Raw genomic sequence first — 72,089 nt, forward strand, 5'->3', positions numbered from 1 at the left:
ACAGAAAGTTAGGGTCAAATCAATTCTCTGGTCTACCATTTTAGACATTTAAAGGTAATGTCGGCTTTTCTCAATCTATTCCCAAAATGTAGGAAGAGGAAAGACTCTAATTTACAATGTCCAAAGACACAATTCACTAAGGACCTTATAGGAAATCGATTGCATACAATTTTAATCAGTAAGATAATAAAACTAGAATTCATTTCTCTTCTCTTTCGTTCTTCATCTCCATGTGAAACGGTCTGTTTTGCTTTCTATTCACTATTTTTTCTTATATTCAGCAAGCCAGCCTTTACTCCATCCTACGTTTTTTGACATAGTGTTCCCTGACTCTTTAATTGCATATACCACCAAGGGCTCATCCTCATATAATGCCACACCACCTCGATACCCATTTTACCCTCTTTATGGCATGTATTATCCTCTTGTAACCCTCAGCTAGGTCCCCAAAGTCCTCATTCTCTCCTGGTGAATCTCCCTCTCTGACTTCTTCTCCTTCCATTTTCCTTTACTACTATTCATCTCCATGGTATTCCTCATGGGGCACATATGAGTGAAGCCATAGGATATTTCCCTTGGTCTGCTTGCATTTTCATTTGGAAATCATCTTCTTTATCATCATCTTCATAATCATCTTTATCCACTAGCCCTTATAAGTGTATCTCGGCTCCTTCCACAGTGATGCTAGAGTGGGCATGGCAGGCGATCGATGTTGGCCGTTCATTTTCATCTGAATAAAGAGAAGCTCAACATGGCACTCCCCATGACTATGGCATGTAGCATTAACTAATGATGACAAGGAGTGTTGACCAGGGCTCTTTCTTTAGGAGTAGCGATCATGCAGAGTTTCACTCTCCATGGAGCCTTTGCAACGGTGTTTACGTTAATGTCAGGAAGACAGAGCCTTCATCCTTTGGCACTGGTGTTTCAGGACACTAGCAGATAAGGACAGGGAGGGCAAAACACATCCCTGCCTTGGCAATTTTCCTGGAATGGTGACTTTCCTTCCCTTCTACCTTCCCTCAACTTCCAAGCTGACCAAGCATCAAAGGCAGACCTTACACCCAAGAAACCATAGGGAACAGAAGCTAAGAATGGGCCCTCTCACCCAAGGATATCAAACCTCCCAGAGACCTAATGGTAGCCAAGATGCCTCGCAGTTGATTGAGATCTCTAGAAATTGCAGTGGATATAACAACACCTTGCTCTCTCTGGAGAAATGTTGATCTAAAGAATGGTATACAGAACATAGTTTTCTTTTCTCTTTGTATAGAAAGTGGAATTGGGAAAGAAACAGAAAAGACCACCTGAGTTCATAATCAGGCTAACAGGGCTCTTTCTTGTTCCTCCCCAGGTCTTTCTACTTAAAGCCATATGACTCATATGTCATGAGAATGGAATTGCTGCTTCAGTGAAGTCAGCTTCTGTGATGACACAAAGCTCAGAGTTCCTAGCACCACTCCTCACCAAACTACACTACATCACTTAACCTGGCTGGAGTAGTTCTGGGTCACCCAGTTGTAACAAAATCACTCCAAACCGCTGGAGCCACCTAGAAATTTCTCCAAGAAACTTTTTGAAGGATTTGGGGTCACATTCTCCATTGCCAAATTTACAGTCTTTGCCCGTGACTGTCACCACCACCCCTCTGGACTAGTGAGAAAGGCAAGATTTCACAATTTCATCTTACCCACCTATGGTCAAGAAAGTGTCAGGAATACAAGCAGCCTCACATGGGGATTTCCACGCCATACACATGTTCATGGTCCTCAAACCCTATCAGGACGCTTCTGACCAGGAAAACGCCCCCCGCACTATGAGGAAAGCTCAGAGTTAACACCCGCAACTATTACAAAGACATGACTGAAGTCTTCAACAGTGAGGACAAGAGCTCTTCTTGCATCTTCAGAAATCGTGCCATAAATGTCTCCCAATTTTCCCAGCTGACCAAACATTAAAGGCACAGCCTCCACCATAGACGCTTAGGCCAAGACGGACTCATCTGTTTAGAGCTGACAGGAGCAAGGACGGAGCATGTTGGAAGAGAACCAATCCCAATGTGAAGCCATCAGAAAAGACTTCCGGGCCAGTTTCAGGAATAAAATGTGAATCTACAAAAGGTCTCTGTCTTCTCTGTGTTCAAATGCGCTTTATGTTATCTACACTGAAGATAATTTCTTTAGCAAGAGGAGCTCATGGAGTGCCCAAGGGATGGCACTTGAGAGTCTCAGGTGTGTGGAACATGCCCTCTGGGGTTGTGTTGTGGCTGTCCACTCTCCTGTGGGCTCATCCTCTGCATTGGCTCTCCTTGCCTTCCATTCAGAGTGTTTGGTGTCTGGGCCAAATATGTTGTGCCTGTGAAACGCACTTTACACCCACTCCAAAAAACTTAAGGCCTACTGAATTCTGTGGTCAGGTGAGAGGATGTGGGCAGGGCTTTCTTATAGTCCCCTGCAGGATTTTTGTTCTCCTGGGACTAAGCATCATGGCCTGACGAAGGCAGTCCCAACAGTTTTCTGGGTTTGGGAATCCGTGATTGCAAGTTGGGCAACTAATGTGCTCAACGTCCTGTCTGTTGCCAGTTCTCAATCTTGATGCTTGTAGTCGTAGATCCCAAGTATCTTTGGCGCCCATCGAGGCATCTCCACCAACACTGCCCATCACGAATGCACACAAAGAAATAATAATCTTACAAAGGTGTCAACAGGTATTGTCTCTGATCACGGTTTCCAGGCTGTCTGCACCTTGTTGCTTGCAGGTGTACTCTCCAGGAGTTTCACAGTGTTGTGTGGAGTCTATGTCTGCAAAGCATGATGATCTGGAATTCCCAGGCCTCAGGACCCTTGGGTTGCAAGTACTCGTGTCTTTCAGACACTCTCCTTTTCTCCGTCAACAGCTTTGGGTCAACATTCAAATTGTGGGTTCTAAGTGTGCTTCTCTACCCTGGGCCTTTGTATTTGGCCATGGCTCACTGCCCTCTAAAGCACCAACTGTCCAACACTCCCATAAGCCCTGTCTACACCCTTCTCCCATGGTCTCTGTGACTTCTTCTCTCTCTCGCTGTGGAGTGTGATTTCGAGGCTTCAGGTCCATTGATGTCACGTTTCCAAAGATGTGGTCATCTCCTGGTTGTGCTGATGGCTGAAGACATGCCTGGAGCTCCCAGACACTTACTTCTACAATCTCCCTGTCCTCCAAATGCACTGCAGACTCTTATGGAGCCAAAAGCAAGAAGGCATTTTTGCTCCTTGTGCCTCGTGGCAGAAAGGGAGAGAGCATTGGGCTGTGTCATATCTGTCAGTCACAGAAAGACAACTACCATACGATTTCACTCACTCATAAAAGTAAATAAACATGTGAACAAGCTGGAAAAAGGGACAGGCAAGTCGACTCTAACCAGGCACACAAAATTTGGTGTTTGTTCCAGGCAGGGTAGTCAGAATCTGCGTGTCTAAAAGTGGATCAAATGGGACATTCAATGGAGGAAATGTGGCCGAATGGAATATAACATGAGTTTCCACTGTGCTTGATGGTGAATTGTGATCTGGAATAGAGCAGCTTCATATCTCTTAAAATATCATTTTTAGCGTTTGGTACAACACACACACACACACACACACACACACACACACTTTAAAGGGTCTCACAGAATTTAGGGAGCAAGTGAGGAATAGCAGTCATTGAATTAAAATTCAGAGAAAATAACATAAAAAACAAAATCTTAGAGAATCAAAGTAACAAACCGTCCAAATTGGATATGTTAACCCCTTACCTATCAAGAATTACTTACTTACTTACTTAATTAATTAATTAAAAAACCTTATCCAAAAGACCACTTCACAGAAGTCTGCCAGCAAATCCAATACCGGAGAGAAAAGGATAAATTCCAAGACACATATGCACTACCATGACGAGATCATGAGTCATAGATATATGACGTCTCAGGTAATGACTTTTGAAGCCGATTTTGAGGCTTTTGAAGCAGTCCTCAAGCATCTCCCAACACACAGAAAGCCAGGTTCAAATCAATTCCCTGGTACACAATTCGAGATATTAAATGTTAATGTCGGCTTTTCTCATCTATTTCCAAAATATAGGAAGAGTGAAGACTCTAACTTACAATGTCCAAAGAACCAATTCACATAGCGACCTTATAGGAAACCAAATGCATACAATTATAATCAGTAAGATAATAAAACTAGAATTCATTTCTCTTCTTTTTCTTTCTTCATCGCCATATGATACGGCCTGTTTTGCATTCTATTCACTATTTTTACTTATATTCGGTCAGACAGCCTTTAATCCATCCCACGTTTTTTGACATGGTGTTTCCTGATTCCTTAATTGCATATACCAAGAAGTGCTCATCCTCATATAATGCCACACCACCTCCATACCCATTAACCAGTACCCTCTTTATGGCATGTCTCTCCTCCTCTAACCCTCAGCTTGGTCCCCAAAGTCCGGAGTCTCTCCTGGTGCGTCTCCCTGTCTATCCTCTTCTCCTTCCATTCCCTTACTACTACTCATGTCCATGGTATTCCTCACGGGTCACATATGAGTGAAGCCATAGTATATTTCCCTTGATCTGTTTGCATTTCATTTGGAAATCATCTTCTTTATCATCATCTTCATAATCATCTTTATCCACACGCCCTTAAAACGCTATCACGGCTCTTTCCACAGTGATGCTAGAGTGGGCATGACAGGCCATAGATGTTGGCCATTCATTTTCATCTGAATAAAGAGCGTTGCCCAACATGGCTTTCCCCATGAGTATGGCATGTATTATTAACCAATGATGACAAGGAGTGCTGACCAGAGCTCTTTCTTTCGGGGTAGCGATCATGCAGAATTTCACTCTCCATGAATGCTTTGCAACGGTGTTAAAGGTAATGTCAGGTAGACAGAGGCTTCATCCCTTAGGACTGGTGTTTCAGGACACTAGCAGATAAGGACACGGACAGCACAACGCATCCCTGACCTGGCAATTTTCCTGGAATTGTGACTTTCCTTCCCTTCTTCCTTCCTTTGACTTCCAAGCTGACCAAGCACCAAAGGCTGACCTTACGCCGAGAAAAAATAATGAACAGAAGCTAAGAATGGACCCTCTCACCCAAGGACATCAAACCTACCAGAGAATTAATGGTAGCCAAGAGGCCTTGCGGTTGATTGAGATCTCTAGAAATTGCAGTGGAAATGGGAACACCATGCTCTCTCTGGAGAAATGTTGTTCTAAATAATGGTATACAGAACATCTTTTTTTTTTTTTCTCTTTGCATAGAAAGTGGAAGTGTGAAAGAAACAGAAAAGACCACCTGAGTGCATGATCAGGCTAACAGGGCTCTTTCTTGTTCCTTCCCAGGTCTTTCTATATAAAGCCATAGAACGCATATGTCATGAGAATGGGATTGCTGCTTCAGTGAAGTCAGCTTCTGTGACATCACAACGCTCTGAAGTCCTAGCAACCACTCCTCACCAAACCATGCCTCATCACTTCACCTGGCTGGAGTAATGCTGGGTCAGCCAGGCATATCAAAATAACTCCATACAGCTGGAGCCCCCTTGGGATTTCCCCAAGAGAGTTTGTGAAGCGATATGAGTTCACCTTCTCCTTGGACGAATTTGAAGTCTTTGGCCATGACTGTCACCACCACCCCTTTTGGAGTCCTGAGAAGGGCAAGAATCCACAATTCTATCTCACCCACATAAAGTCAAGAAAGGGTCAGGAATACAAGCAGCCTCACATGGGGAACTCCACGCCATACACATGTTCATGGTCCTCACACCCTATCAGGATGCTTCTGACCAGGATAAGCGTCCACCGCCCTCCGAGGAAAGCTCTGAGGTAACACCCGCAACCACACCAAAGACATGTCTGGAGTCATCAACAGTGATGATATGAGTTCTTCTTGCATCTCCAGAAATCGTGCACTAAATGCCTCACAATTTTCCAAGCTAACCAAACATTAAAGGCAGACCCTACAACCTAGAAGCTTAGGCCCAGGACGGACTCATCTGTTTGGAGCTCACAGGACCAATCACGGAGCATGTTGGAAGAGAACCAATCCCCATGTGAAGCCATCAGAAAAGGCTTTTGAGCCAGTTTCAGGAATACAGGGTGAATCTACAAATGGTCTCTCTCTTCTCTGTATTCGAAACACATATTCTGTTTTCTACCCTGAAGATAATTTCTTTAGGAAGAAGAGCTGATGGAGGGCCCAAGTGCTGGCACTTGAGAGAGTCTCAGGTTTGTGTGACATGCCGTGTGGGGTTCTGGCTGTCCAATCTCCTGTGGGCTCATCCTCTGCAGAGGCTCTCCTTGCCTTCCATTCATAGTGTGTGGTGTCTGGTCCAAATATGGTGAGTTTAAGCTGCCTGGGTCTAGTGTGTGTGTGAAACGTGTCTTTCAACCCACTCCACAAAACATAAGGCCTGCTGAATTCTGTTGCCAGCTGAGAGGATGTGGACAGGGCTTTCTTCAGACACCTGCAGGATTTTCAGTTCTCCTAGGACTAAGCAACTTGGCCTGAAGAAGGCAGTTCAAAAGTGTTCCAGGTTTGGGGATCCGTGATTGAATTTTTGCAGCTAATGTCCTCACCGTCCTGCTGGTGGCCACCTCTCAGTCTTGATGGTGGACGTCATAGAGCCCACGTATCTTTGGCCCCAATCAAGGCATCTACAGCAACACTGCCCATCATGAATGCACACAGAAAATAATAATCTTACCACTGTGTCAAAAGGCATTGTCTCTGATCATGGTTTCCAGGTTGTCTGCATCAGTTGTTTGCTGGTGTCCTCTCCAGGAGATACACAGTGTTGTCTGGAGTCTATGTCTGCAAAGCATGCTGATCTGGAATTCCCCCTTCTGACACTCTCGTTGTCTCGGCCAACAGCTATGGGTCATCATTCAAATTGTGGGTTCTAAGTGTGCTCCTCTCAACTGGGCCTTTGTCTTTGGCCATGGCTCCCTGCCCTCTGAAGCACCAACCGTCAAATTCTCCCATAAGCCCTGTCTACACCCTTCTTCCATGGTCTCTGTGACTTCTTCTCTCTTTCGCTGTGGGGTGTGATTTCTCGGCTTCAGGTCCATATATGCCATGTTTCCATTGATGTGGTCATCTTATGGTTGTGTTGTTGGCTGAAGACATGCCTGGAGCTCCAGAAACATCTACCATCTCCCATCTACCATCTACCATCTCCCATCTAACATCTACAATCTCCCATCTAACATCTACCATCTCCCAGGTCTTTTGTTCTTTCCCAGGTCTTTCTACTTAAAGCCATAGGACTCATATGTCATGAGAATGGGATTGCTGATTCTGTAAAGTCAGCTTCTCTGACGTCACAAATCTCTGAGGTCCTAGCAACCACTCCTCACCAAACCACGCCTCATCACTTCACCTGGCTGGAGTAGTTCTGGGTCAGCCAGGAGTATCAAAATCACTCCAAACTTCTGTGCTGCCTAGGTATTTCCCTAAGAGAGTTTGTGAAGCGATTTGGGGACAACTTCTCCATGGCCGAATTTATAGTCTTTGTCCGTGATGGTCATCACCACCACTATGGACTCCTGAGAATGGCAAGAATTCACAATTCCATCTTACCCAGGTAAGGCCAAGAAAGAGTCAGGTGCACACAGCCTCACATTGGAACCCCACGCCATACACGTGTACGTGGTCTTCACACCCTTTCATGATGCTTCTGACCAGGAAAGGCGCCCCCGCCTCTAAGGAGAGCTCATAATTAACTCCCGCTACCATAACAAAGACATATCTGGAGTCTTCAAAAGTGAGGACAGGAGTCCTTCTTGCATCTCCAGAAATCGTGCCATAAATGCCTCCCAATTTTCCCAGCTGACCAAACATTAAAATCAGACCCTATACCCTAGAAGCTTAGGCCCAGGACGGACTCATCTCTTTAGCTCACAGGAAGAAGAATGCAGCATGTTGGAAGAGAACCAATCCCCATGTGAAGCCATCGGAAAACGCTTTCGGGCTAGTTTCAGGAATACAACGTGAATCTACAAAAGATAACTGTCTTCTCTGTATTCGAAACGCGATTTTGTGATCTTCCCTGAAGATAATTTCTTTAGGAAGAAGAGCTGATCTAGTGCCCAAGGTCTGGCACTTGAGAGAGTCTCAGGTGTGTTTGACATGAACTCTGGTGTTGTGTTGTGGCTGTCCACACTCCTGTGGGCTCGTCCTCTGCAGAGGCTCTCCTTGCCTTCCATTCAGAGTGTTTGGTGTCTGGGCCAAATATCGTGAGGGTAAGTTTCGTGGGTCTGGTGTGCCTGTGAAACATGTATTTCAACCCACTCCAAAAAACTTAAGGCCTGATGAATTCTGTGTCCAGGTGAGGGGATGTGGGCAGGGCTTTCTTCTAGTCCCCTACAGGATTTCCTGTTCTCCTGGGACTAAGCATCATGGCCTGACGAAGCAAGTCTCAACAGTGTTCCAGGTTTGGGTTCCGTGATTGCAGGTTGGGCAGCTAATGTGCTCACTGTCCTGCCTGTTGCCAGTTCTCAATCTGGATCCTGGCGGTCATAGAGATCAAGTAACTTTGGCATCCATCGAGGCATCTACACCAACACTCCCCTCATAAATGCACACAAAGAAATAATAATCTTACCAAGGTGTCAACAGTTATTGTCTCTGATCATGGTTTCCAGGCTGTCTGCCCTGGTTGCTTGCTGGTGTCCTCTCCAGGAGATACACAGTGTACTCTGGAGTATATGTCTGCAAAGTATGCTGATCTGGAACCCCAGGCCTCAAGTCCCTTGGCTTCAAAGACCTCGTGTCATTCAGACACTCTCCTTTTCTCCGCCTGTGGCTATGCATCAGCATTCAAATTGTGGGTACTAAGTGTGCTCCGCTCCCATGGCCTTTGTCTTTGTCCATGGTTCCATGACCTCTGAAGCACAAACCGTCCATTTCTCCCATAAGCCCTGTCTACCCAATTCTCCCATGGTCTCTCTGATTTCTCTCTTTCACTGTGGAGTGTGATTTCTGGGCTTCAGTTCCATTTATGCCATGTTTCCATTGATGTGGTCATCTTCTGGTTATGCTGATGGCTGAAGGCAAGCCTGGAGCTCCAAGAAACTTCTACCATCTCACTGTCCTCCAAATACACTCAAACTCTTATGTAGCCATAAGGAAGAACGCATTCTTGCTCCTTGTGACATGTGGCAGAAAGGGAGAGAGCATTGAGCTGTGTCATATCTGTCAGTCACAGAAAGATGACTACCATACGAATTCAATCGCTCATGGAAGTAAAGAAACATGTGAAAAAGCAAGAAAAAGGGACAGGCAATGTGAATCTTACCAGGCACACAAAATTTGGTGTTTGTTCCAGACAGGCTAATCAGAATCTACCTTTCTAAAAGTGGATCAAATGGGACATTCAATGCAGGAAAAGTGAACGAACGGGATGTAACATGAGTTTCCACTGTGTTTGAAGGTGAATTGTGATCTGGACAAGAGCAGCTATATATCTCATTAGATATCATTGTTAAAGTTTTGGGAAACACACGCACACACACTCACAAACACTTAATGAGTCCCACAGAATTAGGGAGGAAGTGAGGAATAGCACTCATGGAAGCAAAATTCAGAGAAAATACTATAAAAACAAAGGCTTAGAGAATCAAAGTAACAAACCGTCAAAAGTGGATACGTTAACTCCTTACCTATCAAGAATTAATTAATTAATGAATTAATTAATTATTTGATTAATTAAACAACCATACTAAAAGACCCCTCCACACAAGTATGCCAGCAAATCCAATATTGGAGAGAAAAGGATAAATTCCAAGACACATATGCATTACCATGACAAGAACATGAGTCATCTATATCTGACATCTCAGGTAATGACATTCGAAGCAGATTTTGAGGATTTTGAAGCAGTCCTCAAACATCTCCCAACACACAGAAAGCCAGGTTCAAATCATTTCCCTGGTCCACAATTCGAGACTATTAATGGAAATGTCAGCTTTTATCAACTATTCCCAAAATATAAGAAGAGGGAAGACTCTAATTCCATTGTCCAAAGACCCAATTCAGATAGGACCTTATAGGAAAACAATTGCATACCATTTCAATCATTAAGTTAATAAAACTAAAATTCATTTCTCTTCTCTTTCTTTCTTCATCTCCATGTGAAACGGCCTGTTTTGCTTTCTATTCACTATTTTTCCTTATATTCGGCATAACAGCCTTTCATCCATCATACGTTTTTTGACATAGTGTTCCCTGATTCTTTAATTGCATATACCACAAAATGCTCATCCTCATATAATGCCACACCACCTCCATACCCATTAAACAGTTCCTTCTTTATGGCATGTCTTATCCTCCTGAAACCCTAGGCTTGGTACCCCAAAATCCTGAGTCTCTCCTGGTGGATCAGCTCTCTGACATCTTCTCCTTCCGTTTTCCCTTACCACTACTTATGTCCATGGTATTCCTCATGGGAAACATATGAGTGAAGCCATAGGATATTTCCCTTGGTCTGCTTGCATTTTCACTTGGAAATCATCTTCTTTATCATCATCATCATAATCATCTTTATCCACTAGTCCTTGAAAGTGTCTCTCGGCTCCTTCCACAGTAATGCTAGTGTGAGCATGGCAGGCCATCGATGTTGGCCACTCATTTTCATCTGAATAAAGAGAGTTGCTCAACATGGCTCTCCCCATGACTATGACATGTAGCTTTAAATAATGATGACAAGAAGTGCTGACAGGGGCTCTTTCTATAGGGTAGCGATCATGCAGACTTTCACTTTATATGAAGCCTTAGAAAAGGTTTTAAGGTTATGTCAGGTAGACAGAGCTTTCATCTCTTAGGACTGGAGTTCCAAGATACTAGCAGATAAGGACACGGAAATCACAATGCATCCCTGCCCTGGCAAGTTTCCTGGAATGGTGACTTTCCTTCCCTTCTTCCTTCCCTCACCTTCCAAGCTGACCAAGGACCAAAGGCAGACCTTACACCCGAGAAACCATAGGGACCAGAAGCTAAGAATGAACCCTCTCACCCAAGTATATCCAACCTCCCAGAGACCTAATGGTAGCCAAGAGGCCTCGCTGTTGATTGCGATCTCTAGAAATTGCAGTGGAAATAGGAACACCTTGCTCTCTCTGGAGAAATGTTGGTAGAAAGAATGGTAGACAGAACATCATTTTCCTTTCTCTTTGCATAGAAAGTGGAAGTGGGAAAGAAACATAAAACCACCTGAGTTCATGATCAGGCTAACAGAGCTCTTTCTTATTCCTTCCCATGTCTTCCTACTTAAAGCCATAGGTCTCATATGACATGAGAATTGGATTGCTGCTTCAGTGAAGTCAGCTTCTGTGAGTTCACAAAGCTCTGAGGTCCTAGCAACCACTCCTCAATAAACCATGCCTCAACACTTCACCTGGCTGGAGTAGTTCTGGGTCAGCCAGGAGTATCAACATCACTCCAAACCGCTGGAGCTGCCTGAGTATTTCACCAAGACAGTGTGGGGAGCGATTTGGGGTCATCTTCTCCATGGCCGAATTTGCAATCTTTGTCGGTGACTGTCACCACCACCACTCTGGACTACTGAAAAGTGCAAGCATCCACAATTCCAACTTAGCCACGTAAGGTCAAGAAAGGGTCAGGAGTACAAGCAGCCTCACACGGGGAACTCCACACCATACACATATTCATGGTCCTCACACCATATCAGGATGCTTCTGACCAGGATAAGCGCCCAACTTCCTCCGAGGAAAGCTCTGAGTTAACACCCGCAACCATACCAAAGACATGTCTGGAGTCTTCAACAGTGAGGACACGTGATCTTCTTGCATCTCCAGAAATCGTGCACTGAATGCCTCCCCATTTTCCCAGCTGACAAAACATTAAAGTCAGACCCTACACCCTAGAAACTTAGGCCCAGGACGGACTCATCTGTTTAGAGCTCACAGGACCAATCATGGAGCATGTGGAAAGAGAACCAATCACCATGTGAAGCCATCAGAAAAGGCTTTTTGGCCAGTTTCAGGTATAAACGTGAATCTACAAAAGGTCTTTGTCTTCTCTGTTTTCGAAACACGCCTTCTGTTGTCAACCCTTAAGTTAGTTTCTTTCGGAAGAACTCATGCAGTCCGCAAGGTTTGGCACTTGAGAGAGTCTCAGGTGTGTATGACATGCCCTCTGGGGTTGTGCTGTGGCTGTCCACTCCCCTGTGGGCTCATCCTCTGCAGAGGCTCTCCTTGCCTTCCATTTAGAGTGTTTGGTGTCTGGGCAAATATGTTGAGATTAAGCTTCATTGATGTGGTGTGCCTGGAAAGGTGAATTTCAACCCACTCCACAAAACTTAAGGCCTCCTGAATTCTGTGGCCAGGTGAGAGGATGTGGGCAGGGCTTTCTTCTAGTCCCCTGCAGGATTTCCTGTTCTCCTGGTACTAAGCAACGTGACCTGAAGAAGGCCGTCCAAGCAGTGTTCCAGGTTTCGGAATCCGTGATTGTACATAGGCAAATAATGTCCTCACTTCCCTGCCTGTGGTCTCTTCTCAGTATTTATGCTGGCGGGCGTAGAGCCCAAGTATCTTTGGGTCTAAGCGAAGCATCTCAACCAACACTGCCCATCACGAATGCACACAAAGAAATAATAATCTTACCACGGTGTCAAAAGTTATTGTCTCTGATAATGGTTTCCAGGCTGTCTGCACTGGTTTGCTTGCTGGTGTCCTCTCCAGGAGATACACAGTGTTCTTCACTTCTGGAGTCTATGTCTGCAAAGCATGCTGATCTGGATTCTCTGGTTCTCAAGACCCTTGGGTTGCAAGAACTCATGTCATTCAGTCTCTCTCTTTCCGCCAACAACTATGGCTCAACATTCAAATTGTGGGTTCAAGAGTGCTCCTCTCCCCTGGGAGGTTGTCTTTGGCCATGGCTACCTGCCCTCTGAAGCACCAACCTTCCATTCTCCCATAAGCTCTGTCTACACTCTTCTTCCATGGTCTCTGTGACTTCTTCTCTCTTTCACTGTGAAGTAGATTTCTAGGCTTCAGGTCCATTTATACCATGATTCCATAGATGTGGTCATCTTCTGATTGTGCTGATGGCTGTATACAAGCCTGGAGATACCAGACTCTTCTACCCTCTCCCTGTCCTCCAAATGCACTGCGGACTCATATATAGCCATAAGCAAGAAGGCATTCTTGCTCCTTGTGACATGTGGCAGAAAAGGAGAGATCATTGGCCTTGTCATTGGTCAGTCACAGAAAGACAACTACCATATGATTTCTCTCACTCTTGGAAGTAAAAAACATGTGAAAAGGCAAGAAAAAGGTACAGGGAACGAGACTCTAACCAGGCACACAAAATTTGGTGTTTGTTCCAGGCAGGCTAATCAGAAACTGCCTTTCTAAAAGTGGATCAAATGGGACATTCAATGCAGGCAATGTGGCCGAATGGGATGTAACATGAGTTTCCACTTTGACGGTGAATTGTGATCTGGAAAAGAGCAGCTTCATATCTCCTAGAATATCATTTTTAGCGTTTTGTGAAACACACACACACACACACACACACTTTCTTAAATGTGTCCCACAGAAGTTAGGGAGCAAGTGAAGAATAGCACTCAAGAAAGCAAAATTCAGAGAAAATTTCATAAAATACAAAAGCTTAGAGAATCAAAGTAACAAACCATCCAAACTGGATAAGTTAACTCCTTACCTATCTAATTAATTAAACAACCTTACCTAAAAGACCCCTTCATACAAGTGTGCCAGCAAATCCAATACCGTAGAGAAACGGATAAATTCCAAGGCACATACGCACTACCATGACAAGATCATGAGTCATACATATCTGATTTCTCAGGTAATGACTTTTGAAGCAGCTTTTGAGGCTTTTGAAGCAGTCCTCAAACATCTCCCAACAAACAGAAAGCCAGGTTCTAATCAATTCCCTGGTCCACAAATCGAGACATTTAAGGGTTTTCTCATCTATTCCCAAAATATAGGAAGAGGGAAGTCTCTAATTTAAAATGTCCAAAGATCCACTTCTCATAAGTACCTTATAAATTTTTTTTCAGCGTAACAGTATTCATTGTTTTTGCACAATACCCAGTGCTCCATGCAATATGTGCCCTACTTATTACCCACCACCTGGTTCCCCCAACCTCCCACCCCACCCCTTCAAAATACACCGGTTGTTTTTCAGAGTCCATAGTCTCTTATGGTTCGCCTCCCCTTCCAATTTTTTTTTTTATAAACATATAATGTATTTTTATCCCCAGGGGTACAGGTCTGTGAATCGCCAGGTTTACACACTTGACAGCACTCATGATAGCACATACCCTCCCCAATGTCCATAACCCCCTCCCCCTCTTCCAATCCCACCTCCCCCCAGCAACCCCCAGTTTGTATTGTGAGATTAAGAGTCATTTATGGTTTGTCTCCCTCCCAATCCCATCTTGTTTCATTTATTCTTCTCCTATCACTCTAACCCCCCATGTTCCATCTCCATGTCCTCATATAAGGGAAATCATATGATATTTGTCTTTCTAAGATCAGAGCAGAAATCAATGAAATAGAAACAAAAAATAAAAAAAAAACATAGAAAAAAATCAATGAAACTAAGAGCTGGTTCTTTGAAAGAATCAATAAGATTGATAAACCTGTGATGTCACAAAGCTCTGAGGTCCTAACAAAAACTCCTTACCAAACCATGCCTCATCTCTTCACCTGGCTGGAGTAGTTCTGGGTCAGCCAGGAATATCAAATCATTCGAAACCACTGGAGCCGTCTGGGTATTTCCCCAAGACAGTGTGTGAAGAGATTTTTGGTCACCTACTCCATGGCCGAATTTGTAATCTTCGGCCAGGACTGTCTCCACCTCCCCTAGGGACTCCTGAGAAGGGCAAGCATCCACAATTCCATCTTACCCATGTAATGTCAAGAAAGAGTCAGGAGTACAAGTAGCCTCACACGGGGAACTCCACGCCATACACATGTTCATGGTCCTCACACACTATCAGGATGCTTCTGACCAGGAAAAGCGTCCCCCGCCCTCCAAGGAAAGCTCAGAGTTAACACCCGCAACCATACCAAAGACCTGTCTGCAGTCTTCAGCAGTGAGGACACGATTTCTTCTTGCATCTCCAGAAAACGTGCCATAAATGCCTCCCCATTTTCCTAGCTAACAAAACATTAAAGACAGACCCTAAACACTAGAAGCTTAGGCTCAGGATGAACTCATCTTTTTGGAGCTCACAGGAGCAGCACAGAGCATGTTGGAAGAGAACCAATCCCCATGGAATCCACCTGAAAAGGCTTTCAGGCCAGTTTCAGGAATACGTGAATCTAAAAAAGGTCTCTGCCTTCTCGGTATTCAAAACATGCATTTTGTTATCCACCACGACAATAATTTAGAAAGAAGAGCTCAATTTAGAAAGAAGTGCCCAAGGGCTGGCACTTGAGAGAGTCTCAGGTATGTATTACATACCCTCTGCGGTTGTGTTGTGGCTGTCCAATCTCCTGTGGGCTCATCCTCTGCAGAAGCTCTCATTGCCTTCCATTCACAGTGTGTGGTGTCTGGGTCAAATATGGTGAGTTTAAGCTTCGTGGGTCTGGTGTGCCTGTGAAACGTTACACTCAACCCACTCCACACAACTTAAGGCCTGCTCAATTCTATGGTCAAGTGAAAGGATGTGTGCAGGGCTTTCTTATAGTCCCTGGGAGGATTTTCTGTTTTCCTAGGACAAGCAACATGGCCTGAAGAGGGCAGTCCCAACAGTGTTCCAGGTTTGGGAATCCGTGATTGCAGGTTGGGAAACTAATGTCCTCACTGTCCTGCCGGTGGCCACTTCTTAGTCTTGATGCTGCCGGTCATAGAGCCCAAGTATCGTAGGCGCACATTGAGGCATCTCCACCAACACTGCCCATCACGAATGCCCCCAAGAAATAATAATTTTACCACGGTGTCAACAGGTATTGTCTCTGATCATGGTTTCCAGGCTTTCTGCACCTGGTTGCTTGCTGGTGTCCTCTCCAGGAGATACATAGTGTTCTCTGGAGTCTATGTCTGCAAAGCATGCTCATCTGGAATCTCCGGGCCTCAAGACCCTTGGATTGCAAAACCTCGTGTCCTTCAGACACTCTCATTTTTCCATCAACACCTATGGGTCAACATTCAAATTGTGGGTTCTAAGTGTTCTCCTCTCCCCTGGGCCTTTGTCTTTGCCCATGGCTCCCTGCCCTCTGAAGTACCAACCTTCCAATGCTCCCATAAGACCTGTCTACAAACTTCTCTTATGGTCTCTGTGACTTCTTCTCTATTTCGCTCTGGAGTGTGATTTCTAGGCTTCAGGTCCATTTATGCCATGTTTGCATTGATGTGGTCGTCTTCTGGTTGTGCTGATGGGTGAAGACAAGCCTGAGCTTGCAGACACTTATACCATCTCACTGTCTTCTAGATGCACTGCGTTTTCTTATGCAGCCATAAGAATGCAGGCTTTCTTGTTCCTTGTGACATGTGGCAGAAAGGGAGAAAGCATTGGGATGTGTCATATCTGTCAGTTACAGAAAGACAAATACCATACAATTTCACTCACTCATGGAAGTAAAGAAACATGTGAAAAAGCAAGAAAAATGGACAGGTAATGAGACTCCAACCAGAGACACAAAATTTGGTGTTTATTTCAGGCAGGCTTGTCAGAAACAGCCTTTCTAAAAGTGGATCAAATGGGACATTCAATGAAGGATTTGTGGCCGAATGGGGTGTAACCTGAGTTTCCATTGTGCTTGAAGGTGAATTGTGATCTGGAATAGAGCAGCTTCATATCTCTTAAAATATAATTTTCAGCGTTTTGTGAAACACACACACACTACACACACACACACACACACACACACACACACACACACACACACCACATCCCTAAAAGTGTCCCACAGAAGTTATGGAGCAAGTGAGCTATAGCACTCATGGAAGGAAAATTCAGAGAAAATACCATAAAAAAACAAAGCTTAGAAACAAAGTAACAAAACGTCTAAACTGGATTAGTTAACTCCTAAGCTATCAAGAATTAATTATTTAAGTAAGTAAGTAATTAAATAGCCTTACCTAAAGACCCCTCCACACAAGTATGCCAGCAAGTCCAATACCGGAGAGAAAAGTGTAAACTCCAAGAAACACACGCACTACCATGACAAGATCATGAGTCATACATATCTGAGTCCCAGGTTATGATTTTGAAGCAGCCTTTGAGGCTTGTGAAGCAGTCCTCAACCATCTCACAACACACAGAAAGTCAGGTTCAAATCAATTCTTTGGTCCACAATTTGAGACATTTAAAGGTAATGTCGGCTTTTCTCAATCAATTCCCAAAATGTAGGAAGAGGGAAGACTCTAATTTACAATGTCCAAAGAACCAATTAACATAAAGACCTTGTAGTAAACCAATTGCATACAATTTTTATCAGTAAGATAGTAAAGTTAGAATTCATTTCTCTCATTTTCTTTCTTCATCTCCATGTGAAACAGCCTGTTTGGCTTTCTATTTAATATTTTTACTTATATTTGGCAAGCCAGCCTTTCATACTACATTTTTTGACATAGTGCTTCTTGATTCTTTAATTATATATACCACCAAGTGCTCATCCTCATATAATGCCACACCACCTCAATACTCATTAACCACTTCCCTCTTTATGGCATGTCTTATCCTCCTGTAACCCTCAGCTTGGTCTCCAAAGTCCTGAGTGTCTCCTGGTGCGTCTTCCTGTCTGACTTCTTCTCCTTTCATTTTGCCTTCCAACTACTCATGTCCATGGAATTCCTCATGGGCCACATAGGAGTGAAGCCATAGGATATTTCCCTTGGTCGGCTTGCATTTTCATTTGGAAATAATCTCCTTTATCATCATCTTCATAATCATCTTTATCCACTAGCCCTTAAAAGTGTATCTAAGCTCCTTCCACTGTGATGCTATAGGTGGCATGGCAGGCCATTGATGTTGGCCGTTCATTTTCATCTGAATAAAGAGAGTTGCTCAACATGGCTCTCCCCATGACTATGGCATGGAGCATTAACTAATGATGACAAGGAGTGCTGAGCAGGGCTCTTTCTTTAGGGGTGGCGATCATGCAGAATTTCACTCTCCATGAAGCCTTTGCAACGGTGTTAAAGGTATTGTCAGGTAGACACAGCCTTCATCCTTTAGGACTGCTGATTTAGGACACTAGCAGATAAGGACACGGACAGCACAACACATCCCTGCCTTGGCAATTTTCCTGAAATGGTGACATTAATTCCCTTCTTCCTCCCTCACCTCCAAGCTGACCAAGCACCAAAGGCAGACCGTACTCCCGAGAAACCATAGGGAACAGAAACTAAGAATGGATCTTCTCACCCAAGCATATCCAACCTCCCAGAGACCTAATGGGCGCCAAGAGCCTCACTGTTGATTGAGATCACTAGACATTGCAGTGGAAATAGGAACACCATGCTCTCTGGAAAAATGTTGGTCTAAAGAATGTTATACAGAGCATCCTTTTCTTCTCTCTTTGTATAGAAAGTGGAAGTGGGAAAGAAACAGAATAGACCACCTGAGTTCATGATCAGTCCTAACGGTTTGTTTTTGTTCCTTCCCAGGACTTTCTACTTAAAGCCATAGGACTGATATATCATGAGAATGGAATTGCTGCTTCTGTGAAGTCAGCTTTTGTGACGTCACAAAGCTCTGAAGTCCAAGAAACCACTCCTCACCAAACCAAGCTTCATCTCTTCACCTGGCTGGAGTAATGCTGGGTCAGGCAGGAGTATCAAATCACTCCAAACCGCTGGAGCCGACACGGTATTTCCCCAAGACAGTTTGTGAATTGATTTGGGGTCACCTCTCCATGCACGAATTTGTAGTCTTCAGCCAGGACTGTTTCCACCACCCCTTTGGATTCCTGAGAATGGCAAGAATCCACAATTCCACCTTACCCATGTAAGGTCAAGAAAGTGTCAGGAGTACAAGCAGCCTCACACGGGGAACTCTACGTCATACACATATTCATGGTCCTCAAACCCTATCAGGATGCTTTTGAACAGGAAAAGCATCCCCCGCCCTCGGAGAAAAGCTCAGAGTTAACACCCGCAACCATACAAAAGCCATGTCTGGAGTCTTCAACATTGAGGCACGAGTTCTTCTTGCATCTCCAGAAATCGTGCCATAAATTCCTCCCCATTTTCTCAGCTGACCAAACATTAAAAGCAGACCATAAACCCTAGAAGCTTAGGCCCAGGACAGACTGATCCTTTAGGAGCTCACAGGAGCAGCAAGGAGCATGTTGGAAGAGAACCAATCCCAATGTGAAGCCTTCGGAAAAGGCTTTCAGACCAGTTTCAGGAGTACATGAATCTACAAAAGGTCTCTGTCTTCTCGGTATTTGAAACGTGCACTTTGTTATCTACCATAACGATAATTTAGAAAGAAGAGCTCATGGAGTGCCCAAGGGTGGGCACTTGAGAGTCTCAGGTGTGTATTACATTCCCTCTGGGTTTGTGTTGTGGCTCTCCACACTCCTGTCGGCTTGTCTTCTACAGAGGCTCTCCTTGCCTTCCACTCACAGTGTGTGGTGTTTGGGCCAAATATGGTGAGTTTAAGCGTCGTGGGTCTGGTGTGCCTGTGAAACGTTACATTCAACCCACTCCACAAAACTTAAGCCTGCTGAATTCTGTGGCCAGTGAAACGATGTGGGCAGGTCTTTCTTCTAGTCCCCTGCATGATTTTCTGTTCTCCTGGGACTAAGTAACCGTGCCTGAAGAATGCTATCCCAACAGTTTTCCAGGCTTTGGAACCCGTGATTGCAGGTTGGGCTGCTAATGTCCTCACCGTCCTGCCTTTGACCACTTCTCAGTCTTGATTCGGCGGTCCTAGAGCCCAAGTATCTTTGGCGCCCATCGAGGCATCTCCACCAACACTGCTCATCACGAATGCACACAAAGAACAATAATCTTACCACGGTATCAACAGGTATTGTCTATGATCATGGTATCCAGGCTGTCTGCACCTCATTGCTTGCTGGTGTCCACTCCAGGAGATACAAAGTCTACTCTGTAGTCTATGTCTTCGAAACATGCTGATCTGGAATCCCCGGGCCTCAAGACCCTTGTGTTGCAAGAACTCGTGTCCTTCAGACACTCACCTTTTCTCCGCCAACATCTATGGTTCAACATTCAAATTGTGTGTTCTAAATGTGCTCCTCTCCCCTGGACCTTTGTCTGTGGCCATGGCTCTCTATCCTCTGAAGCAAAAGCCATCCAATTCTCCCTTATGCCCTGTCTACACCCTTCTCCTTTGGTTTCGGTGACTTCTTCTCTCTTTCACTGTGGAGTGTGATTTCTAGACTTCAGGTGCATTTATACCATGTTTCCACTGAAGGTCATGTTCTGGTTGTGCTGATGGCTGAAGACAAACGTGGAACTCCCAGACACTTCTCCCATCTCCCTGTCCTCCAAATGCAGTGCGGATTCTTATGGAGCCATAAGCAAGAAGGCATTCTTGCTCCTTGTGACATGTGGAAGAAAGGGAGTGAGCATTGGGCTGTGTCATATCTGTCAATTACAGAAAGACAAGTACAATATGATTTCACTCACTCATGGAAGTAAAGAAACATGTGAAAAAGCATGAAAATGGGACAGGTAATTAGTCTCTAACAAGGCACACAACAGTTGGTGTTTGTTCCAGGCAGGCTAGTCAGAATCTGTGATTCTTAAAATTGATCAAATGGGACATTCAGTGCAGGAAATGTGACCGAAGGGGATGTAACGTGAGTTTCCACTGTGTTTGAAGAAGAATTATAATCTGGAATAGAGCAGCTTCATATTTTTTAAAATATCATTTTTAGCATTTTGTGAAAAACACACACACACACACAAACACACACACACACACACAACACACAGAGTCCCACAAATGTTAGGGAGCAAGTGAGGAATAGCACTCATGGAAGCAAAATTCAGAGAAAATACCATAAAAAACAAAAGTTTAGAGAATCAAAGTAACAAACCGTCCAAACTGAATAAGTTAACTAGTTACCTATCAAGTATTAATTAATTAATTAATTGAATTAAACAAAGTTACCTAAAAAATCCCTACACAGAAGTCTGCTAGCAAATCCAATACCAGAGAGAAAAGGATAAATTCCAAGACACGTGCACACTACCATGAACAGATCATGAGTCATACATATCTGACGTCTAAGGTGTCGACATTTGAAGCAGGTTTTGAGGTTTTCAAGCTTAGAGAATCAAAGTACCAACCCATCCAAACTGGATACATTAACTCCTTACCTATCATTAATTAATTAATTAATTAATTAAACAACATTACCTTAAAGACCCCTCCACACAAGCATTCCAACTAATCCAATACCAGAAAGAAAAGGATAAATTCCAAGACACATACTCACTACCATGAGAATACCATGAGTCATACATATCTGACGTCTTAGGTAATGACTTTTGAAGCAGCTTTTGAGGCTTTAGAAGCAGTCCTCAAACATCTCCAAACACAGAAAGGCAGATTCAAATCAAATCCCTGCTCCACAATTCGAGACATTTAATGGTAATGTCGGAGTTTCTCACCTATTCCCAAAATGTAGGAAGAGGGAAGACTCTAATTTACAATGTCCAAAGACCCAATTCACTTAAGGACCTTATAGGAAACCAATTGCATACCATTTTAATAAGTAAGAAAATGAAACTAGAATTCATTTCTCTTCTCTTTCGTTCTTCATCTCCATGTGAAACGGCCTGTTTTGCTTGCATTTCACTATATTTTCTTAATTCGCAAGCCAGACTTTCATCCATCCTACGTTTTTTGACATAGTGCTCCCTGATTCTTTAATTGCATATACCAAGAAGTGCTCATCCTCATATAATGCCACACCACCTCCATACCCATTATCCAGTTCCTTCCTTATGGCATGTCTTATCCTACTGTAACCCACAGCTTGGTCCCCAAAGGCCTGAGTGTCTCCTTGTGCGTCTCCCTGACTGACTTCTTCTCCTTCTATTTTCCTTTACTACTACTCATGTACATGTTATTCCTCATGGGCCACAAATGAGTGAAGCCATAGGATATTTGCCTTTGTCTGCTTCCATTTTCATTTGGAAATCATCTTCTTTATCATCATCTTCATAATCATCTTTATCCACTAGCCCTTAATAGGGTATCTCGGTTCCTTCCACAGTTATGCTACAGTGGGCATGGCAAGCCATTGATGTTGGCCATTCATTTTCATCTGAATAAAGTGTTGCTTAACATGGCTCTCCCCATGACTGTAGCATGTAGCATTGACAAAGGATGACAAGGTGTGCTGGTCAGGGATCTTACTTTAGGGGTAGCGATCATGCAGAGTTTCATTCTCCATGAAGCCTTTGCAATCGTGTTTAAGGTAACGTCGGGTAGACAGTGACTTCATCCCTTGGGACTGGTGTTTCAGGACTCTACCAGATAAGGACACAGACACCACAATGCATCAGTGCCCTGGCAATTTTCCTGGATTTGTGACTTCCTATCCCTTCTTCCTTCCCTCAACTTCCAAGCTGACCAAACACCAAAGGCAGACCTTACACCCGAGAAACCATAGGGAACCGAAGCTAAGAATGGACCCTCTCACCCAAGGGTATCTAACCTCCAAGAGACCTGATGGGAGCCAAGAGGACTCGCTGTTGATTGAGATCTCTAGAAATTGCAGTGGAAATAGGAACACCTTACTCTCTCTGGGGAAATGTGGGTCTAAATTATGGTATACAGAACATCGTTTTCTTTTCTCTTTGTATAGAAAGTGGAATTGGGAAAGAAACAGAAAAGACCACCTGAGTTCATGATTAGGCTAACAGGGCTCTTTCTTGTTCCTTCCCAGATCTTTCTACTTAAAGCCATAGGACTCACATGTCATGAGAATTGGATTTCTGCTTCAGTAAAGTCAGCTTCTGTGATGTCACAAAACTCTGAGGTCCTAGCAACCACGCCTCACCAAACCAAGCCTCATCACTTCAGCTGGCTGGAGTAGTTCTGGGTCAGCCAGGAGTATCAAAATCACTCCAATCCGCTGGAGCTGCCTGGGTATTTCCCCAAGAGAGTTTGTGAAGCGATTTGGGATCACCTTCTCCATGGCAGAATTTGTAGTCTTTGGCCGGGACTGTCACCACCACCCCTCAGACTCCTGAGAGAGGCAAGAATCCACAATTCCATCTTACCCACGTAAGGTCGAGAAAGAGTCAGGAGTACAATCAGCCTCACACGGGGAATTCCAGGCCATACACATGTTCATGTCATAACTATGTCATAACACCCGCAACAATACCAAACATATGTCAGGAGTCTTCAACAGTGAGGACGAGTTCTTCTTGCATCTCCAGAAATCGTGCCATAAATGCTTCCCAATTTTCCCAGCTGACCAAACATGAATGGCAGACGCTACACCCAAGAAGCTTAGGTCTAGGACAGACTCATCTGCTTGGAGCTCACGGGAGTAAGCACGGAGCATGTTGGAAGAGAACCAGTCCCATGGGAAGCCATCTTAAGAGGCTTTGATCCAGTTCCAGGAATACAACATTAATCTACAAAAGGTCTCTGTCTTCTCTGTATTCGAAATTCGCCTTCTTTTATCTACACTGAAGATAATTTCTTTAGGAAGAAGAGCTCATGGAGTGCCCAAGGGCTGGCACTTGAGAGAGTCTCAGGTGTGTGTGCCATGCCCTCTGGTATTGTGTTGTGGCTGTCCACTCTCCTGTGGGCTCGTCCTCTGCAGAGGCTCCCCTTGCCTTCCATTCACAATATGTGGTGTCTGGGCCAAATATGGTGAAGTTAAGATTCGTGGGTCTGGTGTGCCTGTGAAACGTGTCATTCTACCCACTCTATAAACCTTAAAGCCTGCTGAATTCTGTGGCCAGGTGAAAGGTTGTGGTCATGGCTTTCTTCTAGTCCCCTGCAGGATTCTCTGTTCTCTTGGGACTAAGCAACGTGGCCTGAAGAATGCAGTCCCAACATTGTTCCAGGTTTGGGAACTGACAATTGCGCGTTGGGCAGGTAATATCCTCACCCCCCTGCCTGTGGCCACTTCTCAGTCTTGATGCTGGAGGTCGTAGAGAACAAGTATCTTAGATGCCCATCGAGGGATCTCCACCAACACTGCCCATCACCAATGCACACAAGGAAATAATAACCTTACCGAGGTGTCAACAGGTATTGTCTCTGATCATGGTTTCCAGGCTGTCTGCACCTGGTTGCTTCCTGGTGTCCACTTCAGGAGATACAAAGTCTATTCTGGAGTCTATGTCTGCAAAGCATGCTGATCTGGAATCCCCGGCCCTCAAGACCCTTGGGTTGAAAGAACTCATGTCCTTCAGTCACAGTCCTTTTCTCTGCCAACATCTATGGTTCAACATTTAAATTGTGGGTTCTAGGGGCGCCTGGGTGGCTCAGTGCTTTAAAGCCTCTGCCTTGGGCTCAGGTCATGATCCCAGGGTCCTGGGATTGAGCCCTACATCGGGCTCTCTGCTCAGCAGGGAGCCTGCTTCCTCCTCTCTCTCTCTGCCTCCCTCTCTGACTACTTGTGATCTGTCTGTCAAATAAATAAATAAAATCTTTAAAAAAAATTGTGGGTTCTAAGTGTGCTCCTCTCACCTGAGCCTTTATCTTTGGCCATGTCTTGCTTTCCTCTGAAGCACCAACCATCCAATTCTCCTTAAAGCCATGTCTACACCCTTCTCCCATGGTCTCTGTGACTTCTTCTCTCTTTTGCTGTGGAGTGTGATTTCTAGGCATCAGGTCCATTTATGCCATGTTTACATGGATGTGGTCATCTTCTGGTTGTGCTGATGGCTGAAGACAAGCGTGGAGCTCCCAGACACTTCTCCCATCTCCCTGTCCTCCAAAATCAGTGCGGACTCTTATGGAGCCATAAGCAAGAAGACATTCTTGCTCCTTGTGATATGTGGCAGAAAGGGAGAGAGCATTGGTCTGTGTCATATCTCTCCGTCACAGAAAGACAATTACCATACGATTTCACTCCCTCATCGAAGTTAAGAAACATGTGGAAAAGCAAGAAAATGGGACAGGTAATTAGTCTCTAACCAGGCACACAAAATTTGTTGTTTGTTCCAGGCAGGCTATTCAGAATCTGCCTTTCTAAAAGTGGATCAATGGGACATTCCTTGCAGGAAGTGTGGCCGAACGGCATCTAATATGAGTTTCCACTGTGTTTGAAGGTGAAATGTGATCTGGAATAGAGCAGCTTCATATCTCTTAAAATATCATTTTTTGCATTTTGTGAAACACACACACACACACACACACACACACGCACAGACACACACTTAAAAGAGTCCCACAGAAGTTAAGGAGCAAGTGAGCAATAGCACTCATGGAAGCAAAATTCAGACAAAATACCATAAAAAACAAAAGTTTAGAGAATCAAAGAAACAAACTGTTCAAACTGGTTAAGTTAACTCCTTACCTATCAAGAATTAATTAATTAAACAACCTTACCTTAAAGACCCATCCACAAAACTTGCCAGCAAATCCAATACAAGAGAGAAAAGAATAAATTCCAAGACACATACGCAATAACATGACAAGATCATGAGTCATACATATCTGACGTCTCAGGTAATAATTTTTGAAGCAGTTTTGGATTATTTTGAAGCAGTCCTCAAATATCTCCCAACACACAGAAAGCCAGGTTCAAATCAATTCCCTGGTCCACAATTTGAGACATTTAATGATAATGTCGGCATTTGTCATCTGTTCCAAAATGTAGGAAGAGGGAAGACTCTAATTTACAATGTCCGAAGCCCCAAATCATATAAGGACCTTATAGGAAACCAATTCCATATAATTTTAATCAGTAAGTTAATAAAACTAGAATTCATTTCTCTTCTCTTTCTTTCTTCATCTCCATGTGAAAGGGCCTATTTTGCTTGCATTTCACTATATTTTCTTAATTCGCAAGCCAGACTTTCATCCATCCTACGTTTTTTGACATAGTGTTCCCTGATTCTTTAATTGCATATACCAAGAAGTGCTCATCCTCATATAATGCCACATCACCTCCATACCCATTATCCAGTTCCCTCCTTATGGCATGTCTTATCCTACTGTAACCCACAGCTTAGTCCCCAAAGGCCTGAGTGTCTCCTTGTGCATCTCCCTGACTGACTTCTTCTCCTTCCATTTTCCTTTACTACTACTCATGTACATGTTATTCCTCATGGGCCACAAATGAGTGAAGCCATAGGATATTTCCCTTGGTCTGCTTGCATTTTCACTTGGAAATCATCTTCTTTACCACCATCTTCATAATCATCATTATCCACTAGCCCTTAAAAGGGTATCTTGGGTCCTTTCACAGTGATGCTAGAGGGGGCATGGCAGGCCATCGATGTTGGCCATTCATTTTCATCTGAAGAAAGAGAGTTGCTCAACATGGCAAACCCCATGACTATGGCATGTAGCAGTTACTAATGATGACAAGGAGTGCTGACCGGGGCTCTTTCTTTAGGGGTAACGATCATGTAGAATTTCATTCTCCATGAAGCCTTTGCAACGGTGTTGAAGGTAATGTCAGGTAGACAGACCTTCATCCCTTCGGAATGGGTTTTCAGGACACTAGCAGATAAGGACACGGACAACACAACGCATCCCTGCCCTGGCAGTTTTCCTGGAATTGTGATTTCCCTTCCCTTCTTCCTTCCCTCAACTTCCAAGCTGACCAAGCGCCAAAGGCAGACATTACACCCAAGGAACCATAGCGACCAGAAGCTAAGAATGGACCCTCTCACCCAAGGATATCCAACCTCCCAGCAACCGAATGTTAGCCAAGAGGCCTCGCTGTGGATTGAGATCTCTAGAAATTGCAGTGGAAATAGGAACACCTTGCTCTCTCTGGAGAAATGTTGGTCTAAAGAATGGTATACAGAACATCATTTTCTTTTCTCTTTGTATAGACAGTGGAAGTGGGAAAGAAACCGAAAAGACAACCTGAGTTCATGATCAGGCTAACAGGGCTCTTTCTTGTTCCTTTCCAGGTCTATCTAGTTAAGCCATAGGACTCATATGTCATGAGAATGGGAATGCTGCTTCAGTGAAGTCAGCTTCTGCGACATCACAAAGCTCTGAGGTCCTAGCAACCACTCCTCACCAAACCACGCCTCATCACTTCACCTCGTTTGAGGAGTTCTGGGTCAGCCAGGAGTATTAAATCACTCCAAACCGCTGGATCTGAATGGATATTGCCCCAAGACAGTTTGTGAAGCGATTTGGGGTCACCTTCTCCATGGTCGAATTTGTAGTCTTTGGCCGGGACTGTCACCACAACCCCTCTGGAGTCCTGAGAAGTGCAAGAATTCACAATTCCATCGTACTCACGAAAGGTCAAGAATGAGTCAGGAGTTCAAGAAGCCTCACACGGGGAACTCCACGCCATACACATGTTCATGGTCCTCACACCCTATCAGGATGCTTCTGACCAGGAAAAGCGCCACCCCGCGCTCTAGGAAAGCTCTGAGTTAACACCTGCAACCATACCAAAGACATGTCTGGAGTCTTAAACTGTGAGGACATGAGTTCTTGCATCTCCAGAAATCATGCTATAAATACCTCCCCATTTTCCTAGCTGACCAAACATTAAAGGCAGACCCTACCCTAGAAGCTTAGGCTCAGGACCGACTCATCTGTTTGGAGCTCACAGGAGCAAGCACGTAGCATGTGGGAAGAGAACCAATCCCCAAGTGAAGCCATCTCAAAAGACCTTCGGGCCAGTTTCAGGAATACAACGTGAATCTCCAAAAGGTCTCTGTCATCTCGGTATATGAAACGTGTATTCTGTTATCTACATTGAAGATAATTTTTTTTAGAAAGAAGAGTTCATGGAATACTGAAGGGCTTGCCCTTGAGAGTTTATCAGTTGTGTGTGGCATGGCCCCTGGGGTTGTGTTGTGGCTGTCCACTCTCCTGTGGTCTCGTCCTCTGCAGAGGCTCTCCTAGCCTTCCATTCAGAGTGTTTGGTGTCTGGGCCAAATATGGTGAGGTTAAGCTTCGTGGGTCTGGTGTGCTTGTGAAATGTGACTTTCAAACCACTCCACAAAACTTAAGGCCTGCTGAATTCTGTGGCCAGGTGAGAGGATGTGGGCAGGCTTTCTTTTAGTCCCCTGTAGGATTTTCTGTACTCTTGGGCTAAGCAACGTGGCCTGAAGAAGGCAGTCCCAACAGTGTTCCAGGTTTGGGAATCCGTGATTGCAGGTTGGGCAGATAATGTCCTCACCATCCTGTCTGTGGCCAATTCTCAGTCTGGATGCTGGCGGTCATAGAGCCAAGTATCTTTGGCGCCCATCGTGGCATCTCCACCAACACTGCCCATCACGAATGCACACAAAGATATAATAATCTCACCGTGATGTCAACAGGTATTGTCTATGATCATGGTCCAGGCTGTCTGCATCTGTTTGCTTGCTGGTGTCCTTTCGAGGAGATACACAGTGTTCTACAGTTCTGGAGTCTCTGTCTGCAATGCATGCTGATCTGGAATCCCTGGGCCTTAAGAACCTTGGGTTGCAAGAACTCAAGTCATTCAGACACTCTCCTTTTCTCCGCCAACAGCTATGTGTCACTAATCATATTGTGGGTTATAAGTGTGCACCTCTCCCCTGGGCCTTTGTCTTTGGCCATGGCTCCCTGCCTTCTGAATCACCAACCGTCCAATTCTCCCGTAAGACCTGGCTACACCCTTCTTCCATTGTCTCTATGACATCTTCTCTCTTTCGCTGTGGAGTGTGATTTCTAGTCTTCAGATCCATTTATGCCATGATTCCATGATGTGGTCATCTTATGGTTGTGCTGATGGCTGAAGACAGGGGGGAGCTACCAGACTCTTCTACCATGTCCCTGTCCTCCAAATGCACTGCAAACTCTTACAGAGCCATAAGCAAGAAGGCATTCTTGCTCCTTGTGACATGTGGCAGAATGGGAGAGTGCATTGTGCTGTGTCTTATCTCTCAGTCACAGAAAGACAACTACCATATGATTTCACTCACTCATCGAAGTAAAGAAACATGTGAAAAAGCAAGAAACGGGACAGGCAATTAGATCGAACCAGGCACCCAAAATTTGGTGATCGTTCGGGCAGGCTAGTCAGAATCTGCCTTTCTAACAGAGGATCAAATGGGACATTCAGTGGAGGAAGTGTGGCCGAATGGGGTGTAACGTGAGTTTCCACTGTGTTTGAAGGTGAATTGTGATCTGGAATAGAGCACCTTCATGTCTCTTAAAATATCATTTTTAGCGTTTTCTGAAACACACACAAACACACACACAAACAAACACACACAGAGACACTTAAAAGAATCCCACAGAAGTTAGGGAGCAAATGAGGAATAGCACCCATGAAGCAAAATTTAGAAAAAAATAAAATAAAAATCAAAAGCTTAGAGAATCAAAGTACCAAACCATCCAAACTGGATAAGTTAACTCCTTCTGATCAAGAATTAATTAATTAATTAATTAAAAAACCTTACCTTAAAAACCCCACCACTCAAGCATGCCCGCATATCCAATACCAGAGAGAAAAGGATAAATTCCAAGACACATACGCACTACCATGACAAGATCATGAGTCATACATATCTGACGTCTCAGGTTATGACTTTTGAAGCAGCTTTTGAGGCTTTTGAAGCAGTCCTCAAACATCTCCCTACACACATAAAGCCCCATTCAAATCAATTACCTGGTCCACAATTCGAGACTTTTATTGGTAATGTCGGCTTTTCTCTCAATTCTCCAAATATACGAAGAGGGAAGACTCTATTTTACAATGTCCAAAGACCCAATTCACATAAGGACCTTATAGTAAACCATTTGCATACAGTTTTAATCAGTAAGATAATAAAACTAGAATTCATTTCTCTGCTCTTTCTTTCTTCATCTCCATGTAAAATGGCTGTTTTGCTTTCTATTCACTATTTTTTCTTATATTGGCAAACCAGCCTTTCACCCATCATCAGTTTTTTGACATAGTCTCCCCTGATTCTTTAATTGCATATACCACCAAGTGCTCATCCTTATATAATGCCACGCCACCTCCATACACATTAACTAGTTCCCTCTTTAAGGCAGATCTTGTCCTCATGTAACCCTCAGCTTGGTCCCCAAAGTCCCGAGTCTCTCCTGATGCATCTCCATGCCTGACATCTTCTCCTTCCATTTCCCCTTACTACTACTCATGTCCATGGTATACCTCATGGGCCACAAATTAGTGAAGCCATAGGATATTTCCCTTGGTCTGCTTGCATTTTCATTTCGAAATGATCTTCTTTATCATCATCTTCATAATCATCTTTATCCACTAGCCCTTCAAAGGGTATCTCGGCTCCTTCCACAGTGATGCTAGAGTGGGCATGGCAGGCCATCGATGTTGGTCGTTCATTTTCGTCTGAATAAACAGAGTTGTTCAACATGCCTCTCCCCATGACTATGGCATGTAGCATTAACTAATGATGACAAGGAGTGCTGACTGGGCCTCTTTCTTGAGGGGTAGCGGTTATGCAGAGTTTCAAACTCCATGAAGCATTTTCAACGGTGTTTAAGTTAAAGTCAGGTAGACATAGCCTTCATCCCTTAGGACTGTTGTTCAGGACGCTAGCAGATAAGGACACGGACAGCACAACGCATCCCTGACCTGGAAATTTTCCTGGAATTGTGACTTTCCTTACCTTCTTCCTTCCCTCAACTTAAAAGCTGACCAAGCACCAATGGCAGACATTATACCCGAAAACGATAGGGAACATAAACTAAGAATGGACCTTCTCACCCAAGGATATCAAACCTCCCAGCGACCAAATGGTAGCCAAGAGGCCTCGTTGTTGATTTAGATCTCTAGAAATTGCAGTGGAAATAGGAACACCTTGCTCTCTCTGGAGAAATGTTGGTCTAAAGAATGGTATACAGAACATCGTTTTCTATAGTCTTTGTATAGAAGTGGAAGTGGGAAAGAAATAGAAAAGACACCCTGAGCTCATGATCAGGCTAATAGGCCTCTTTCTTGTTTTTTTCCCAGGTCTTTCTACTTAAAGCCATAGGACTCATTTGTCATGAGAATGGGATTGCTGCTTCAGTGAAGTCAGCTTCTGTTATATCACAAAGCAATGAGGTCCTGCAACCACTCCTCACCAAACCACGCCTCATCATTTCACCTGGCTGGAGTAATTCTGGTCAGCCAGGAGTATCAAAATCACTCCAAACCGCTGGAGCTGCCTCGGTCTTTCCCCAAGAGAGTTTGTGCAGCAATTTGGGGTCACCATCTCAATGTTCGAATTTGTAGCCTTTGGCCGTGACTGTCACCACAACCACTCTGGACTGCAGAGAAAGGCAAGGACCACAATTCCATATTACCACGTAAGGTCAAGAAAGAGTCAGCAGTAAAAGCAGCCTCACACGGGGTACTCCACGCCATACACATGTTCATGGTCCTCACACCCTATCAGTATGCCTCTGACCAGGAAAAGCGCTCCCCCGCCCCACTCTAGGAAAGCTCAGAGTTAACCGCAACCAAACCAAAGACATGTCTGGAGTCTTCAACAGTGAGGACACGAGTTCTTCTTGCATCTCCAGAAATCGTGCCATAAATGCCTCCCAATTTTCCCAGCTGACCAAACATTAAAATCAGAACATACACCCTAGAAGCTTAGGCTCAGGACAGACTCATCTGTTTGGAGTTCACAGGAGCAAGCACGGAGCATGTTGGAAGAGAACCAATCCCCACGTGAAGCCATCGGAAAAGGCTTTCAGGCCAGTTTCAGGAGTATAACGTGAATCTACAAAAGGTCTCTGTCTTTTCTGTATTGCAAATGCGCATTCTGTTATCTACCGTGAAGATAATTACTTTAGGAAGTAGAGCTCATGGAGTGATCAAAGGCTACCACTTGAGAGAGTCTCCGGTGTGGGTGACATGCCCTCTGGGGTTGTATTGTGGCTGTCCACACTCCTGTGGGTCTGGTGTGCCTGTGAAACGTGACTTTCAACCCACTCCACAAAACTTAAAGCCTGCTGAATTCTGTGGACAGGTGAGAGGATGTGGGCAGGCATTTCTTCTAGTCTGCTGCAGAATTTTCTGTTATCCTGGGATTAAGCAACGTGGCCTGAAGAAGGCAGTCCCATCCGTTTTCCAGGTTTGGGATTCCGTGACTGCATGTTGGGCAGCTAATGTCCCCACCATCCGGCCTGTGGCCACTTCTCAGTCTTGATGTTGGCTGTCATGGAGCCCAAGTATCTTTGGCGCCCATGGAGGCATCTCCACCAACACTGCCCATCACGAATGCACACAAAGAAATAATAAATTTACCATGGTGTCAACAGGTATTGTCTCTGATCATGGTTTCCAGGCACTATGCACCTGGTTGCTTGCTGGTGTCCTCACCAGAACATATACAGTTTTGTCTGGAGTCTATGTCTGCAAACATGCTGATCTGGAATCCCCAGGCCTCAAGACTCTTGGGTTGCAAGAACTCGTGTCCTTGAGACATCTCCTTTTATCCGACAAAAGCTATGGTTCAACATTCAAATTTTGTGTTGTAAGTGTGCTCCTCTCCCTGGGACCTTTATATTAGGCCATGGCGCCCTGCCCTACTGAACACCAACCATCCAGTTATCCCATAAGCCCTGTCCACACCCTTCTCCCATGGTCTCTGTGACTTCTTCTCTCTTTCTCTGTGGATTGGAATTTCTAGGCTTCACGTCCATTTATGCAATGATATCATTGATGTGGTCATCTTCTGGTTGTGCGGATGGCTGAAGACAAACCTGGAGCTCCCAGACACTTCTACCGTCTCCCTGTCCCCAAAATGCACTGAGGACTCTTATGGAGCCATAAGCAAGAAGGCATTCTTGCTCCTTTTGACATGTGGTGGAAAGGGAGGGAGCATTGGGCTGTGTCGTATCTGTTAGTACAGAAAGACAACTACCATATAATTTCACTCACTCATGGAAGTAAAGAAACCTGTGAAAAAGCAAGAAAAAGGGACAGGCAATGAGAATCTTATCAGGCACACAAAATTTGGTGTTTGTTCCAGGCAGGCTATTCAAAATCTGGGTTTCTAAAAGGGGATCAAATGGGACATTCAATGCAGGAAATATGGCCAAACGGCATGTAACGTGTGTTTCCACTGTGTTTGAAGGTGAATTGTGATCTGAAATAGAGCAGCTTCATATCTTTTAAAACATAATTTTTAGCGTTTTGTGAAAGACACAAACACACATACACACACACACACACACACACACACACACACACACACACTCTTAAAAGAGTCCCACAGAAGTTAGGGAGCAAGTGAAGAATAGCATTCATGGAAGCAAAATTCAGAGAAAATACCATAAAAAACACAAGCTTAGAGAATCAAAGTAACAAACCATCCAAACTGGATAAGTTAACTCCTTAGCTATCAAGAATTAATTAATTAATTATGGCTCCATAAGAGTAAGCAGTGTATTTGGAGGACAGGGAGATGGTAGAAGTGTCTGGGAACTCCAGGCTTGTATTCAGCCATCAACACAACCAGAAGATGACCACATCAATGGAAACATGGCATAAATGTACCTGAAGTCTAGAAATCACACTCCACAACGAAAGAGAGAAGAAGTCAAAGAGACCTTGGGAGAAGGGTGTAGACAGAGAAGTATCGAATTTGCAATGTCCAAAGACCCAGTTCACATAAGGACCTTATAGGAAACCAATGACATACAATTTGAATCTGTAAGATAATAGTAATAAAATTCATTTCTCTTCTCTTTCTTCCTTCACTGTAAAAACTGGATAAGTTAATTCCTTAGCTATCAAGAATTAATTAATTAATTGGGAGTCAAGATGGCGGGGAATTAGGAGGAGGCACCATTTCAACCTGTACCATAAAGTGAGCTGATTACCTACCAAAGAACTCTGACCACCCATGAAATCAGCCTGAGATCAGAATTATACTCGTCTGGATCTCTACAGGAGCATAAGACGCCAGTGGCAGGTAAAGCCGACTGTGAGCATTGGACTGATATGGGAAGATAAACAAAAGAGGGAGGGAGCCACCAGAGGTGACCTATTGGAAAGTAATACCTCAATACGAGAGTGCCCTGCATCTGGGGACCAGCATTAAGTTGGACTCTGGTTGAAAGCACTCAAGAAACAAAGAGCAAAGGATCGTGGGTGGAAATAGTGGTAACCTGGGCGGTTAGGGTCAGGGAGCTAAGTCCCCGGACCCAGGACAGCCTCCCCTGGCGATGAGCCAGAGAGAGTGCTGCAGAGAAATCAGGTCTCCTTCCCTGAGCCTCCAGTGCACCTGACCCGCCAATGCGCCCAAGGAGAGTGTGGTCTGGGAACCTGGCCAGAAGGCAATCCTGAAACTCGCGCATTCCACACCCTCCCATGGGAGAGGTACTCTTAGGTGCTAGCCTGGAGCTCTGGCATCTGGAAAAACCAGACATTCCCAGCCTAGGACAGCAGGAAAAGCTCAGTGTGTGATCTCTGCTCGGAACCTCTCTGGCAGTCTAGTGCTGCCTAGAGAGCCACCACTGCCCTGGTTTTGGGTACAAGGAGGAGTTCCTGCATCCCCAGGGACAGTGACTCAGAACCTACTCGGCAAGCAGCTCTTAAAGAACATTCTGAGGCTTCTCTCTGAGAGGGAGGTTGGGGTGCAGTTTGCTCTCCTCTAAAACTCCAAAAACCATCAAAAGCTGTCAGGGCGAGAGAAAACTGATGAAAGAACATAAAAAACCCCAGAGAACAAAAGCCTGAAAAAAACAGTTTCCTCAGAGCCCACCCCCTTGAGGGGAGCGGGAGGACCTAACTCAGGGAACGTCATTGTCTGAAAACCCACGTGGCAGGCCCCTCCCCAGAAAACCAACCAGGAAGGAAGAAAAAAAAAAGTCTACAAGAGAACAACCACCACTACTTCATAAATACAACTTTTATTTTTAACTCTTTACCAATATTCTGGTTTTTTTTATACATACATATAATTTTTTAACCTATTTACCATCACACTGAGATGTCCAGTACATCAAATTCTTTAATAACCTTCTAACCTGAACTTTTTGATACATACACCCGTGTTTTTCTTTTGCTTTTCTATTTTTTAATTCTTTTTTTAATTTTAACTTAGTTTAGTCTAGTTTATTCTTTTTTAATTTTTATTTTCTACTATACATATAGAGTTAAACTTCAAGGTAAACCCCTTTCCCCAATCAATGCTGCCCCTATAGGCAAACAAGTTTCTAATTCCCATGTAACTTAGGAAAGTTGAGTCCCTCAACAAAAACATCAAGATACAATCAGGAAGAATCAAAAAAACCTTCCTCACACACACTGAGAGTTTATAACCACTCTCCCAATTTTTCCTTCTGTCAGTGTTTCTGTGAATTTGTGTTTGTCCTGATAATATATAAATCTTATACTTTGGGTTCTTTCTGATGAGGTTTTTTGTTTTTTGTTTTTTTTTTTTTTTTTGCTTATATATATATTCTTTTCTCTTGTCATATACTTTTATCAGTCTTTTTGTTTGTCTGTTTTTGTTTGTATAGTTCACAAATCTTACCTTGAGGCCCATTTGGGCTGAGCCTTCTCTTTTATCTTCCCTTTTTTTCCTATCTCTCTCTCTCTCTCTTTTTTTCCTTTATTCTTTTCCCTTTTTTCTTTCTTCTTCTCTATTTCTTTTTCTTTTCTTTTTTCTCTCATTTGGGTGGGGAACCCCGATTGTACAGAAGCATTCCAGGGTGCAACTTGACTGCACCACAATCGATAAGTCCAGCTGCATCTGTTCAGTCATCTCTTATCAAAATGACTAGGAGGAGGAATACCCAACAGAAGAAAAATACAGAGAATGGGCCTTCTGCAACAGAGCTAATGGCTATTGACATAGACAATATGTCAGAAAAGGAATTCAGACTAACAATTATCCAGGCAATAGCTAGGTTGGAGAAAACCATGGATGACCAAACAGAATTGATTAGGGCAGAACTGAAAGCCACCAGGTATGATGTTCAAAATGCTCTCAATGAATTCCAATCTAATCTAAATTCTCTAAAAGCTAGGGTAACTGAGATAGAAGATAGAATTAGTGATCTGGAGGACAAAAAGATAGAGACAAAGGATCAGGAGGAAGCCTGGAACAAACAGCTCAGAAGCCACAAAAACAGAATCAGGGAAATACATGATGCCATGAAACGTTACAACATCAAAATTATTGGAATCCCTGAAGGGGAGGAAAAAGAAAGAAGTCTAGAAGATATAGTGGAAGAAGTTGTCTATGAAAATGGTCCCAATCTCACCAATGGAAACAACATTCATGTCCTAGAGGCAGAGAGATTTCCTCCCAAGATTTTAGATTCTCAAAAGTCCTCACGACACCTTATAGTTAAAATAAGGAATTATGTTTCACGACAGACTGTCTTAAAAGCAGCTACACAAAGAAGCTCCTTACAAACAGAGGAAAGCCCATTAGAATAACATCAGACCTTTCCACAGAGACCTGGCAAGCCAGGAAGGGCTGGCAAAATATATTCAGAGTACTAAATGAGAAAAAACATGCAACCAAGAATACTCTATCCAGCAAGACTGACATTTAAAATGGATGGAGAGATAAAGAGTTTCCAAGACCAGAAAGGCTTAAAAGACTATGCAACCACCAAGCCAACACTGCAGGAAATATTAAGGGGGGTCCTATAAAAGAGAAAAAATCCTAAGAATATCATTGAACAGAAATATAGAAACAATCTACAGACAGAAAGACTTCAAAGGCAACACGATGTCAATAAAAACCTATCTCTCAATAATCACTCTCAATGTGAATGGCCTAAATGCGCCCATAAAACGACACAGGGTTGCAGATTGGATCAAACGACAGGATCCATCCATATGTTGTCTACAAGAGACCCATTTTGAACCTAAGGATACACCCAGACTGAAAGTGAAGGGATGGAGAAGTATCTTTCATGCCAATGGGCCTCAAAAGAAGGCCGGGGTAGCGATTCAGATAAATATAATATCATTTATTTATCATAATAATAATCTTCATAATAAATATCAGATAAATTAGATTTTAAACTAAAGACTATAGTCAGAGATACAGAAGGACACTACATACTTCTTAAAGGGACTATCCGCCAAGATAATCTAATAATTGTGAATATCTATGTCCCCAATATGGGAGCACACAATTATATAAGAAAACTATGAATCAAGATAAAGAGTCATTTTGATATGAATACAATAATAGTAGGAGATCTTAATATGCCTCTCTCAGAAAAAGACAGATCATAGAAGCAGAAAATTATTAAAGAAATAAGAGCATTGAATGAAACGTTGGACCAGATGGACCTCGTAGACATACACAGAACATTCCACCCTAAAACAACAGAATACTCATTCTTCTCAAGTGCACATGGAACCTTCTCCAGAATAACCACATACTGGGTCACAAAGCAGGACTCAACTGATACCAAAAGACTGACATTATTCCCTGCATATTCTCTGATCACAATGCTTTGAAACTGGAACTCAATCACAAGAAAAATTCAGAAGGAACTCAAACACCTGGAAGCTAAAGACCACCTTGCTTAAGAATGCTTGGATCAGGGGCGCCTGGATGGTTCAGTGGGTTAAAGCCTCTGCCTTCGGCTCAGGTCATGATCTCAGGGTCCTGGGATCGAGCCCCGCATCAGGCTCTCTGCTCCGCAGGGAGCCTGCTTCCTCCTCTCTCTCTGCCTACCGCTCTGCCTACTTGTGATCTCTCTCTGTCAAATAAATAAATAAAATCTTTAAAAAAAAGTCTTTATAAAAAAAAAAAAAAGAATGCTTGGATCAACCAGGAGATCAAAGATGAACTTAAACAATTCATGGAAAACAATGAGAATGAAGTCACTTCCGTCCAAAACCTATGGGGTACAGCAAAGGTGGTTCTAAGGGGGAAATACATAGCCATCCAAGCCTCCCTCCAAAATATTGAAAAACCCAGAATACACCAGCTGTCTCTACATCTTAAAGAACTGGAGAATCAACAACAAATCAAACCAACTCCACATGCAAGAAGGGAAATAATCAAGATTAGAGCAGAGATCAATGAGGTAAAAACCAGAGATACAGTAGAACGTTTCAATGAAACTAGAATCTGGTTTTTTGAAAGAATCAATAAGATCGATGAACCATTGGCCACACTAATCCAAAAGAAAAGAGAGAAAGCCCAAATTAATAAAATTGTGAATGAAAAGGGAGAGATCACAACCACAGTGTGGGGATTCCTAAAGAATTTAAGAATAGTACTTCCCTATGACCCTGCAATTGCACTGCTGGGTTTTTACCAGAAGGATACAGACATAGTGAAAAGAAGGGACATCTGTACCCCAATGTTTATTGCAGCAATGGCTATGGTCGCCAAACTGTGGAAAGAACCAAGATGCCCTTCAACGGATGAATGGATAAGGAAGATGCGGTACATATACACAATGAAGTATTATGCCTCCATCAGAAAGGATGAATACCCAACTTTTGTAGCAACATGGACGGGACTGGAAGAGATTATGCTGAGCGAAATAAGTCAAGTAGAGAGAGTTAAGTATCATATGGTCTCACTATTTGTGGAGCATAACAAATACCATGGAGGACATGGGGAGATGGAGAGGAGAGGGAATTGAGGGAAACTGGAATGGGAGTTGAAACATGAGAGACTATGCACTCTGAAAAACAAACACAGGGCTTTGAAGGGGCGGGGGGGGTGGGAGGTTGAGGAACCAGGTGGTGGGTAATAGGGAGGGCACGTACTATATGGAGCACTGGGTGTGAGGACAAAACAATGAACACTGATATGTTGTAAAAAAATAATAAAAAATAATAAAATTAAAAAAAACTAAAAATAAAAAAACATTTAAAAAAGAATTAATTAATTAATTAACAACCGTACATATAAGACCCAATACACAACTCTGCCAGCAAGTCCAATACTGGAGAGAAAAGAATAAATTCCAAGACAAATACGCAATACCATGACAAGATCATGAGTCATACATATCTGACATCTCAGGTAATGACGAAAGCTTTTGATGTAGTATTCAAATATCTCCCAACACACAGAAAGCCAGATTCAAATCAATTCCCTGGTCCACAATTCGATACATTTAATGGTAATGTCGGCTTTTCTCATCTATTCCCAAAATGTAGGATGAGGGAAGACTCAAATTTACAATGTCCAAAGACACAATTCAGATAAGGACCTTAAAGGAAACCAATTGCATACAATTCTAATCAGTAAGATAATAAAACTAGAATTCATTTCTCTTCTATTTCTTTCTTCATCTCTATGTGAAACGGCCTGCTTTGTATTCTAATCACTATTTTTTCTTATATTCGGCAAGCCAGCCTTTCATACATCCTACATTTTTTGACATAGTGCTCCCTGATTATTTAATTGCACATACCACCAAGTGCTCATCCTCATATAATGCCTCACCACATCCATACCCATGAACCAGTTCCCTCTTTATGGCAGGACTATCCTCCTGTAATCCACAGCTTGGCCCCAAAGTCCTGAGTCTTTCCTGGTGTGTCTCACTGTCTGAATTCCTCTCCTTTAATTTTCCCTTCCTACTACTCATGCCCATGGTATTCCTCATGGGCCACATAGGTGTGAAGCCATAGGATGTTTCCCTTTGTCTGCTTGCATTTGAATTTGGAAATCACCTTCTTGATCATCATTTTCATAATCATCTTTATCCATTAGCCCTTAAAAGGGTATCTTGGATCCTTCCCCAGTGATGCTAGAGTGGGCATGGCAGGCCATCCATGTTGGCTGTTCATTTTCATCTGAATAAAGAGAGTTGCTCAACATGGCTCTCCCCATGACTATGGCATGGAGCATTAACTAATGTTGACAAGGAGTGCTGACCAGGGCTCTTTCTTTAGGGGTAGTGATCATGCAGATTTTCACTCTCCATGACGCCTTTGCAACGGTGTTTAAAGTAATGTCAAGAAGACAGGGCCTTCAACCCTTAGGACTGGTGTTACAGGACACTAGCAGAAAAGGACACGGACAGCACAACGCATCCCTGCCCTGGCATTTATCCTGGAATTGTGACATTCCTTCCCTTCTTCCTTCCCTCAACTTCAAAGCTGACCAAGCACCAAAGGTAGACCTTACACCCGAGAAACCAGAGGGAACAGAAGCTAAGAATGGGCCCTCTCAACTAAGTATATCCAACCTCCCAGAGTTCTAATGGTAGCCAAGTGGCCTCTTTCTTGATTGAGATCTCTAGAAATTGCAGTGGAAATAGGAACACCTTGCTCTCTCGGAGAAATGTTGGTCTAAAGAACGGTATACAGAACATCGTTTTCTTTTCTCTTTGTATAGAAAGTTGAAGTGAGAAAGAAACAGAAAAGACCACCTGAGTTCATGATCAGGCTAACAGGGCTCTTTCTTGTTCCTTCCCAGGTCTTTCTACTTAAAGCCATAGGACACATATGTCATGAGAATGGGATTGCTGCTTCAGTGAAGTCAGCTTCTGGGATGTCTCAACACTCTGAGGTCCTAGCAACCACTCCTCACCATACCACGCCTCATCATTTCACCTGGCTGGAGTAGTTCTGGGTCAGCCAGAAGTATCAAAATCACTCCGAACCACTGGAACCGCCTGGGTATTTCCCCAAGAGAGTTTGTGAAGGGATTTGGGGTCCAATTCCCCATCCCAGAATTTGTAGTCTTTGCCCGTGACTGTCACCACCACCCCTCCTGACTCCTGAGAATGGCAAGAATCCACAATTCCATCATACCCACATAAGGTCAAGAATGAGTAAGAGTAAAAGCAGCCTCACACTGGATAATCGATGTCATACACATGTTCATGGTCCTCACCCCCAATTAGGATGCTTCTGACCAGGAAAAGCAACCCCGCCTTCCAAAGAAAGTTCAGAGTTAACACCCACAACAACACCAAAGACATGTCTGGAGTCTTCAACTGTGAGGACACGAGTTCTTCTTGCATCTCCAGAAATCGTGCATAAATGCCTCCCAATTTTTCCAGCTGACCAAACATAAAATGCAGACCCTGCCCCGTAGTACCTTAAGCCCATGACGGACTCATCTGTTTGGAGCTCACAGGAGCAAGCATGGAGCATGTTGGAAGAGAGCCAATCCCCATGTGAAGGCATCCGATAAGGCTTTTGGGCCAGTTTCAAGAATACAACGTGAATCTACAAATGGTCTCTATCTTCCTTGTATTCGAAACGTGCATTCTGTTATCTACCCTGACGATAATTTCCTTTGGAGAAAGAGCTCATGGAGTGCCCAAAGGTTGGCACTTGAGAGATTCTCAGGTGTGTGTGACATGCCCTCTGGGTTTGTGTTGTGGCTCTCCACTCTCCTGTGGTCTCATCCTCTGCAGAATCTCTCCTTGCCTTCCATTCAGAGTGTTTGGTGTCTCGGCCAAATATCGTGAGGTTTAGCTCCGTGGGTCTGGTGTGCCTGTGAAACGTAACTTTCAAACCTCTCCACAAAACTTAAGGCCTGCTGAATTCTGTGGCCAGTTGAGAGGATGGTGGCAGGGTTTTCCCATAGTCTCCTGCAGGATATTCTATTCTCCTGGGACTAAGCAATGTGGCCTGAAGAAGGCAGTCCCAACAGTGTTCCAGGTTTGGGAATCCGTGATTGCAGGATGGGAAGCTAATGTGTCACCGTCCTGCTTGTGGCTACTTCTCAGTCTTGATGCTGGACGTTGGAGAGCCCAATATCTTTGGTGCCAACTGAGGCATCTCCACCAACACTGTGCATCACGAGTGCACAAAATAAATAATTATCTTACCAAGGTGCCAACAGGTATTGTCTCTGATCATGGTTTCCAGACTGACTGCACCGGGTTGCTTGCTGGTGTCCTCTCCAGGAGATACACGATGTTGTCTGGTCTATGTGTGTAAAGCATGCTGATCTGGAGTCCCCGGGCCTAAAAACCCCTGGGTTGCAAGAACTCGTGTCCTTCAGACACTCTCCTTTTCTCCGCCAAAACTATGTGTCAACATTCAAATTGTGGATTCTAAGTGTTCTCTCCCCCTGGATCTTTGTCTTTGGTCAAGGCTCCCTGGCCTCTGAAGCACCAACCGTCCAATTCTCCCATAAGCCCTGTGTACACACTTCTCCCATGGTTTCTGTGACTTCTCCTCTCTTTCGCAGTAGATTTGATTTCTAGGCTTCAGGTCCATTTATGCCATGTTTTCTTTGATGTGGTCCTCTTCTGGTTGTGCTGATGGCTGAAGGCAAGCCTGGAGATACCAGACACTTCTCCCAACTCCCTGTACTCCAAATGCACTGCAGACTCGTAAGGAGCCATAATCAAGAATGTAATTTGCTCCTTTTGACATGTGGCAGAAAGAGAGAGAGCATTGGGCCGTGTCATATCTATCAGTCACAGAAAGACATATACCATATGATTTCATTCACTCATAGAAGTAAAGAAACAATGAGATATCACCTCACACCAGTCAGAATGGCTAAAATTAACAAGTCAGGAAATGACAGATGCTGGAGAGGATGTGGAGAAAGGGGAACCCTTCTCCACTGTTGGTGGGAATGCAAGCTGGTCCAACCACTCTGGAAAACAGCATGGAGGTTCCTCAAAATGTTGAAAATAGAACTACCCTATGACCCAGCAATTGCACTACTGGGTATTTACCCTAAAGATACAAACATAGTGATCCGAAGGGGCACGTGTACCCGAATGTTTATAGCAGCAATGTCTACAATAGCCAGACTATGGAAAGAACCTAGATGTCCATCAACAGATGAATGGATAAAGAAGATGTGGTATATATACACAATGGAATACTATGCAGCCATCAAAAGAAATGAAATCTTGCCATTTGCGACGACGTGGATGGAACTAGAGCGTATCATGCTTAGTGAAATAAGTCAATCGGAGAAAGACAACTATCATACGATCTCCCTGATATGAGGACATGGAGAAGCAACATGGGGGGGTAGGGGGATAGGAGAAGAATAAATGAAACAAGATGGGATTGGGAGGGAGACAAACCATAAATGACTCTTAATCTCACAAAACAAACTGGGGGTTGCTGGGGGGAGGTGGGATTGGGAGAGGGGGAGCGGGCTATGGACATTGGGGAGGGGAGGCGAACCATAAGAGACTATGGACTCTGAAAAACAACCTGAGGGTTTTGAAGGATCAGGGGTGGGAGGTTGGGGGAACAGGTGGTGGGTAATGGGGAGCGCACGTTTTGCATGGAGCACTGGGTGTTGTGCAAAAAGAATGAATACTGTTACGCTGAAAAAATAAATAAAAAGGGAAAAGAAAAAAAAAGAAGTAAAGAAACATGTGAAAATGCAAGAAAATGGGAAAGGCAATTAGACTCTAACCAGGCACCCAAAATTTGGTGTTTATTCCAGGCAGGCCAGTCAGAATCAGCGTTTCTATAAGGGGATCTAATGGGACATTTAATGCAGGAAATGTGGTCGAACGGCATGTAACTTGAGTTTCCTCTGTGTTTGAAGGTGGATTGTGATCAGGAATAGAGCAGCTTCATAATTCTTAAAATATCATTTTTAGTGTGTTGTGAAACACACACACACACACACACACACACACACACACACACACACACTCAGTTAAAAGAGTCCCACAGAGTTAGGGAGCAAGTGAGGAATAGCACTCATGGAAGCAAAATTCAGAAAACATACCATAAATAACAAAAGCTTAGAGAATAAAAGTATCAAACCGTCCAAACTGGATGAGTTAACTCCTTACCTATCAAGAATTAATTAAACATCCATACCTAAAAGACCCCTCCACACAAGTATGCCAGAAAATCCAATACCGGAGAGAAAAGGATAAATCCAAGACATATACGCATTACCATGACAAGTTCATGAGTCATAAATAGCTGACATCACAGGTAATGAGGAAAGCTATGAAGCAGTCCTCAAACATCTCCAAATACAGAGAGAGCCAGGTTCAAATCAATTCCCTGGACCACAGTTTGAGACATTTAATGGTAATGTTGGCTTTTCTCATCTATTTCCAAAATGTTGGAAGAGGAAAGACTCTAATTTACAATGTCCAAAGACCCAAATCACATAAGGACCCTATAGGAAACAAATGGCATACAATTTTAATCAGTAAGAATATAAAGCAAGAATTCATTTCTCTTCTCTTTCTTTCTTCATCTCCATGGGAAACAGCCGAATTTGCTTTCTATTCATTAATTTTTCTTTTATTTGGTAAGCCAGGCTTTCATCCCTCCTACGTTTTTTGATATAGTGTTCTCAGATATTTTAATGTATTAAAATTAATGCACCACCACCAAGGGCTCAACTTCATATTATGCCACACCACCTCCATACCCACTAACCAGTTCCCTCTTTATGGCAGGTCTTATCCTCCTGTAATCATCTGCTTAGTGCCAAAAGTCCCGAGTCTCTCCTGGTGCGTCTACCTCTCTGAATACTTTTCCTTTTGTTTTCCCTTACTAGTACTCATGTCCATGGTATTCCTCATGGGCCACATATGAGTGAAGCCGTACAATATTTCCCTTGCACTGCTTTCATTTTCATTTGGATATCATCTTCTTTATCGTCATCTTCATAATCATCTTTATTCAAGAGCCTTAAAAGGGTATCACGGCCCCTTCCACAGTGATGCTAGAGTACTCATGGTAGGCCATCGATGTTGGCCGTTCATTTTCATCCGAATGCAGAAAGTTGCTTACCATGGCTCTCCCCATGATTATGGAATGTAGCACTAACTAATGATGACAAGTAGAGCTGAACAGGGCTCTTTCTTTCTGGCTGGCGAACATGCAGAATTTCACAATCCATGAAGAATTTGCAACGGTGTTTAAGGTAATGTCAGGTAGACAGAGCCTCTATACCTTAGGACTGGTGTTTCAGAACACTAGCAGATAAGGACACAGACAGCACAATGCATCCCTGCCCTGGCAATTTTCCTGGAATGGTGACTTTCCTTCCCTTCATCCTTCCGTCATTTTCCAAGCTGTCCAAGCACGAAAGGTAGACCTTACACCCGAGAAACCACAGGGAACAGAAGCTAAGAATGGAACCTCTCACCCAAGATTACCAAACCTCCCAGAGACCTAATGGTAGCAAAGAGGCCTCGCTGTTTATTGGGATATCTAGAAACTGCAGTGAAAATAGTTACACCTAGCCATCTCTGGAGAAATGTTGGACTAAAGAATGGTATACAGAACATCGATTTCTGTTCTCTTTGTATAGAACGTGGAAGTGGAAAAGAAACAGAAAAGACCAACTGAGTTCATGATCAGGCTAACAGTTCCTTCCCAGGTCTTTCTACTTAAAGCCATAGAACTCATATGTCATGAGAATTGGATTGCTGCTTCAGTGAAATCACCTTCTGTGACGTCACAAAGCTCTGAGGTCCTAGCAACCACTCCTCACCAAACCACGGCTAATCACTTCACCTGGCTGGAGTAGTTCTGGGTCAGCCAGGAGAATCCAAATCACTCCAAAACGCTGTAGCCACGTGGCTATTTACCCAACACAGTTTGTGAAGCGATTTGGGGTCACCATCTCCATGGCCGAATTTCTAGCCATTGCTCGTGACTGTCACCACCATCCCTCTGGACCCCTGAGATGGGCAAGAATCCACAATGCCATCTTACACACGTAAGGTCAAGAAAGAGTCAGTAGTTCCAGCACCTCACAGGGGAACTCCACGCCATACACGTGTTCATGGTACTCACACACGAACAGGATGCTTCTGACCAGGAAAAGCGCCCCCCACCCTCCGAGGTAAGCTCAGAGTTAACATGGGCAAACATCCTATAGACATGTCTGGAGTCTTCAGCAGTTAAGACACGAGTCCTTCATGCATCTCCAGAAATCGTGCCATAAATGCCTCCCCATTTCCCCAGCTGACCAAACATTATAGGTAGAACCTACACCCTAGAAGCTTAGGCCCAGGACGGCCTCATCTCTTTGGAGCTCACAGGAGCAAGCACGGGGCATATTGGAAGAGAGCCAATCCCCATGTGAAGGCATCCGAAATGGCTTTCGGGCCAGATTCAGGAAGACAACGTGAATCTACTAAAGGTCTCTGTCTTCTCTGTATACGAACCACGCATTCTGCTATCTACCCTGAAGATAATTTCTTTAGGAAGAAGAGCTCATGGAGTGCCCAAGTGCTGGCACTTGAGAGAGTCTTCGGTGTGTGTGACATGCCCTCTGGGGTTGTGTTGTGGCTGTCCACTCTCCTGTTTGCTCATCCTCTGCAGAGGCTCTCCTTGCCTTCCATTCAGAGTGTTGGGTGTCTGGCCTAAATATGGTGAGGTTAAGCTCCGTGGGTCTGGTGTGCCTGTGAAACGTGACTTTCAACCCACTCCCCAACACTAAAGGCCTGCTAATTCTGTGGCCAGGTGAGAGGATGTGGGAAGGGCTTTCTTCTAGTCCCCTGCAGGATTATGTGTTCCCCTGGGACTAAGCAACGTGGCCTGAAGAAGGCATTCCCAAGAGTGTTCCAGGTTTGGGAATCCGTGATTGCAGGTTGGGAAGCTAATGTCCTCACCGTCCTGCTTGTGGCCACTTCTCAGTCTTGATGGTGGCGGTCGAAGAGCCCAAGTATCTTTGGCGCCAACTGAGGCATCTCCACCAACACTGCCCATCACGATGCACACAAAGAAGTCATAATCTTACCACGGTGTCAACAGGTATTGTCTCTGATCATGGTTTCCAGGCTGCCTGCAACTGGTTGCTTGCTCGTGTGCTCTCCAGGAGATACACAGTGTTGTCTGGAGTCTCTTTCTGCAAAGCATGCTGATCTGGAATCCCCGGGCCTCAAGTCACTTGTGCTGCAAGAATTCATGTCCTTCAGAGACTCTCCTTTTCTCAGCCAACAGCTATGGGTCAACATTCAAATTGTGGGGTCTAAGTGTGCTCCACTCCCCTGAGCCTTTGTCATTGGCCATGTCTCCCTGCCCTCTGAAGAACCAACCGTCCAAATCTCCCATAAGCCATGACTACACCCTCCTCCCATCGTCGCTCTGACTTCTTTTCTCTTTCGCTGTGGAGTGTGATTTCTCGGCTTCAGGTCCATTTATGCCATTTTTACATTGGTGTGGTCATCTTCTGGTTGTGCTGAAGGCCGAACAAGCCTGGAGCTCACAGACACTTCTACACTCTCCCTTTCCTCCTAATGTACTGAGGACTCTTATGGAGCCATAAGCAGGAAGGCATTCTTGCTCCTTGTGACATGTGGAAGAAAGAGAGAGAGCATTGGGCCGTGTCATATCTCTCAGTCACAGAAAGGCAAATAGCATGCGATTTCACTCACTCATGGAAGTAAAGAAACATGTGAAAAAGCAAGAAAAGGTGACAGGCAATGAGACTCTAACCAGGCACACAAAATTTGGTGTTCGTTCCAGGCAGGCTACTCAGAATCTGCGTTTCTAAAATTGGATCCAAAGGGACATTCAATGCAGGAAATAAAGCCAAACGGGATGTAACGTGAGTTTCCACTGTGTTTGAAGGTGTATTATGACCTGGAATAGAGCAGCTTCCTATCTCTTAAAATATCATTGCTAGAATTTTGTGAAACACACACACACACACACACACACACACACACACACACACACACTTAAAAGAACCCATAGAATTGAGGGTGCAAGTGAGGAATAGCACTCATGGATGCAAAATTCAGAGAAAATACCTTAAAAAACAAAATCTTAGAGAATCAAATTTCCTATCGTCCAAACTGGATAAGTGAACTACTTACGTATCAAGAATTAATTAAAGAATTAAACAACCTTACCTAAAAGACCCCTCCTCACATGTATGTCAGCAAATCCAATACCGGAGAGAAAAGGATAAATTCCAAGACCCGTATGCAATACCATGACAAGATCATGAGTCATACATATCTGACGTCTCACGAAATGACCAAAGCTTTTGAAGCATTCCTCAAACATCTCCCAACACACAGAAAGCCATGTTCCACACAATTCCCTAGTCCACAATTTGAGACATTTAATGGTAATATAGGCTTTTCTAATTTATTCCCACAATGTAGGAAGAGGGAAGACTCAAATTTACAATGTCCCGTGACCCAATTCACATAAGGATCTTATAGGAAACCAATTGCATACAATTTTAATCAGCAAGATAATAAAACTGGAATTCATTTCTCTTCTCTTTCTTTCATCTCCATGTGAAACGGCCGGATTTGCTTACTATTCACTATTTTTTCTCATATTCGGCAAGCCAGTCTTTCATCCATCTGACGTTTTTTGACATAGTGTTCCCTGATTCTTTAATTGCCAATACCACCAAGTGCTCATCCTCCTATAAGGCCAAAGCACATCCATACCCATTAACCAGTTCCCTCTTTATCGCAGGTCTTATCGTCCTGGAACCCTCAGCTTGGTCCCCAATGTCCTGAGTCTCTCCTTGTGCGACTCCCTGTCTGACAACTTCTCCTTCCATTTTCCCTGTCTACTACTCATTTCCATGGTATTCCTCATGGGTCACATATGAGTGAAGCCATAGGATATTTCCCTTTGTCTGCTTACATTTTCATTTCTAAATCATCTTCTTTATCATCATCTTCATAATCACCTTTATCGACTAGCTCTTCAAAGAGTATCTCAGCTCCTTCCACAGTGGTGCAAGAGTGGGCATGGCAGGCCATCAATGTTGGCTATTCATTCTCATGTGAATAAATAGAGTTGCTCAACATGGCTCTCACCATGACTATGGCATGGAGCATTAACTAATGATGACAAGGAGTGCTGACCACGGCTCTTTCATTAGGGGTAGAGATCATGCAGTGTTTCACCCTCCATGAAGCCTTTGCAACGGTGTGTGAGGTAATATCAGGTTGACAGAGCCTTCATCCATTGGGACTGGTGTTTCAGGACACTAGCAGATAAGGACACGGACAGCACAATGCATCCCTGCCCTGGCAATGTTCCCGGAATGGTGACTTTCCATCCCTTCTTCCTTCTGTCATCTTCCAAGCTGACGAAGAACCAAAGGCAGACCTTACGCAGGAGAAACCATAGGGAACAGAAGCTAAGATGGACCCTCTCACCCAAGATTATCAAACCTCCCAGAGACCTAATGGTAGCGAAGAGGCCTCGCTGTTGTTTGAGATCTCTCGAAATTGCAGTGGAAATATTTACACCTTGCTCTCTCTGGAGAAATGTTGGTCTAGTGAATGGTATACAGAACATCGTTTTCTGTTCTCTTTGTATAGAACGTGGAAGTGGAAAAGAAACAGAAACGACCACGTGAGTTCATGATCAGGCTAACAGGGCTCTTTCTTGTTCCTTCCCAGGTCTATCTACGTAAAGCCATAGGGCGCATATGTCATGAGAATGGGATTGCTGCTTCAGTGAAGTCAGATTCTGTGATGTCACAAAGCTCTGAGGTCCTTGCAACCTCTCCTCACCAAACCACTCCTCATCACTTCACCTGGCTGGAGTAGTTCTGGGTCAGCCAGGAGTATCCAAATCACTCCAAAACGCTGTAGCCACGTGGCTATTTACCCAACACAGTTTGTGAAGCGATTTGGGGTCACCATCTCCATGGCCGAATTTCTAGCCATGGCTCGTGACTGTCACCACCATCCCTCTGGACTCCTGAGATGGGCAAGAATCCACAATGCCATCTTACACACGTAAGGTCAAGAAAGAGTCAGTAGTTCCAGCACCTCACAGGGGAACTCCACGCCATACACGTGTTCATGGTACTCACACACGAACAGGATGCTTCTGACCAGGAAAAGCGCCCCCCACCCTCCGAGGTAAGCTCAGAGTTAACATGGGCAAACATCCTATAGACATGTCTGGAGTCTTCAGCAGTTAAGACACGAGTCCTTCATGCATCTCCAGAAATCGTGCCATAAATGCCTCCCCATTTCCCCAGCTGACCAAACATTATAGGTAGAACCTACACCCTAGAAGCTTAGGCCCAGGACGGCCTCATCTCTTTGGAGCTCACAAGAGCAAGCACGGGGCATATTGGAAGAGAGCCAATCCCCATGTGAAGGCATCCGAAATGGCTTTCGGGCCAGATTCAGGAAGACAACGTGAATCTACTAAAGGTCTCTGTCTTCTCTGTATACGAACCACGCATTCTGCTATCTACCCTGAAGATAATTTCTTTAGGAAGAAGAGCTCATGGAGTGCCCAAGTGCTGGCACTTGAGAGAGTCTTCGGTGTGTGTGACATGCCCTCTGGGGTTGTGTTGTGGCTGTCCACTCTCCTGTTTGCTCATCCTCTGCAGAGGCTCTCCTTGCCTTCCATTCAGAGTGTTGGGTGTCTGGGCCAAATATGGTGAGGTTAAGCTCCGTGGGTCTGGTGTGCCTGTGAAACGTGACTTTCAACCCACTCCCCAACACTAAAGGCCTGCTAATTCTGTGGCCAGGTGAGAGGATGTGGGAAGGGCTTTCTTCTAGTCCCCTGCAGGATTATGTGTTCCCCTGGGACTAAGCAACGTGGCCTGAAGAAGGCATTCCCAAGAGTGTTCCAGGTTTGGGAATCCGTGATTGCAGGTTGGGAAGCTAATGTCCTCACCGTCCTGCTTGTGGCCACTTCTCAGTCTTGATGGTGGCGGTCGAAGAGCCCAAGTATCTTTGGCGCCAACTGAGGCATCTCCACCAACACTGCCCATCACGATGCACACAAAGAAGTCATAATCTTACCACGGTGTCAACAGGTATTGTCTCTGATCATGGTTTCCAGGCTGCCTGCAACTGGTTGCTTGCTCGTGTGCTCTCCAGGAGATACACAGTGTTGTCTGGAGTCTCTGTCTGCAAAGCATGCTGATCTGGAATCCCCGGGCCTCAAGTCACTTGTGCTGCAAGAATTCATGTCCTTCAGAGACTCTCCTTTTCTCAGCCAACAGCTATGGGTCAACATTCAAATTGTGGGGTCTAAGTGTGCTCCACTCCCCTGAGCCTTTGTCATTGGCCATGTCTCCCTGCCCTCTGAAGAACCAACCGTCCAAATCTCCCATAAGCCATGACTACACCCTCCTCCCATCGTCGCTCTGACTTCTTTTCTCTTTCGCTTTGGAGTGTGATTTCTCGGCTTCAGGTCCATTTATGCCATTTTTACATTGGTGTGGTCATCTTCTGGTTGTGCTGAAGGCCGAACAAGCCTGGAGCTCACACACACTTCTACACTCTCCCTTTCCTCCTAATGTACTGAGGACTCTTATGGAGCCATAAGCAGGAAGGCATTCTTGCTCCTTGTGACATGTGGAAGAAAGAGAGAGAGCATTGGGCCGTGTCATATCTCTCAGTTACAGAAAGGCAAATAGCATGCGATTTCACTCACTCATGGAAGTAAAGAAACATGTGAAAAAGCAAGAAAAGGTGACAGGCAATGAGACTCTAACCAGGCACACAAAATTTGGTGTTCGTTCCAGGCAGGCTACTCAGAATCTGCGTTTCTAAAATTGGATCCAAAGGGACATTCAATGCAGGAAATAAAGCCAAACGGGATGTAACGTGAGTTTCCACTGTGTTTGAAGGTGTATTATGACCTGGAATAGAGCAGCTTCCTATCTCTTAAAATATCATTGCTAGAATTTTGTGAAACACACACACACACACACACACACACACACACACACACACACTTAAAAGAACCCATAGAATTGAGGGTGCAAGTGAGGAATAGCACTCATGGATGCAAAATTCAGAGAAAATACCTTAAAAAACAAAATCTTAGAGAATCAAATTTCCTATCGTCCAAACTGGATAAGTGAACTACTTACGTATCAAGAATTAATTAAAGAATTAAACAACCTTACCTAAAAGACCCCTCCTCACATGTATGTCAGCAAATCCAATACCGGAGAGAAAAGGATAAATTCCAAGACCCGTATGCAATACCATGACAAGATCATGAGTCATACATATCTGACGTCTCACGAAATGACCAAAGCTTTTGAAGCATTCCTCAAACATCTCCCAACACACAGAAAGCCATGTTCCACACAATTCCCTAGTCCACAATTTGAGACATTTAATGGTAATATAGGCTTTTCTAATTTATTCCCACAATGTAGGAAGAGGGAAGACTCAAATTTACAATGTCCCGTGACCCAATTCACATAAGGATCTTATAGGAAACCAATTGCATACAATTTTAATCAGCAAGATAATAAAACTGGAATTCATTTCTCTTCTCTTTCTTTCATCTCCATGTGAAACGGCCGGATTTGCTTACTATTCACTATTTTTTCTCATATTCGGCAAGCCAGTCTTTCATCCATCTGACGTTTTTTGACATAGTGTTCCCTGATTCTTTAATTGCCAATACCACCAAGTGCTCATCCTCCTATAAGGCCAAAGCACATCCATACCCATTAACCAGTTCCCTCTTTATCGCAGGTCTTATCGTCCTGGAACCCTCAGCTTGGTCCCCAATGTCCTGAGTCTCTCCTTGTGCGACTCCCTGTCTGACAACTTCTCCTTCCATTTTCCCTGTCTACTACTCATTTCCATGGTATTCCTCATGGGTCACATATGAGTGAAGCCATAGGATATTTCCCTTTGTCTGCTTACATTTTCATTTCTAAATCATCTTCTTTATCATCATCTTCATAATCACCTTTATCGACTAGCTCTTCAAAGAGTATCTCAGCTCCTTCCACAGTGGTGCAAGAGTGGGCATGGCAGGCCATCAATGTTGGCTATTCATTCTCATGTGAATAAATAGAGTTGCTCAACATGGCTCTCACCATGACTATGGCATGGAGCATTAACTAATGATGACAAGGAGTGCTGACCACGGCTCTTTCATTAGGGGTAGAGATCATGCAGTGTTTCACCCTCCATGAAGCCTTTGCAACGGTGTGTGAGGTAATATCAGGTTGACAGAGCCTTCATCCATTGGGACTGGTGTTTCAGGACACTAGCAGATAAGGACACGGACAGCACAATGCATCCCTGCCCTGGCAATGTTCCCGGAATGGTGACTTTCCATCCCTTCTTCCTTCTGTCATCTTCCAAGCTGACGAAGAACCAAAGGCAGACCTTACGCAGGAGAAACCATAGGGAACAGAAGCTAAGATGGACCCTCTCACCCAAGATTTTGAAACCTCCCAGAGACCTAATGGTAGCGAAGAGGCCTCGCTGTTGTTTGAGATCTCTCGAAATTGCAGTGGAAATATTTACACCTTGCTCTCTCTGGAGAAATGTTGGTCTAGTGAATGGTATACAGAACATCGTTTTCTGTTCTCTTTGTATAGAACGTGGAAGTGGAAAAGAAACAGAAACGACCACGTGAGTTCATGATCAGGCTAACAGGGCTCTTTCTTGTTCCTTCCCAGGTCTATCTACGTAAAGCCATAGGGCGCATATGTCATGAGAATGGGATTGCTGCTTCAGTGAAGTCAGATTCTGTGACGTCACAAAGCTCTGAGGTCCTTGCAACCTCTCCTCACCAAACCACTCCTCATCACTTCACCTGGCTGGAGTAGTTCTGGGTCAGCCAGGAGTATCCAAATCACTCCAAAACGCTGTAGCCACGTGGCTATTTACCCAACACAGTTTGTGAAGCGATTTGGGGTCACCATCTCCATGGCCGAATTTCTAGCCATGGCTCGTGACTGTCACCACCATCCCTCTGGACTCCTGAGATGGGCAAGAATCCACAATGCCATCTTACACACGTAAGGTCAAGAAAGAGTCAGTAGTTCCAGCACCTCACAGGGGAACTCCACGCCATACACGTGTTCATGGTACTCACACACGAACAGGATGCTTCTGACCAGGAAAAGCACCCCCCACCCTCCGAGGTAAGCTCAGAGTTAACATGGGCAAACATCCTATAGACATGTCTGGAGTCTTCAGCAGTTAAGACACGAGTCCTTCATGCATCTCCAGAAATCGTGCCATAAATGCCTCCCCATTTCCCCAGCTGACCAAACATTATAGGTAGAACCTACACCCTAGAAGCTTAGGCCCAGGACGGCCTCATCTCTTTGGAGCTCACAAGAGCAAGCACGGGGCATATTGGAAGAGAGCCAATCCCCATGTGAAGGCATCCGAAATGGCTTTCGGGCCAGATTCAGGAAGACAACGTGAATCTAGTAAAGGTCTCTGTCTTCTCTGTATACGAACCACGCATTCTGCTATCTACCCTGAAGATAATTTCTTTAGGAAGAAGAGCTCATGGAGTGCCCAAGTGCTGGCACTTGAGAGAGTCTTCAGTGTGTGTGACATGCCCTCTGGGGTTGTGTTGTGGCTGTCCACTCTCCTGTTTGCTCATCCTCTGCAGAGGCTCTCCTTGCCTTCCATTCAGAGTGTTGGGTGTCTGGGCCAAATATGGTGAGGTTAAGCTCCGTGGGTCTGGTGTGCCTGTGAAACGTGACTTTCAACCCACTCCCCAACACTAAAGGCCTGCTAATTCTGTGGCCAGGTGAGAGGATGTGGGAAGGGCTTTCTTCTAGTCCCCTGCAGGATTATGTGTTCCCCTGGGACTAAGCAACGTGGCCTGAAGAAGGCATTCCCAAGAGTGTTCCAGGTTTGGGAATCCGTGATTGCAGGTTGGGAAGCTAATGTCCTCACCGTCCTGCTTGTGGCCACTTCTCAGTCTTGATGGTGGCGGTCGAAGAGCCCAAGTATCTTTGGCGCCAACTGAGGCATCTCCACCAACACTGCCCATCACGATGCACACAAAGAAGTCATAATCTTACCACGGTGTCAACAGGTATTGTCTCTGATCATGGTTTCCAGGCTGCCTGCAACTGGTTGCTTGCTCGTGTGCTCTCCAGGAGATACACAGTGTTGTCTGGAGTCTCTGTCTGCAAAGCATGCTGATCTGGAATCCCCGGGCCTCAAGTCACTTGTGCTGCAAGAATTCATGTCCTTCAGAGACTCTCCTTTTCTCAGCCAACAGCTATGGGTCAACATTCAAATTGTGGGGTCTAAGTGTGCTCCACTCCCCTGAGCCTTTGTCATTGGCCATGTCTCCCTGCCCTCTGAAGAACCAACCGTCCAAATCTCCCATAAGCCATGACTACACCCTCCTCCCATCGTCGCTCTGACTTCTTTTCTCTTTCGCTGTGGAGTGTGATTTCTCGGCTTCAGGTCCATTTATGCCATTTTTACATTGGTGTGGTCATCTTCTGGTTGTGCTGAAGGCCGAACAAGCCTGGAGCTCACACACACTTCTACACTCTCCCTTTCCTCCAAATGTACTGAGGACTCTTATGGAGCCATAAGCAGGAAGGCATTCTTGCTCCTTGTGACATGTGGAAGAAAGAGAGAGAGCATTGGGCCGTGTCATATCTCTCAGTCACAGAAAGGCAAATAGCATGCGATTTCACTCACTCATGGAAGTAAAGAAACATGTGAAAAAGCAAGAAAAGGTGACAGGCAATGAGACTCTAACCAGGCACACAAAATTTGGTGTTCGTTCCAGGCAGGCTACTCAGAATCTGCGTTTCTAAAATTGGATCCAAAGGGACATTCAATGCAGGAAATAAAGCCAAACGGGATGTAACGTGAGTTTCCACTGTGTTTGAAGGTGTATTATGACCTGGAATAGAGCAGCTTCCTATCTCTTAAAATATCATTGCTAGAATTTTGTGAAACACACACACACACACACACACACACACACACACACACACACACACACTTAAAAGAACCCATAGAATTGAGGGTGCAAGTGAGGAATAGCACTCATGGATGCAAAATTCAGAGAAAATACCTTAAAAAACAAAATCTTAGAGAATCAAATTTCCTATCGTCCAAACTGGATAAGTGAACTACTTACGTATCAAGAATTAATTAAAGAATTAAACAACCTTACCTAAAAGACCCCTCCTCACATGTATGTCAGCAAATCCAATACCGGAGAGAAAAGGATAAATTCCAAGACCCGTATGCAATACCATGACAAGATCATGAGTCATACATATCTGACGTCTCACGAAATGACCAAAGCTTTTGAAGCATTCCTCAAACATCTCCCAACACACAGAAAGCCATGTTCCACACAATTCCCTAGTCCACAATTTGAGACATTTAATGGTAATATAGGCTTTTCTAATTTATTCCCACAATGTAGGAAGAGGGAAGACTCAAATTTACAATGTCCCGTGACCCAATTCACATAAGGATCTTATAGGAAACCAATTGCATACAATTTTAATCAGCAAGATAATAAAACTGGAATTCATTTCTCTTCTCTTTCTTTCATCTCCATGTGAAACGGCCGGATTTGCTTACTATTCACTATTTTTTCTCATATTCGGCAAGCCAGTCTTTCATCCATCTGACGTTTTTTGACATAGTGTTCCCTGATTCTTTAATTGCCAATACCACCAAGTGCTCATCCTCCTATAAGGCCAAAGCACATCCATACCCATTAACCAGTTCCCTCTTTATCGCAGGTCTTATCGTCCTGGAACCCTCAGCTTGGTCCCCAATGTCCTGAGTCTCTCCTTGTGCGACTCCCTGTCTGACAACTTCTCCTTCCATTTTCCCTGTCTACTACTCATTTCCATGGTATTCCTCATGGGTCACATATGAGTGAAGCCATAGGATATTTCCCTTTGTCTGCTTACATTTTCATTTCTAAATCATCTTCTTTATCATCATCTTCATAATCACCTTTATCGACTAGCTCTTCAAAGAGTATCTCAGCTCCTTCCACAGTGGTGCAAGAGTGGGCATGGCAGGCCATCAATGTTGGCTATTCATTCTCATGTGAATAAATAGAGTTGCTCAACATGGCTCTCACCATGACTATGGCATGGAGCATTAACTAATGATGACAAGGAGTGCTGACCACGGCTCTTTCATTAGGGGTAGAGATCATGCAGTGTTTCACCCTCCATGAAGCCTTTGCAACGGTGTGTGAGGTAATATCAGGTTGACAGAGCCTTCATCCATTGGGACTGGTGTTTCAGGACACTAGCAGATAAGGACACGGACAGCACAATGCATCCCTGCCCTGGCAATGTTCCCGGAATGGTGACTTTCCATCCCTTCTTCCTTCTGTCATCTTCCAAGCTGACGAAGAACCAAAGGCAGACCTTACGCAGGAGAAACCATAGGGAACAGAAGCTAAGATGGACCCTCTCACCCAAGATTATCAAACCTCCCAGAGACCTAATGGTAGCGAAGAGGCCTCGCTGTTGTTTGAGATCTCTCGAAATTGCAGTGGAAATATTTACACCTTGCTCTCTCTGGAGAAATGTTGGTCTAGTGAATGGTATACAGAACATCGTTTTCTGTTCTCTTTGTATAGAACGTGGAAGTGGAAAAGAAACAGAAACGACCACGTGAGTTCATGATCAGGCTAACAGGGCTCTTTCTTGTTCCTTCCCAGGTCTATCTACGTAAAGCCATAGGGCGCATATGTCATGAGAATGGGATTGCTGCTTCAGTGAAGTCAGATTCTGTAACGTCACAAAGCTCTGAGGTCCTTGCAACCTCTCCTCACCAAACCACTCCTCATCACTTCACCTGGCTGGAGTAGTTCTGGGTCAGCCAGGAGTATCCAAATCACTCCAAAACGCTGTAGCCACGTGGCTCTTTACCCAACACAGTTTGTGAAGCGATTTGGGGTCACCATCTCCATGGCCGAATTTCTAGCCATGGCTCGTGACTGTCACCACCATCCCTCTGGACTCCTGAGATGGGCAAGAATCCACAATGCCATCTTACACACGTAAGGTCAAGAAAGAGTCAGTAGTTCCAGCACCTCACAGGGGAACTCCACGCCATACACGTGTTCATGGTACTCACACACGAACAGGATGCTTCTGACCAGGAAAAGCGCCCCCCACCCTCCGAGGTAAGCTCAGAGTTAACATGGGCAAACATCCTATAGACATGTCTGGAGTCTTCAGCAGTTAAGACACGAGTCCTTCATGCATCTCCAGAAATCGTGCCATAAATGCCTCCCCATTTCCCCAGCTGACCAAACATTATAGGTAGAACCTACACCCTAGAAGCTTAGGCCCAGGACGGCCTCATCTCTTTGGAGCTCACAGGAGCAAGCACGGGGCATATTGGAAGAGAGCCAATCCCCATGTGAAGGCATCCGAAATGGCTTTCGGGCCAGATTCAGGAAGACAACGTGAATCTACTAAAGGTCTCTGTCTTCTCTGTATACGAACCACGCATTCTGCTATCTACCCTGAAGATAATTTCTTTAGGAAGAAGAGCTCATGGAGTGCCCAAGTGCTGGCACTTGAGAGAGTCTTCGGTGTGTGTGACATGCCCTCTGGGGTTGTGTTGTGGCTGTCCACTCTCCTGTTTGCTCATCCTCTGCAGAGGCTCTCCTTGCCTTCCATTCAGAGTGTTGGGTGTCTGGGCCAAATATGGTGAGGTTAAGCTCCGTGGGTCTGGTGTGCCTGTGAAACGTGACTTTCAACCCACTCCCCAACACTAAAGGCCTGCTAATTCTGTGGCCAGGTGAGAGGATGTGGGAAGGGCTTTCTTCTAGTCCCCTGCAGGATTATGTGTTCCCCTGGGACTAAGCAACGTGGCCTGAAGAAGGCATTCCCAAGAGTGTTCCAGGTTTGGGAATCCGTGATTGCAGGTTGGGAAGCTAATGTCCTCACCGTCCTGCTTGTGGCCACTTCTCAGTCTTGATGGTGGCGGTCGAAGAGCCCAAGTATCTTTGGCGCCAACTGAGGCATCTCCACCAACACTGCCCATCACGATGCACACAAAGAAGTCATAATCTTACCACGGTGTCAACAGGTATTGTCTCTGATCATGGTTTCCAGGCTGCCTGCAACTGGTTGCTTGCTCGTGTGCTCTCCAGGAGATACACAGTGTTGTCTGGAGTCTCTGTCTGCAAAGCATGCTGATCTGGAATCCCCGGGCCTCAAGTCACTTGTGCTGCAAGAATTCATGTCCTTCAGAGACTCTCCTTTTCTCAGCCAACAGCTATGGGTCAACATTCAAATTGTGGGGTCTAAGTGTGCTCCACTCCCCTGAGCCTTTGTCATTGGCCATGTCTCCCTGCCCTCTGAAGAACCAACCGTCCAAATCTCCCATAAGCCATGACTACACCCTCCTCCCATCGTCGCTCTGACTTCTTTTCTCTTTCGCTGTGGAGTGTGATTTCTCGGCTTCAGGTCCATTTATGCCATTTTTACATTGGTGTGGTCATCTTCTGGTTGTGCTGAAGGCCGAACAAGCCTGGAGCTCACACACACTTCTACACTCTCCCTTTCCTCCAAATGTACTGAGGACTCTTATGGAGCCATAAGCAGGAAGGCATTCTTGCTCCTTGTGACATGTGGAAGAAAGAGAGAGAGCATTGGGCCGTGTCATATCTCTCAGTCACAGAAAGGCAAATAGCATGCGATTTCACTCACTCATGGAAGTAAAGAAACATGTGAAAAAGCAAGAAAAGGTGACAGGCAATGAGACTCTAACCAGGCACACAAAATTTGGTGTTCGTTCCAGGCAGGCTACTCAGAATCTGCGTTTCTAAAATTGGATCCAAAGGGACATTCAATGCAGGAAATAAAGCCAAACGGGATGTAACGTGAGTTTCCACTGTGTTTGAAGGTGTATTATGACCTGGAATAGAGCAGCTTCCTATCTCTTAAAATATCATTGCTAGAATTTTGTGAAACACACACACACACACACACACACACACACACACACACACACACACACTTAAAAGAACCCATAGAATTGAGGGTGCAAGTGAGGAATAGCACTCATGGATGCAAAATTCAGAGAAAATACCTTAAAAAACAAAATCTTAGAGAATCAAATTTCCTATCGTCCAAACTGGATAAGTGAACTACTTACGTATCAAGAATTAATTAAAGAATTAAACAACCTTACCTAAAAGACCCCTCCTCACATGTATGTCAGCAAATCCAATACCGGAGAGAAAAGGATAAATTCCAAGACCCGTATGCAATACCATGACAAGATCATGAGTCATACATATCTGACGTCTCACGAAATGACCAAAGCTTTTGAAGCATTCCTCAAACATCTCCCAACACACAGAAAGCCATGTTCCACACAATTCCCTAGTCCACAATTTGAGACATTTAATGGTAATATAGGCTTTTCTAATTTATTCCCACAATGTAGGAAGAGGGAAGACTCAAATTTACAATGTCCCGTGACCCAATTCACATAAGGATCTTATAGGAAACCAATTGCATACAATTTTAATCAGCAAGATAATAAAACTGGAATTCATTTCTCTTCTCTTTCTTTCATCTCCATGTGAAACGGCCGGATTTGCTTACTATTCACTATTTATTCTCATATTCGGCAAGCCAGTCTTTCATCCATCTGACGTTTTTTGACATAGTGTTCCCTGATTCTTTAATTGCCAATACCACCAAGTGCTCATCCTCCTATAAGGCCAAAGCACATCCATACCCATTAACCAGTTCCCTCTTTATCGCAGGTCTTATCGTCCTGGAACCCTCAGCTTGGTCCCCAATGTCCTGAGTCTCTCCTTGTGCGACTCCCTGTCTGACAACTTCTCCTTCCATTTTCCCTGTCTACTACTCATTTCCATGGTATTCCTCATGGGTCACATATGAGTGAAGCCATAGGATATTTCCCTTTGTCTGCTTACATTTTCATTTCTAAATCATCTTCTTTATCATCATCTTCATAATCACCTTTATCGACTAGCTCTTCAAAGAGTATCTCAGCTCCTTCCACAGTGGTGCAAGAGTGGGCATGGCAGGCCATCAATGTTGGCTATTCATTCTCATGTGAATAAATAGAGTTGCTCAACATGGCTCTCACCATGACTATGGCATGGAGCATTAACTAATGATGACAAGGAGTGCTGACCACGGCTCTTTCATTAGGGGTAGAGATCATGCAGTGTTTCACCCTCCATGAAGCCTTTGCAACGGTGTGTGAGGTAATATCAGGTTGACAGAGCCTTCATCCATTGGGACTGGTGTTTCAGGACACTAGCAGATAAGGACACGGACAGCACAATGCATCCCTGCCCTGGCAATGTTCCCGGAATGGTGACTTTCCATCCCTTCTTCCTTCTGTCATCTTCCAAGCTGACGAAGAACCAAAGGCAGACCTTACGCAGGAGAAACCATAGGGAACAGAAGCTAAGATGGACCCTCTCACCCAAGATTATCAAACCTCCCAGAGACCTAATGGTAGCGAAGAGGCCTCGCTGTTGTTTGAGATCTCTCGAAATTGCAGTGGAAATATTTACACCTTGCTCTCTCTGGAGAAATGTTGGTCTAGTGAATGGTATACAGAACATCGTTTTCTGTTCTCTTTGTATAGAACGTGGAAGTGGAAAAGAAACAGAAACGACCACGTGAGTTCATGATCAGGCTAACAGGGCTCTTTCTTGTTCCTTCCCAGGTCTATCTACGTAAAGCCATAGGGCGCATATGTCATGAGAATGGGATTGCTGCTTCAGTGAAGTCAGATTCTGTGACGTCACAAAGCTCTGAGGTCCTTGCAACCTCTCCTCACCAAACCACTCCTCATCACTTCACCTGGCTGGAGTAGTTCTGGGTCAGCCAGGAGTATCCAAATCACTCCAAAACGCTGTAGCCACGTGGCTCTTTACCCAACACAGTTTGTGAAGCGATTTGGGGTCACCATCTCCATGGCCGAATTTCTAGCCATTGCTCGTGACTGTCACCACCATCCCTCTGGACTCCTGAGATGGGCAAGAATCCACAATGCCATCTTACACACGTAAGGTCAAGAAAGAGTCAGTAGTTCCAGCACCTCACAGGGGAACTCCACGCCATACACGTGTTCATGGTACTCACACACGAACAGGATGCTTCTGACCAGGAAAAGCGCCCCCCACACTCCGAGGTAAGCTCAGAGTTAACATGGGCAAACATCCTATAGACATGTCTGGAGTCTTCAGCAGTTAAGACACGAGTCCTTCATGCATCTCCAGAAATCGTGCCATAAATGCCTCCCCATTTCCCCAGCTGACCAAACATTATAGGTAGAACCTACACCCTAGAAGCTTAGGCCCAGGACGGCCTCATCTCTTTGGAGCTCACAGGAGCAAGCACGGGGCATATTGGAAGAGAGCCAATCCCCATGTGAAGGCATCCGAAATGGCTTTCGGGCCAGATTCAGGAAGACAACGTGAATCTACTAAAGGTCTCTGTCTTCTCTGTATACGAACCACGCATTCTGCTATCTACCCTGAAGATAATTTCTTTAGGAAGAAGAGCTCATGGAGTGCCCAAGTGCTGGCACTTGAGAGAGTCTTCGGTGTGTGTGACATGCCCTCTGGGGTTGTGTTGTGGCTGTCCACTCTCCTGTTTGCTCATCCTCTGCAGAGGCTCTCCTTGCCTTCCATTCAGAGTGTTGGGTGTCTGGGCCAAATATGGTGAGGTTAAGCTCCGTGGGTCTGGTGTGCCTGTGAAACGTGACTTTCAACCCACTCCCCAACACTAAAGGCCTGCTAATTCTGTGGCCAGGTGAGAGGATGTGGGAAGGGCTTTCTTCTAGTCCCCTGCAGGATTATGTGTTCCCCTGGGACTAAGCAACGTGGCCTGAAGAAGGCATTCCCAAGAGTGTTCCAGGTTTGGGAATCCGTGATTGCAGGTTGGGAAGCTAATGTCCTCACCGTCCTGCTTGTGGCCACTTCTCAGTCTTGATGGTGGCGGTCGAAGAGCCCAAGTATCTTTGGCGCCAACTGAGGCATCTCCACCAACACTGCCCATCACGATGCACACAAAGAAGTCATAATCTTACCACGGTGTCAACAGGTATTGTCTCTGATCATGGTTTCCAGGCTGCCTGCAACTGGTTGCTTGCGTGTGTCCTCTCCAGGAGATACCCAGTGTTGTCTGGAGTCTCTGTCTGCAAAGCATGCTGATCTGGAATCCCCGGGCCTCAAGTCACTTGTGTTGCAAGAATTCATGTCCTTCAGAGACTCTCCTTTTCTCAGCCAACAGCTATGGGTCAACATTCAAATTGTGGGGTCTAAGTGTGCTCCACTCCCCTGAGCCTTTGTCATTGGCCATGTCTCCCTGCCCTCTGAAGAACCAACCGTCCAAATCTCCCATAAGCCATGACTACACCCTCCTCCCATCGTCGCTCTGACTTCTTTTCTCTTTCGCTGTGGAGTGTGATTTCTCGGCTTCAGGTCCATTTATGCCATTTTTACATTGGTGTGGTCATCTTCTGGTTGTGCTGAAGGCCGAGCAAGCCTGGAGCTCACACACACTTCTACACTCTCCCTTTCCTCCAAATGTACTGAGGACTCTTATGGAGCCATAAGCAGGAAGGCATTCTTGCTCCTTGTGACATGTGGAAGAAAGAGAGAGAGCATTGGGCCGTGTCATATCTCTCAGTCACAGAAAGGCAAATAGCATGCGATTTCACTCACTCATGGAAGTAAAGAAACATGTGAAAAAGCACGAAAAAGTGACAGGCAATGAGACTCTAACCAGGCACACAAAATTTGGTGTTCGTTCCAGGCAGGCTACTCAGAATCTGCGTTTCTAAAATTGGATCCAAAGGGACATTCAATGCAGGAAATAAAGCCAAACGGGATGTAACGTGAGTTTCCACTGTGTTTGAAGGTGTATTATGATCTGGAATAGAGCAGCTTCCTATCTCTTAAAATATCATTGTTAGAATTTTGTGAAACACACACACACACACACACACACACACACACACACACACACACACTTAAAAGAACCCATAGAATTGAGGGTGCAAGTGAGGAATAGCACTCATGGATGCAAAATTCAGAGAAAATACCTTAAAAAACAAAATCTTAGAGAATCAAATTTCCTATCGTCCAAACTGGATAAGTGAACTACTTACGTATCAAGAATTAATTAAATAATTAAACAACCTTACCTAAAAGACCCCTCCTCACATGTATGTCAGCAAATCCAATACCGGAGAGAAAAGGATAAATTGCAAGACCCATATGCAATACCATGACAAGATCATGAGTCATACATATCTGACGTGTCACGAAATGACCAAAGCTTTTGAAGCATTCCTCAAACATCTCCCAACACACAGAAAGCCATGTTCCACACAATTCCCTAGTCCACAATTTGAGACATTTAATGGTAATATAGGCTTTTCTAATTTATTCCCACAATGTAGGAAGAGGGAAGACTCAAATTTACAATGTCCCGTGACCCAATTCACATAAGGATCTTATAGGAAACCAATTGCATACAATTTTAATCAGCAAGATAATAAAACTGGAATTCATTTCTCTTCTCTTTCTTTCATCTCCATGTGAAACGGCCGGATTTGCTTACTATTCACTATTTTTTCTCATATTCGGCAAGCCAGTCTTTCATCCATCTGACGTTTTTTGACATAGTGTTCCCTGATTCTTTAATTGCCAATACCACCAAGTGCTCATCCTCCTATAAGGCCAAAGCACATCCATACCCATTAACCAGTTCCCTCTTTATCGCAGGTCTTATCGTCCTGGAACCCTCAGCTTGGTCCCCAATGTCCTGAGTCTCTCCTTGTGCGACTCCCTGTCTGACAACTTCTCCTTCCATTTTCCCTGTCTACTACTCATTTCCATGGTATTCCTCATGGGTCACATATGAGTGAAGCCATAGGATATTTCCCTTTGTCTGCTTACATTTTCATTTCTAAATCATCTTCTTTATCATCATCTTCATAATCACCTTTATCGACTAGCTCTTCAAAGAGTATCTCAGCTCCTTCCACAGTGGTGCAAGAGTGGGCATGGCAGGCCATCAATGTTGGCTATTCATTCTCATGTGAATAAATAGAGTTGCTCAACATGGCTCTCACCATGACTATGGCATGGAGCATTAACTAATGATGACAAGGAGTGCTGACCACGGCTCTTTCATTAGGGGTAGAGATCATGCAGTGTTTCACCCTCCATGAAGCCTTTGCAACGGTGTGTGAGGTAATATCAGGTTGACAGAGCCTTCATCCATTGGGACTGGTGTTTCAGGACACTAGCAGATAAGGACACGGACAGCACAATGCATCCCTGCCCTGGCAATGTTCCCGGAATGGTGACTTTCCATCCCTTCTTCCTTCTGTCATCTTCCAAGCTGACGAAGAACCAAAGGCAGACCTTACACAGGAGAAACCATAGGGAACAGAAGCTAAGATGGACCCTCTCACCCAAGATTATCAAACCTCCCAGAGACCTAATGGTAGCGAAGAGGCCTCGCTGTTGTTTGAGATCTCTCGAAATTGCAGTGGAAATATTTACACCTTGCTCTCTCTGGAGAAATGTTGGTCTAGTGAATGGTATACAGAACATCGTTTTCTGTTCTCTTTGTATAGAACGTGGAAGTGGAAAAGAAACAGAAACGACCACGTGAGTTCATGATCAGGCTAACAGGGCTCTTTCTTGTTCCTTCCCAGGTCTATCTACGTAAAGCCATAGGGTGCATATGTCATGAGAATGGGATTGCTGCTTCAGTGAAGTCAGATTCTGTGACGTCACAAAGCTCTGAGGTCCTTGCAACCTCTCCTCACCAAACCACTCCTCATCACTTCACCTGGCTGGAGTAGTTCTGGGTCAGCCAGGAGTATCCAAATCACTCCAAAACGCTGTAGCCACGTGGCTATTTACCCAACACAGTTTGTGAAGCGATTTGGGGTCACCATCTCCATGGCCGAATTTCTAGCCATGGCTCGTGACTGTCACCACCATCCCTCTGGACTCCTGAGATGGGCAAGAATCCACAATGCCATCTTACATACGTAAGGTCAAGAAAGAGTCAGTAGTTCCAGCACCTCACAGGGGAACTCCACGCCATACACGTGTTCATGGTACTCACACACGAACAGGATGCTTCTGACCAGGAAAAGCGCCCCCCACACTCCGAGGTAAGCTCAGAGTTAACATGGGCAAACATCCTATAGACATGTCTGGAGTCTTCAGCAGTTAAGACACGAGTCCTTCATGCATCTCCAGAAATCGTGCCATAAATGCCTCCCCATTTCCCCAGCTGACCAAACATTATAGGTAGAACCTACACCCTAGAAGCTTAGGCCCAGGACGGCCTCATCTCTTTGGAGCTCACAGGAGCAAGCACGGGGCATATTGGAAGAGAGCCAATCCCCATGTGAAGGCATCCGAAATGGCTTTCGGGCCAGATTCAGGAAGACAACGTGAATCTACTAAAGGTCTCTGTCTTCTCTGTATACGAACCACGCATTCTGCTATCTACCCTGAAGATAATTTCTTTAGGAAGAAGAGCTCATGGAGTGCCCAAGTGCTGGCACTTGAGAGAGTCTTCGGTGTGTGTGACATGCCCTCTGGGGTTGTGTTGTGGCTGTCCACTCTCCTGTTTGCTCATCCTCTGCAGAGGCTCTCCTTGCCTTCCATTCAGAGTGTTGGGTGTCTGGGCCAAATATGGTGAGGTTAAGCTCCGTGGGTCTGGTGTGCCTGTGAAACGTGACTTTCAACCCACTCCCCAACACTAAAGGCCTGCTAATTCTGTGGCCAGGTGAGAGGATGTGGGAAGGGCTTTCTTCTAGTCCCCTGCAGGATTATGTGTTCCCCTGGGACTAAGCAACGTGGCCTGAAGAAGGCATTCCCAAGAGTGTTCCAGGTTTGGGAATCCGTGATTGCAGGTTGGGAAGCTAATGTCCTCACCGTCCTGCTTGTGGCCACTTCTCAGTCTTGATGGTGGCGGTCGAAGAGCCCAAGTATCTTTGGCGCCAACTGAGGCATCTCCACCAACACTGCCCATCACGATGCACACAAAGAAGTCATAATCTTACCACGGTGTCAACAGGTATTGTCTCTGATCATGGTTTCCAGGCTGCCTGCAACTGGTTGCTTGCGTGTGTCCTCTCCAGGAGATACCCAGTGTTGTCTGGAGTCTCTGTCTGCAAAGCATGCTGATCTGGAATCCCCGGGCCTCAAGTCACTTGTGTTGCAAGAATTCATGTCCTTCAGAGACTCTCCTTTTCTCAGCCAACAGCTATGGGTCAACATTCAAATTGTGGGGTCTAAGTGTGCTCCACTCCCCTGAGCCTTTGTCATTGGCCATGTCTCCCTGCCCTCTGAAGAACCAACCGTCCAAATCTCCCATAAGCCATGACTACACCCTCCTCCCATCGTCGCTCTGACTTCTTTTCTCTTTCGCTGTGGAGTGTGATTTCTCGGCTTCAGGTCCATTTATGCCATTTTTACATTGGTGTGGTCATCTTCTGGTTGTGCTGAAGGCCGAGCAAGCCTGGAGCTCACACACACTTCTACACTCTCCCTTTCCTCCAAATGTACTGAGGACTCTTATGGAGCCATAAGCAGGAAGGCATTCTTGCTCCTTGTGACATGTGGAAGAAAGAGAGAGAGCATTGGGCCGTGTCATATCTCTCAGTCACAGAAAGGCAAATAGCATGCGATTTCACTCACTCATGGAAGTAAAGAAACATGTGAAAAAGCACGAAAAAGGGACAGGCAATGAGACTCTAACCAGGCACACAAAATTTGGTGTTCGTTCCAGGCAGGCTACTCAGAATCTGCGTTTCTAAAATTGGATCCAAAGGGACATTCAATGCAGGAAATAAAGCCAAACGGGATGTAACGTGAGTTTCCACTGTGTTTGAAGGTGTATTATGATCTGGAATAGAGCAGCTTCCTATCTCTTAAAATATCATTGTTAGAATTTTGTGAAACACACACACACACACACACACACACACACACACACACTTAAAAGAACCCATAGAATTGAGGGTGCAAGTGAGGAATAGCACTCATGGATGCAAAATTCAGAGAAAATACCTTAAAAAACAAAATCTTAGAGAATCAAATTTCCTATCGTCCAAACTGGATAAGTGAACTACTTACGTATCAAGAATTAATTAAATAATTAAACAACCTTACCTAAAAGACCCCTCCTCACATGTATGTCAGCAAATCCAATACCGGAGAGAAAAGGATAAATTGCAAGACCCATATGCAATACCATGACAAGATCATGAGTCATACATATCTGACGTGTCACGAAATGACCAAAGCTTTTGAAGCATTCCTCAAACATCTCCCAACACACAGAAAGCCATGTTCCACACAATTCCCTAGTCCACAATTTGAGACATTTAATGGTAATATAGGCTTTTCTAATTTATTCCCACAATGTAGGAAGAGGGAAGACTCAAATTTACAATGTCCCGTGACCCAATTCACATAAGGATCTTATAGGAAACCAATTGCATACAATTTTAATCAGCAAGATAATAAAACTGGAATTCATTTCTCTTCTCTTTCTTTCATCTCCATGTGAAACGGCCGGATTTGCTTACTATTCACTATTTTTTCTCATATTCGGCAAGCCAGTCTTTCATCCATCTGACGTTTTTTGACATAGTGTTCCCTGATTCTTTAATTGCCAATACCACCAAGTGCTCATCCTCCTATAAGGCCAAAGCACATCCATACCCATTAACCAGTTCCCTCTTTATCGCAGGTCTTATCGTCCTGGAACCCTCAGCTTGGTCCCCAATGTCCTGAGTCTCTCCTTGTGCGACTCCCTGTCTGACAACTTCTCCTTCCATTTTCCCTGTCTACTACTCATTTCCATGGTATTCCTCATGGGTCACATATGAGTGAAGCCATAGGATATTTCCCTTTGTCTGCTTACATTTTCATTTCTAAATCATCTTCTTTATCATCATCTTCATAATCACCTTTATCGACTAGCTCTTCAAAGAGTATCTCAGCTCCTTCCACAGTGGTGCAAGAGTGGGCATGGCAGGCCATCAATGTTGGCTATTCATTCTCATGTGAATAAATAGAGTTGCTCAACATGGCTCTCACCATGACTATGGCATGGAGCATTAACTAATGATGACAAGGAGTGCTGACCACGGCTCTTTCATTAGGGGTAGAGATCATGCAGTGTTTCACCCTCCATGAAGCCTTTGCAACGGTGTGTGAGGTAATATCAGGTTGACAGAGCCTTCATCCATTGGGACTGGTGTTTCAGGACACTAGCAGATAAGGACACGGACAGCACAATGCATCCCTGCCCTGGCAATGTTCCCGGAATGGTGACTTTCCATCCCTTCTTCCTTCTGTCATCTTCCAAGCTGACGAAGAACCAAAGGCAGACCTTACACAGGAGAAACCATAGGGAACAGAAGCTAAGATGGACCCTCTCACCCAAGATTATCAAACCTCCCAGAGACCTAATGGTAGCGAAGAGGCCTCGCTGTTGTTTGAGATCTCTCGAAATTGCAGTGGAAATATTTACACCTTGCTCTCTCTGGAGAAATGTTGGTCTAGTGAATGGTATACAGAACATCGTTTTCTGTTCTCTTTGTATAGAACGTGGAAGTGGAAAAGAAACAGAAACGACCACGTGAGTTCATGATCAGGCTAACAGGGCTCTTTCTTGTTCCTTCCCAGGTCTATCTACGTAAAGCCATAGGGCGCATATGTCATGAGAATGGGATTGCTGCTTCAGTGAAGTCAGATTCTGTGACGTCACAAAGCTCTGAGGTCCTTGCAACCTCTCCTCACCAAACCACTCCTCATCACTTCACCTGGCTGGAGTAGTTCTGGGTCAGCCAGGAGTATCCAAATCACTCCAAAACGCTGTAGCCACGTGGCTATTTACCCAACACAGTTTGTGAAGCGATTTGGGGTCACCATCTCCATGGCCGAATTTCTAGCCATGGCTCGTGACTGTCACCACCATCCCTCTGGACTCCTGAGATGGGCAAGAATCCACAATGCCATCTTACATACGTAAGGTCAAGAAAGAGTCAGTAGTTCCAGCACCTCACAGGGGAACTCCACGCCATACACGTGTTCATGGTACTCACACACGAACAGGATGCTTCTGACCAGGAAAAGCGCCCCCCACCCTCCGAGGTAAGCTCAGAGTTAACATGGGCAAACATCCTATAGACATGTCTGGAGTCTTCAGCAGTTAAGACACGAGTCCTTCATGCATCTCCAGAAATCGTGCCATAAATGCCTCCCCATTTCCCCAGCTGACCAAACATTATAGGTAGAACCTACACCCTAGAAGCTTAGGCCCAGGACGGCCTCATCTCTTTGGAGCTCACAGGAGCAAGCACGGGGCATATTGGAAGAGAGCCAATCCCCATGTGAAGGCATCCGAAATGGCTTTCGGGCCAGATTCAGGAAGACAACGTGAATCTACTAAAGGTCTCTGTCTTCTCTGTATACGAACCACGCATTCTGCTATCTACCCTGAAGATAATTTCTTTAGGAAGAAGAGCTCATGGAGTGCCCAAGTGCTGGCACTTGAGAGAGTCTTCGGTGTGTGTGACATGCCCTCTGGGGTTGTGTTGTGGCTGTCCACTCTCCTGTTTGCTCATCCTCTGCAGAGGCTCTCCTTGCCTTCCATTCAGAGTGTTGGGTGTCTGGGCCAAATATGGTGAGGTTAAGCTCCGTGGGTCTGGTGTGCCTGTGAAACGTGACTTTCAACCCACTCCCCAACACTAAAGGCCTGCTAATTCTGTGGCCAGGTGAGAGGATGTGGGAAGGGCTTTCTTCTAGTCCCCTGCAGGATTATGTGTTCCCCTGGGACTAAGCAACGTGGCCTGAAGAAGGCATTCCCAAGAGTGTTCCAGGTTTGGGAATCCGTGATTGCAGGTTGGGAAGCTAATGTCCTCACCGTCCTGCTTGTGGCCACTTCTCAGTCTTGATGGTGGCGGTCGAAGAGCCCAAGTATCTTTGGCGCCAACTGAGGCATCTCCACCAACACTGCCCATCACGATGCACACAAAGAAGTCATAATCTTACCACGGTGTCAACAGGTATTGTCTCTGATCATGGTTTCCAGGCTGCCTGCAACTGGTTGCTTGCGTGTGTCCTCTCCAGGAGATACCCAGTGTTGTCTGGAGTCTCTGTCTGCAAAGCATGCTGATCTGGAATCCCCGGGCCTCAAGTCACTTGTGTTGCAAGAATTCATGTCCTTCAGAGACTCTCCTTTTCTCAGCCAACAGCTATGGGTCAACATTCAAATTGTGGGGTCTAAGTGTGCTCCACTCCCCTGAGCCTTTGTCATTGGCCATGTCTCCCTGCCCTGTGAAGAACCAACCGTCCAAATCTCCCATAAGCCATGACTACACCCTCCTCCCATCGTCGCTCTGACTTCTTTTCTCTTTCGCTGTGGAGTGTGATTTCTCGGCTTCAGGTCCATTTATGCCATTTTTACATTGGTGTGGTCATCTTCTGGTTGTGCTGAAGGCCGAGCAAGCCTGGAGCTCACACACACTTCTACACTCTCCCTTTCCTCCAAATGTACTGAGGACTCTTATGGAGCCATAAGCAGGAAGGCATTCTTGCTCCTTGTGACATGTGGAAGAAAGAGAGAGAGCATTGGGCCGTGTCATATCTCTCAGTCACAGAAAGACAAATAGCATGCGATTTCACTCACTCATGGAAGTAAAGAAACATGTGAAAAAGCACGAAAAAGGGACAGGCAATGAGACTCTAACCAGGCACACAAAATTTGGTGTTCGTTCCAGGCAGGCTACTCAGAATCTGCGTTTCTAAAATTGGATCCAAAGGGACATTCAATGCAGGAAATAAAGCCAAACGGGATGTAACGTGAGTTTCCACTGTGTTTGAAGGTGTATTATGATCTGGAATAGAGCAGCTTCCTATCTCTTAAAATATCATTGTTAGAATTTTGTGAAACACACACACACACACACACACACACACACACACACACACACACTTAAAAGAACCCATAGAATTGAGGGTGCAAGTGAGGAATAGCACTCATGGATGCAAAATTCAGAGAAAATACCTTAAAAAACAAAATCTTAGAGAATCAAATTTCCTATCGTCCAAACTGGATAAGTTAACTACTTACGTATCAAGAATTAATTAAATAATTAAACAACCTTACCTAAAAGACCCCTCCTCACATGTATGTCAGCAAATCCAATACCGGAGAGAAAAGGATAAATTCCAAGACCCATATGCAATACCATGACAAGATCATGAGTCATACATATCTGACGTCTCACGAAATGACCAAAGCTTTTGAAGCATTCCTCAAACATCTCCCAACACACAGAAAGCCATGTTCCAA

Source organism: Meles meles, chromosome Y, assembly GCF_922984935.1.
Source record: "Meles meles chromosome Y, mMelMel3.1 paternal haplotype, whole genome shotgun sequence".
NCBI lineage: Eukaryota > Metazoa > Chordata > Mammalia > Carnivora > Mustelidae > Meles > Meles meles.